This window comes from Squalius cephalus (genome assembly GCF_949319135.1).
Source record: "Squalius cephalus genome assembly, chromosome: 7".
Taxonomy (NCBI): domain Eukaryota; kingdom Metazoa; phylum Chordata; class Actinopteri; order Cypriniformes; family Leuciscidae; genus Squalius; species Squalius cephalus.
The window spans coordinates 35,235,857-35,307,945 of NC_137128.1; the positions used below are offsets into that span (position 1 = coordinate 35,235,857).

General features: G+C 37.9%; 3 protein-coding genes and 1 long non-coding RNA gene across 6 annotated transcripts in view; all 4 read left to right on the forward strand.

Annotated features, from left to right (window-relative positions):
- Positions 1-307: 307 nt before the first annotated feature.
- On the forward strand, positions 308-51,366 carry carmil3 (capping protein regulator and myosin 1 linker 3). Of its 3 annotated transcripts, XM_079877764.1 has the most exons (40): positions 308-468; positions 7,246-7,340; positions 15,528-15,578; positions 15,681-15,740; positions 15,852-15,973; positions 16,985-17,079; positions 23,570-23,640; positions 23,786-23,859; positions 26,287-26,362; positions 26,720-26,808; positions 27,041-27,135; positions 27,911-27,997; positions 29,685-29,794; positions 30,594-30,671; positions 30,920-30,996; positions 32,804-32,908; positions 34,606-34,675; positions 35,920-36,001; positions 36,136-36,232; positions 38,357-38,411; positions 38,772-38,944; positions 39,880-39,948; positions 40,884-40,977; positions 42,020-42,118; positions 42,711-42,830; positions 43,654-43,767; positions 43,873-44,048; positions 44,409-44,496; positions 44,592-44,702; positions 44,849-44,915; positions 45,316-45,503; positions 46,457-46,536; positions 46,668-46,832; positions 47,434-47,632; positions 47,846-48,125; positions 48,277-48,392; positions 48,509-48,650; positions 49,281-49,355; positions 50,312-50,419; positions 50,700-51,366. In XM_079877764.1, exons 1-40 carry the CDS (start codon positions 411-413, stop codon positions 50,738-50,740), a joined length of 4,152 nt encoding a protein of 1,383 aa, XP_079733890.1. In that variant the 5' UTR covers positions 308-410; the 3' UTR covers positions 50,741-51,366. The 3 variants fall into 3 exon arrangements, with proteins under 3 accessions (XP_079733890.1, XP_079733892.1, XP_079733891.1); XM_079877766.1 differs by lacking the exon at positions 50,312-50,419; XM_079877765.1 differs by lacking the exon at positions 49,281-49,355 and having other exon boundaries at positions 50,700-51,358.
- Positions 51,367-56,002: 4,636 nt separating this feature from the next.
- LOC307162452 (somatostatin receptor type 5) lies at positions 56,003-60,732 on the forward strand. The gene is made up of 3 exons (XM_079877767.1): positions 56,003-56,012; positions 57,064-57,498; positions 59,979-60,732. Exons 2-3 carry the CDS (start codon positions 57,092-57,094, stop codon positions 60,658-60,660), a joined length of 1,089 nt encoding a protein of 362 aa, XP_079733893.1. The 5' UTR covers positions 56,003-56,012; positions 57,064-57,091; the 3' UTR covers positions 60,661-60,732.
- Positions 60,733-62,355: 1,623 nt separating this feature from the next.
- Positions 62,356-63,197, forward strand: LOC307162078. The gene is made up of 3 exons (XR_013821857.1): positions 62,356-62,456; positions 62,636-62,726; positions 62,890-63,197. It is a non-coding gene; the product is annotated as an uncharacterized lncRNA (long non-coding RNA).
- Positions 63,198-67,742: 4,545 nt separating this feature from the next.
- Positions 67,743-72,089, forward strand: part of rem2 (RAS (RAD and GEM)-like GTP binding 2) — a 22,683-nt gene continuing 18,336 nt past the window's right edge. The window contains exons 1-3 of the mRNA XM_079877150.1: positions 67,743-68,029; positions 69,004-69,325; positions 69,869-69,942. Of these exons, the coding sequence (XP_079733276.1) occupies positions 68,018-68,029; positions 69,004-69,325; positions 69,869-69,942 (408 nt within the window). The 5' untranslated portion in view covers positions 67,743-68,017. The remainder of the gene's footprint in view (positions 68,030-69,003; positions 69,326-69,868; positions 69,943-72,089) is intronic.

Genomic DNA, 72,089 nt, shown 5'->3' on the forward strand with positions numbered 1-72,089 from the left:
TCTATCTATCTATCTATCTATCTATCTATCTATCTATCTATCTATCTATCTATCTATCTATCTATCTATCTATCTATCTATCTATCTATCTATCTATCATGCATCATGTATCTATCTAGCATGTCCGTAAATTAGTCAAAAAGATTAAAGGACTTAATGTTCTCATTCATTCAGGCACAAAACCTTGCGTTTGCATTATTAATTCATTGCTTTACATAGGCTAGATATATGCACACTTGTGAGTGAACTCCTCTCTCATGCCCCCCTCCTCCTTCTCCCCCTCCTCCCCCCGTCGCTGGCTCTCTTCAGTATGATATGTTTATAGGCATTGGCAGAGAGAGATAGAGCATTATAGCTGCTCCTGCTTGATAAGGAAAAGCAAAAGGAAGAGGAAAGGGGCGCTGGACGTCATGGCATCCAAAGACACCGTCGCGATTGCTTTTCTCACCGTGAGTCGGGAAATGACAGGTGATTTAAACCCTATAGCTCTTTTTTTCCTCTTCCTATCCGACATTCGACACGCGCACCATGGGATTTGTTAAGCGCGTCCCCGCTCGCGGCCGGTGCTTTGTTTTTTAGTGGTTTGAAATCCTCAGAGCGGGGAATGTTTTATAAGGTGGCACATTTGTGGAGATGTAATGATTTCTAATACAGATTGAATGTGATTAACGGTAGAATCATTCATTGCGCGTGTGAGCTTGTGTGCTTGTCGCTGTAATGACGGTCTATCTTCAAAAGGCTAAATTTGTGCAAATCGATCAGTTGTTTTTTTGTATGTGTGTGTTGCGTTTGCCTGCAGTGTTTGCGCGCGTGTATAGGTAGTTGTGTGTGTGCGCGCGCGCGCGCTGTTCTCCCTTTGATGTGTCTCTGAGTCTGATATGAGTTACTTTCAGTCCTTTACACATTTGCGGATCGCTGCTAACGCAAGTTCACAGAGAGGCTCATACTCTTCAGTCACATTCATGATGTGTGTCTTTAGGGCTGATTGACCACAATCATAGAGGCCGTCATCTTTGCGCACGGTGATGCGTCCTCCTCACACTTACTGACACACACATTGACACACTGAGCACACACTAGCAGTTTGACATTTGGAGCGCTCTCACTGTTAATTACCTTCACACATTATTATCTTCCTTTGGTAATTAATCCCTATTACTAACCCAGTATTTACTGTCCTGCTCCCAGCCATGCTCTTCAATTTCCATTTAGTGCAATTGATTTTTTTTATTTTTAGAAATGTGAACTTTACTGCTTTACCTTACAAAATAATTTGACCATAATCATAAAACAAAATCAAGATATTTTATCGTATGGTATATGTGTATATGGTATATACAACACATACTTTTACTGTAAAGTATTTTTTAAAATGTATTACTTAATTTTTGGTAACACTTTATATTACGACCCGCAAACAACTGCGTAAGTAAACCGAAATTACGGTGTACGTTTCTGTAATTATAGTGTACTTCCGTGTAGGTATAAGGGAACAATATGTTAAGTTTTGGGTAATAAAGGGGTAACAAGCAGATATACAACCTGCAAAGAACTTCGTAAGTAAACCGAAATTACGGTGTACGTTTCTGTAATTATAGTGTACCTCCGTGTAGGTATAAGGGAACAATATGTTAAGTTTTGGGTAATAAAGGGGTACAACCAGATATACAAGCAAATTATTTATAATGTAATTATTTTAAAACTAACAGGTACCTATTCTGTTAATATATCCCAGGCAAAAATTGTACGTCTGTTGTATATAAAAGTTTTTATCACATTTCTGGAAAAATATGTCTTTGTGCAATGTAGTTACAGGGTAATTTTGACATCTGTGGGTTGTAAATTATATATATATATATATATATATATATATATATATATATATATATATATGGCTGTATGTAAGCACAGTATGATAAAAATTTAATCTGAAACAATTTTATAAACAGCTGATTTCGAAAAACATTGGCAATGCTATTTATTGGCTTTTCTTACTAAACTACTTAACATTTAGCCAAAAAAAATAATAATTCTGCTATGACTTTAATTTAGAACGTACCATGTAGTACTTATACTTACCTTATCACATTGTATTGCAATGCCACTTAAATGTCAGGGCAAATATACTGTGTAATTAAAAGTTTTTTTTATTTTTTTTATAAGAGTAGCTTACCTTTCTCTGTAATTACTGTGCAAATAGTGTTGTTTCGTATTGTTACATAGTAAGTAGTGATTGTTACCCGTTTCAACTGTGTATTTACAGGGTAAGTGTAACTCATGCGGGCTGTAAATTAAAGTGGCGCTTGTTACCCCCTTGTTCTGTGTAGTTACAGGGTAAGTGTAACTCCTGCGGGCTGTAAATTAAAGTGGCGCTTGTTACCCCCTTGTTCTGTGTAGTTACAGGGTAAGTGTAACTCCTACGGGCTGTAAATTAAAGTGGCGCTTGTTACCCCCTTGTTCTGTGTAGTTACAGGGTAAGTGTAACTCCTGCGGGCTGTAAATTAAAGTGGCGCTTGTTACCCCCTTGTTCTGTGTAGTTACAGGGTAAGTGCAGTAAATATACAATAAAGGATCCAATTTAATTTCTGACTTTTATTTTACAAAAACATTTCAAAACACTTTTTCATCTTAATAAAACATTGTCTTTTCTACAGTATACTCAAACAACAAAGTAACACATTATACCCCCCAACCCCTTTATTTGCTTCTCTTGCTTTTCTTCTTCTTTCTTTTCTTGCTCTTCTTTTTCTTAACTTCCACAGGGGACTCTGAAGTTGAGGAGTTGATGGAGTCCCATTGGTCTTGCTGCACTGCAAAAATATGAATATATATACATGCTCTTAGCAAGCTACACCTTCAATTTTAAGTTGTCGAACAATCCTCCACTCTAAACATTTTGTGCCACCTGATATTACTGTAGTAACTGTAATTTTGAAGAAAACACATTTTGGTGAAGTTTGAGGCAGATCATGGGGGGGTTGTGACATTTTATAGTGATAATGACTGTAGTGCAGCAGAAAATGTTTTTAAAAAAGGCATAGTTGTTCTGACAGCAACAAAAAAAAAAAAAAAAGCATGAAACACAAACATGAGGGCTGTGGCACTATAGGAACAGCATATCTTTGTGTCATTGCAGATGGGACAGCAGACTTCATCTTTTCAATTTCCTTTTTCAAAAAATCACACTCATCTATGAGCAAGGTGATCTCTGCTTTAAGAGTGATAATCTTATCTTTGAAAGAAAGAAAGAAAGAAAGAAAGGTTAGACGTTTAAATTTTACTCCTGCCCTACTCCAGGGCTTATACTTGTGACCACTTTCCTATTTTTTAAAACATCAAATTGAAGAACTAAACATCACTGGTACTGTACATTATAAATGCACTTGTTAAAGGATTAGTTCACCCCAAAATGAAAATTTACAACGGACAACGGTAACAAACATTGGTCACCATCGTTAAGTCCAAATCAATGCAGTTTCAAAAGTCTTTTAAGTGTTTAAACGGGCTGTACGTGATCACAGCTGAAGAAGAGGTTGTTATCTAGCGAAACGATAGGTCATTTAAAAAAAAGGAATATATAATTTATAGACTTTTTACCTTCAATAGTTCGGATTGAGCTGATCAACAAACGGACAGGGAACTACGTCATCACGTTGAAAGGTCACGCCTGCGCCGGCTATTTGAACTACTATTCATATTCATCAGAATGTTATTCATATACTATTCATATTCATATTCACTGAATACTATTTCTATATATATAATCGCAAACAATACTATTTGAATTATCCTCCTACGTACGGTCGCATTGTAAACAGTGGGGCGGTACTTCGGCCGGCGCAGGCGTGACCTTTCAACGTGATGACGTAGTTCCCTGTCCGTTTGTTGATCAGCTCAATCCGAACTATTGAACTATTGCCACTGCCCTCAGGTTTGTGTTTCATGCTTTTTTGTTTTTTTGTTGCTGTCAGAACAACTATGCCTTTTTAAAAAACATTTTCTGCTGCACTACAGTCATTATCACTATAAAATATCACAACCCCCCCATGATCTGACTCAAACTTCACCAAAATGTGTTTTCTTCAAAATTACAGTTACTACAGTAATATCAGGTGGCACAAAATGTTTAGAGTGGAGGATTGTTCGACAACGTAAAATTGAAGGTGTAGCTTGCTAAGAGCATGTATATACTGTATATTCATATTTTTGCAGTGCAGCAAGACCAATGGGACTCCATCAACTCCTCAACTTCAGAGTCCCCTGTGGAAGTTAAGAAAAAGAAGAGCAAGAAAAGAAAGAAGAAGAAAAGCAAGGGACGCAAATAAAGGGGGGGGGGGGGGTATAATGTGTTACTTTGTTGTTTGAGTATACTGTAGAAAAGACAATGTTTTATTAAGATGAAAAAATGTTTTGACATTTTTTTAAAATAAAAGTCAGAAATTAAATTGGATCCTTTATTGTATATTTACTGCACTTACCCTGTAACTACACAGAACAAGGGGGTAACAAGCGCCACTTTAATTTACAGCCCGCAGGAGTTACACTTACCCTGTAACTACACAGAACAAGGGGGTAACAAGCGCCACTTTAATTTACAGCCCGCAGGAGTTACACTTACCCTGTAACTACACAGAACAAGGGGGTAACAAGCGCCACTTTAATTTACAGCCCGCAGGAGTTACACTTACCCTGTAACTACACAGAACAAGGGGGTAACAAGCGCCACTTTAATTTACAGCCCGCAGGAGTTACACTTACCCTGTAAATACACAGAACAAGGGGGTAACAAGCGCCACTTTAATTTACAGCCCGCAGGAGTTACACTTACCCTGTAACTACACAGTTGAAACGGGTAACAAACACTACTTACTATGTAACAATACGAAACAACACTATTTGCACAGTAATTACAGAGAAAGGTACTCTTATTAAAAAAACTAAACAAAAAACTTTTAATTACACAGTATATTTGCCCTGACATTTAAGTGTTATTGCAATACAATGTGATAAGGTAAGTATAAGTACTACATGGTACGTTCTAAATTAAAATCATAGCAAAAACATTTTTTTTTGGCTTAACGTTAAGTAGTTTAGTAAGAAAAGCCAATAAATAGCATTGCCAAAAAGTTTAATTTACAACCCACAGATGTCAAAATTACCCTGTAACTACATTGCACAAAGACATATTTTGCCAGAAATGTGATAAAAACTTTTATATACAACAGACGTACAATTTTTGCCTGGAATATATTAACAGAATAGGTACCTGTTAGTTTTAAAATAATTACATTATAAATAATTTGCTTGTATATCTGGTTGTACCCCTTTATTACCCAAAACTTAACATATTGTTCCCTTATACCTACACGGAGGTACACTATAATTACAGAAACGTACACCGTAATTTCGGTTTACTTACGAAGTTCTTTGCAGGTTGTATATCTGCTTGTTACCCCTTTATTACCCAAAACTTAACATATTGTTCCCTTATACCTACACGGAAGTACACTATAATTACAGAAACGTACACCGTAATTTCGGTTTACTTACGCAGTTGTTTGCGGGTCGTAATATAAAGTGTTACCTAATTTTTTGTTGAAATAAAGAGTATGAATTGCCTTTTATATATGCATTGTATTGCCATATATTATTTCCATTTAACAAGGCAATACATATTATGACAATACAAGGGTTGACACTTTAAATCACATAATATAGAACCAAATTTTGGGGATCAGTAGTCTATACCACAAGGGACCTTAGTCCCCATTGCCACAAACTCTGAGAGATGTTCTCATTTGTCGATTGCCCTGGGTATTATTTTTCCTTTTAGAAAAGCTAAAAATTAAAAATGCTGACCAGTCACAGCACCTAAAATATACACTTTCCATTATGCATGCTGTAGGGTAAATTCAAGTATACTGGGCCACTTGTAGACAACAATCATGTTCATGTTAATAAGTGACCACGCTATTTGAATTTTAACCTAAAGTCTTATGTGTTAAAAAGTTAAATTACAATAGAGCAAATAAGGAGCATTAACAAATAAAATAAAGCGATAGAATAAAAAATAAATGTACAGGATAATGTACAGTCAGAACTACTTTAGAGGTGCGTTTCCCTTAAAATAATTGCACAGCTTAGAACGTTCGCAAACCAATCAGATTCAAGCATTCAACAGCCCCATAGTATAACACAAAATAACCCTCCAGCAAAGTGATCCAGACCCCAACGTAAAGCTTATTTCGTGGCTACCTGCTAATATAAATGGATGTAGATTATTGATTTGAGCTGAAATTATTGGATTATGTGAGAAGACAGAGACATGATATGAGAGACATGAAACTGGCATGTAGGACAAATATACATTTAAGTCAATTTATAATAAATATTTGACTGCAAAATAATGTGACTGACCAGAATGGCATGCATTTAATAAGCTAAAATAAACAATGCAGAGTAAAATGATGTCATTGAAAAAAAAACTAAAAACTAAATGGTAACATTAATTAAACATAAAAAATGAGATTAGATGTGACAAGAATTGTTAGCCAAAGTTTTGAAATAGGAGAATAGTGGGCAAGATAGATTGCCTATACAATATGAAGGACAGTGATTGAAGACGTACTGTGCTGCTTGAACACAGCAGTCTTTCTCTCTCTCTCTCTCCATTTTCCCCCCCCTTTTCATCTCCTGCTACTCTCTTTTTTCGCCCACATTTACATATCCATACCCCATTTACCCATTTATGTATCCCCTGTGACTCACTGTAGTGGAAACATGTGCTCTAGTTTGTCCCTTTGCTGTTCTTAGTGTCAGTTAGAAAGCCCAGGATTCCGTGATTGGGTCTTACACAGATTAAAGTTGATTGCGACTGCATTAACTGTTTCTCTCACTCTGATCCTTCTCTCCCTCTCTCTCTTTTCTCTGTTATTCATTCTTCCTTTTTCTTCCTTCTCTGAGTATTTCCTTTAGTGTAAAAGGCATATTCCAGGAATTAGATCCCAGGTCTAATTTGTGTGAGGCCAGATAAACTTTGGGACGTTTCTATTTTATTTTCTGCTTTTGCTTTGAAGGTCATCTTGAGGTGCTTTTTATTTGTGTGTTGCTTTTTGATATGTACTTCATGCATGTAGAAAAACCACCTACACAAGTGGACAATGTGTAAAAATAAAGCATATGGGTGTAATGCAGTCATGTCATTAATGTAGTGATGCATTAATGCATCGCCTGTCTATTTTGCAGAGAGCATCAGACGAGTTATCGACAAGACATCAATCAAGTTGGTGATAGCTATCAAAGTAGAGAACAAGAGTGGCAAATCAGAAGATCGGATTCTGGTAAGGCACTAATCTATAATACTATCGTATACGTCCAGTACAGGTACAGTTCACTCAAACTGAAATTGAAACCCTCATGTTGTTCCAAATCTGGGTGACTTTCTTTTGTGAAATTCAAAAGGAGAAATTCTTTATTTCATAAAATTACAATGAATGGGAACTCATAAAACAATGCCAAAGCAAAGCACCACATATTATTCTTACAACTCACCATAGTCTAGATCTTCTGAAGCCTTAATGTAAGACCTTTTAAGAAACTGAAGTCATTCAGTGATGATCTTCCCCAATAGTTTGCTGTTAATTGCTGTGACTGGATCATTGAGTCAGTGAGTTGAACTAAATAACTGATTTTGATTCATGAATGAATCATTCAGACCATTCTGGTGCTTATTAATGCTTGAAAGCTTCCATCCTTGTTCAGAAACATTTTTAAAAAAAGAAAGAAAGTCAAACAGGTTTGGAACAACATGAGGGTAAATAAATGATGTCTGAATTTTCTTTTTTTTGGGGTGAACTATAACATTTTAAAAAACCATCAGCTTTGGGCTCTCTGTGCCTTTATTTTGTGTCTCTATTATGCAGCAGTAACAAAAACAATGAGCCTAAGACTTTAACCTTTCCTCCTCTGTAATGGTGTGTGCAGTGTTTACTGCCTGCTGGTTGGGTTGTTTTCGCCAAGTCCATTTGGAGAATGGGCAATGGAATCAATGATAAAAGCAATGTAAATGTGATGGTGCGCACACACACAAACAGAAATTGTTGGAGACCAGACCCCTGCTGTGCAGTGAGCATTACCGTGGCCATTGAGTCTTGTGTGGGTCGGAGGGACCGACCGACTCTGGAGGGAGTGTGTGCGAGATGAAGGATGGTGAGAGCAGAGGTGGCATACGAATGCCAGTGTGTGTGTGTGATAGTCACTTCAAGACCATTGAAAGCAGCTGGAGACTTAAAATGCCAGGGTTTGGAGCCACAAAAGCTAAATTAATCATCCAGATCGGTTTCAAACACACACACACACACACACAGAGAGTGAAAAAGGTGATGGAGGTGAGGAATCAAACTCATTTCCTGCTGAGTGTCGACAGATTGATGTTGACACAAACCCTGAGAGATTTTCCTTTCTTTTTAAAGGGGTACTTCACCCAAAAATAAAAGTTCAGTTATTTACAGTATTCAACCTCATGTCCTTTCGAACCTTTACTTTCTTCTATGGAACACAAAAGGAAATGTTTAGCAGAATGTCCCAGCTGCTCTTTTCCTTTAATTAGAAGTGAATGTAGACCACGCTGTGAACCTGAACAGTAAAATTAACCAAGTGAAATGTTTATTTCACTTAAATATTACTGAAAGTTCATTGTAATTTATAGGAAAAAAGTTAACATTGTTACTCTAAAATTGATGCAACTGATTACTTCAAATATTTTGAGTTTTACCGACTTAGTGTTTATAGTGCACGGCACGAATAAATGATGACCGATTTTTTATTGTTGGGGGAAATATCTTTTTAACCTCACCCCTCCTGCCAGTTAGCCTTTGTTTCTGTTCCTCTTTCTGACTCTGTCCATTTATATTAACATCTTCTACACCCCTCCCCCCTCCGCTGTGTCTTAAACAGCTCTGTTTTTTTTTCTTCTCTGTCATCGTTCTGTTCCTCACATTACATTCTTTACTCAGGCTCGCTCCTCTGTTCTGTCAGATTGATGTCAAGTGTGTATTTTCAGTAGTTTAATGTGCTTATGATTGTGGATGGTTAGAAATTGTGCTCAAAGAGCATAGCAAATTTAAATGTAGGTCCAACACTATGACAAGAGCTTGCAGGCACACTAAAACACACTTAGACACACACACACACACACACACACTGTGTGATCCTCACTTGTGGTCTGTCACTCGCTGCTCCTTTACCCCAAGGGTTTTGTGTGTGTGGTGGTTTGCCAACTGTACCAACCTACAAACACACCCTCATCTGCACATTCACACACACACACACACACACACACACACACACACACACACACACACACACACACACACACACACACACACACAGACACACACACACACACAGACACAGACAGACATATCTGGCCCCGATACAGCTGTATAGAGTGCTCAGCAAGACATCAGCTCAAGCCTTGGGGCACAGCTCAAAAAAATATGACTCAAACACACTTTTTCTCATACACGTTCACTTAGAGATCACACAGCTTAATGTGACCACACACATTCAGTATATATTTTGTGGAACCCACATTGCTGCCTCCACAGTAGAGAGAGATAGTGTGATGTTGGAAGAGGGGATGGGATAAAAGCTGGGCTTGGTGAACAGGAACAGGGAGAGGCTCACAAGAGGGGGCAATAGAGAGAGAGAGAGAGAGAGAGAGAGAGAGAACGGCAGAGGAGATCGGTTGTTTTGAAGCCCCAAATGTCGCCTTTTCTTCCCCTTCAATTATTTATCTCTGTCTGTCGCTTCAGTTTTTCCTCATGTGGAATAAAAGGCCAATTAAAGGCTGCGATCGCCACAGTGAGTGACGTGAAGACTTCCTCAGATCGAGGCTGTCCGCACCACCACGCTGACTGCTCGCCCGTACTCATGCAGAACGCTTACTAGCTGACATGACTGACTTTAGTGGCATGTCTAAGTTCAGATGCAGTGATTTTATTTGGATATTTCTTACAATATATTGTTTTGCTTTTTAAGTGTATGACTGTTACTGGGTTGTTGACATTGCTGGTAGCGTCCTGCAGTGTGACATGCAATTCATCTAAAACTACTTAACACTTAACTACTAACATTTTTAATTCTTAGATAATTATTATATGTGCAGTTTTATGACCTAATTTTAATAAGATTTTAATTATACTCACACTGCAGGACTAATTGCAAAAAGATTATTAAAAATGGAACAACTTCAGTCACAGCACCTTAATATTAAGAACATTTTAATGCCATGTTAAAGCAAAAAAAATAATAATTGAGAATAAAGTTTCAAGATTAATTTCAGATTAGGGCTTTTAAGAGGAAAGGGGCTTTAACATTTTGAGAATTAAGTCACAGTAAAACATTTTAGAAGAATGTCCCCTTTGGTGTCACTTTCCTTACAGCATCAATCTCAAAATGCTACAAATTTGTTTTCCTTAATACATTAATAGAATATTTTCCCTAAAATCTTGAAAATAAAACGTGTGTCTATTATTGGTTAACTAACTAACCTATTACATATGATTCATGATCTTTATTAAAGCAATATTCTGGGTGAAACTTTATCAACAGCATATTGACAGAAATGCACTTACAGTGGAAGTCTATGGGACAGCTGTTGTTTGTTTTTATAATTGCATAACTGTCAAAATGTTGTTTACAGCTGCTATTGCTATATGGTAGCTCAACTTGTATTTAACCCAAAATAATCCTTTAATGTACTGATGTGTGTGATCAGTTCATATATAAAAACTTAACAAGGATTATGGGTGTACCACTAGGGTAATGAGCTTTCTCTCCTCTAAGAAGCATCTTAGAGTTGCACAATTGCTGCATTATGATAGTAGACGCTGGGTTTAAGACGGGTAATGTGATACGAGGTGCTTAAGGAGAAGTCTGCGGTGCAGGGATAACCTGTGATGTTGAGAGGTAGTGACTATGGGGGATTTGACTGCAGTCTGGCCGGATGTGATGCAAGAGACAAAACCGATCCACAACAAAAGAGGTAGAGTAAGAGACATCATTGAGTAGATATGGTGTGATACGTATCCCTTTTGGTTTGAGTTTATCTGTAGAGTATGATTTAAAGCTGAGGGTAAGCCTTTGTTGAAGAACTAAGATGATAACCAAAAGATTGTAGGTTCAAACTCCAGAAAGGTCGATGACCACTGTACCCTTGAGTGTACCCTTTATTCTATTTCTATGCAAATACAATCAATATTTGAAATTGTATTAATCAATAGCTTTGTCTTATTTTCAAAAATACCTGAAATGATATTATAAACAGATAAATGTACGTGATAAGTAAAATTAAGTCATTGAGTGGATTCCATTCGAAAGTGCGAATTATTATGTCCTACTCATTCTGAAAGACAGCACTTGAAGTGAGCACTCAGAAGATAAAGGTATTACTGTTTTTATAGGCCCTATATCTCAACATTTTAATTTGAATTCTGAACACTGCCTTGAAATTCAAGCTTATAGCTGCGTGGATCTTTACCAGTACCAGTGTTATACATATTAGAACCTAATTGTATGAAAAACATAATGGGGAACAGAATCTAATGATGAAAAAATAATTTAGGTTTATGCTTAACACAAAAACGGTAAGAAATTGTAAGAAAATAAAATAGTTTGAAATGATTAAAATTATTATTAATTCCTGTTATTCTAAAAAATAAAAAATTATGAAGACATATTTTGTAAGTCTTATTATCTTCTACTACTTTGTATCTCAAGTAAATTTATCTTACTTTAAGGATGTTTATATATTTTCTTGGGAAACCAGACAAAACCAGAAATTTAGAAAAAAATATCCAATAGATAAATTTACTTATGCATAAGATATTATGGCTTGTTTACTTAGACTTATCTTTTGAAAAGAAGTGTATTTTGTCTTTCTTCACTGGCTGATTTTTTCAACTCAAGTGCAGCAAATGACTGAATTATGTTTTGATATTTTAACTGAAAAATAGGACAAAAATAATCACGAACACATTTTTATTTTTTTTGCAATGCAAATAACTAAGTAACATACTTCCTCTAGTCCTAATCTTTAAGCCCCTCCTCTCTGTCGTTCTCTTTCATTCTCTCTTTTCTTTCCTCTCTTGTTCTCTCACTCTAGGCTTTAGTTGCAGAGCTGCTTTGATTCTGAGACTTTTAATCATCAGTGAATCTGGAGCACAGCATTTCAGCCCTGATCTGTCCTATCTTCTATCCTCTCTGCTCACTCGTTATTCCTCTCATCTCTTCGCCTCTTAAGTTCAGCAGAGTTAAGACGCGGACCTGCCGCGGGAGTAAATCCACGCTCTTCCTCTCCCCTGCAATGGCTGACAGCCGAAATGGGTCCGTCTTAGGCAATGACACCTGTGTGCAGTGTGATGTGTCTGAGAAGAGATGTACAGAGGCATGTTTGGAGCAATCTGCTGCTCTTTTCTAGTCTCCTGGGTACAGCGCTGACGTGTCCCCAACACCCTTTGAATTATGGGTCGTGTTTGAAGTGTCAAGCCAGATCCCCGACATCGTATGATTAATATAAACCATCTCCCTTCTGCACACACAAACCTCTCCTCCCTCCTTCACACACACACACACACACACACACACACATCCTCATATCTCTCATTCTTTGAAGTCGGTACTGAGAGGTGGTGGATGATTTTTAGGGCAAGTGTTGAACCAGTCTGATCTCCTCAGGCTCGAATGGTCCATGAAAGCCACGGACTGAAGTCGCCTTGTCTACCTTCCACAATTGGCCTGTCTGCGATCACAGGATGAAAGTGTTTTTTGCTCTTTTACGAGTGGATGCGGTGGCTGGCCGTCTCACTCAAAGCGGCTGACCTCTGACCTACTCGCAGGACGTTGTTACAGATAAACCCAACCTCGCTTGGCCCAGTCTTGCTCAAAAATGCTTGCTCAACAGGGCTTGGATCCAATAATGAATACTAATGTTGATATCATTATACGCTGGATGCCGTATTCTGTCTGCGCTCGACAGCAGGGTGAGTAATGTGAGTCGTAGCTTAACTGCTGCATTCATTACCATGCGATCAGCCACGGTCCCCACCCATGCAATGTGTTAGGTAGTCTTTGATGTATTCCAATCTTTCCTTAATTGGGGGATCCCCGCTCTTCCATCCATCCATGCAAACTCGGTCAAGTCCAAACACCCCAGCGGGCTTTAATAATTAATGTGGCTGTTTACGTGCCGATCTTTTGTGTCTGCTCCCTTTGATAGTAAAGTCTTTGATGAGTAGACGACGCTTTCTGGTTCCCGAACTGACTTTTCCTTCCTCTATCTGTTTCTCTTGCGTCATCTCTCTTTCTCAAGGAGTGTTTTTATATAACGAAGTTTTCCTGACCGGTTATTGAGTTTTGTGGTGGGGTGCACTCTCTAAAATGTCATCTCTCTATCAATGGTTGTGTCTGTTAACTCTGACAAAGTATTGGGAACTTTCTTTACTCAAAACACCCAAACTTCAACATCCAACCCCAGCCGCCATCAAACCCTATACTAATACCCGCCATCAAAGCCTATACAGAGTCTTTATTAAGGAGAAATCTGGTTCTCTGGTTCTCTTCCATCTCTGGTTCTTCTTCTTGGTGGGGTGCCATTAGTAACACATCGGAGGGAGACCTTGAAGAATCGAAAGCGACAGGGCAGAAAAAGAATAGACGAATGAAGGAGGGTGAAGAAAACAGGGGGCCTAGGATGTGGGGATCGCATTGAATCAGAGGAAGATGGAAATTTTGAGATAAAATGAAGGGAGAATTGAAGTACATACATAGTAGATCAAACAAAGAACATCTCGGGAAGAGTGGAGGAATGTTGCAGAGGAGAAAAAGGGCAGATGGAGAATGGTTGATGTTTAGATCACTGAATCTCTGCCTTTTCGACTCGTTGGCCCACCACTGTCCATAACACACACACACACACACACACACACACACACACACACACACACACACACACACACACACACACACACACACACACACACACACACACACACACACACACACACAATGTGATTCCAGAAATTTCAACAACTCAATAGAAAATAGATACAATAGTTGTTGGATGGGAAAAAAGAAAATGTCAGTTTACATCTTGATTGTATGTTTTTTGTTAGCATTTTGATTGAGCAAGTTTGTTTTAATATACTAATCTTAATGTTAATTATTTTAATAATAATATATTAATTGAATTAATTCTAAGTTATGCTGTGGCCCCTAGTGGCACTCGGACCCCTGGTTGAGAATCACTGGTTTACATGATGGGGAAGGGAGGGACTGGTGTGAGGGGTGTCACAAAAGCCTAAATGAAGTGTGTTAATAAGGAATTTAAATTATGAATGAGATTAAGTGGTTTCTCCAGACCTGATCGTACTGTTTCAGGCACACGCACACACTTGTTCCCTTTCTTAAAATATAGTACAATCCCTCTTTTTATGTTTCTGTAATCCTCAGACATCACACAAATCCTTATTCCGTCCTCTCTGCGCCTACTTATCTGTCTGTAACACTGTTCGCCTCACTTCATAACACATGTGAAATCCATAAACAGCAGCACCCATAGAAGCGCCCAGTCACCATAATTTTGAATCGTTATTAAAATGAATTATTAAAATGCTTTAAGAAATTTATTAACCCTGTAAAGCCTGAAATATGAAATAATAGTAAGAAAAATCACATTTGGAATGGTATATTAAATCTTTAGACAATTTGATTTTTAAAAGATTGTCTGTGTGTATTCACATTTGATAAATCAGACTTTTATGGCTGTTATAGTATGATATAGGAGAATATGGGAAAAAAAAAAAAAAACAGAAAGAAAACACCCCATTTTAATTTAGAGGCCCAAAATCCAGTTTGGAGCAGTTGCTTATATTTTATATTTTAACATGGTTTAAAAAAAAGGTGGCATGTAAATGCATCATGTAAACCTAAATTTCTTCAGTCCAGAAAGTGTTCATCTTGAAATATAACTAACAATATAAAAGTTATACTTGGGTTTACTTTGAAAATCAGTAAAATTTTCACAGCAAAAAGACAAGTGTACCACGTCCTGAAGGAGGGAATGTTTTTAGAATAATATTAAAAGGCCTTTTACTTGCTAAAAACTATCAATGACAGCAGATGTGTATTAGATTGTGTTCAACAGGTTTTTCAGCAAAGTTCTGATCATGTTGATAATTCAGAGGCCTTCGAAATTTGCGTATCAAATAAGATAAAGTACGCTTTATAGGGTAATTTGTGTTGCCTAATGCACACATTAAACAAATAAGAGCCCCGTTGTACTGTAGCGTTATCTTTGGGAGTAAAGTGTTCAGTAGGCAAAATGATTAAACTACTTCATGACTTGGATTCAGTTGAACAGTTTGTTCTCCAGGGAAACCTAAACCATTATTTCTTTGAACAGTCTTGCACTTTGCACTTAATCTTGCCCTATTAATTGTGCTTTCAACCTCTCTTTTGTCTCTCAGGCTTTGGCAACATGGCGGCTGTACCTCATGGCCCCCAAGATACCAACCAAGGTACGGTAGGCAATTACGCACCACCTGTCTGCTCCATCTCAAAGCACTGCAGTAATCTGATTTAGAATGAGTAATGTTGCAAGATGCTCATTTTCCCCTCAGGTGGAACAAACGTTCAACTTCCTGGAGATTCGGGCAATGAACACCCACCCGGATAATCAGGTAGAAAAAGCATTTACAGGGCTCCTGTGTTTTAGCTTTTGTTGCCATATTTTTTTTCCACTACTTCTCTCAAATGTTTTGCTTCACTAAAGCATGTTCTTTCCTTCACAGGTTGTCATAGAAACAGACAAGTCCACATATTCCCTGAGGCTGCAGTCTAATGACCACCTGGATCAGATGATTAACCACATCAACTTTGCTCTCTCTCGGATCTTCAACAATTCCATCTACACGTAAGTATCCTAAGAAACCCACAGGTTTGCTGTGGTCCCACATAGCCAGACTTTGACTAAACAGCGAAACGGTCCACATTCCAAGAACCGCCCACTCGAACATAAAGCGACCAATCACAGTTTGCTTTGTTTTATTACTAGTGGTTTTTCACTATAGACTTGTTACATCCAAAAGTTAGTGCTTATATTATATTATATTTGTACTTTATACTTTATATATATATATATATAGATATATACTGTACATATATAATATAATATTAAAGCACTTATGGATGTGCATAACATATTTCAAACATAAGCACCTCGTGGTGTAAAAACAAAGAAAAACGTAATAAATGCTTATGAAAACTTTGGTAAATAATATATATTAAGGTCCTGCCAAAAGTTGTTACAGTATTTAAACATTGCAAAGTGAAATAAATACAGTAGTTCTTATGGATATCTAGTAATCTACTACTAACCTGGAAAATTCAGTTAATATTTCATTTTCACCATTAAAACACAGGCGGAGTGATTAAAAAAAGAAAGAAACCTATGTGCTCTTACTCTCGTAAATTGCATAAAACCAGCCAATTAGATTAAAGCTTGCCAGATCGAGCGGTCAGCGAACACGATGTCTGAGGCTGAGACTAACCCCGTTGACCGATCTGTATTTCCTCACACCATCCAAGCAGAGATGCAAATCTGATTTCTGTTGCCTATGCACTGTATCTTAGTGCTAATGTAGTTTTTTTTGTAGAATCCATAATGCTGCCTATAGAAGGCAGTATCTGCTAGAACAGCAGGGGTGTGTGACACTGCTGAGCAGTTAATTGAGAGATTTTCTCATATTCAGACAGTAGGAGATTAGAGCAATGCATAAAAGCACTCTTTTTCTGTCTTAGTATTCAACTCTCTCGCTCTCTTTCCTGTTTCAGCTCTTTGGCCAGGTGTTCACATGCTGGGTCGGAATAACTGAGATTCTGATGCATTGCGAATCCCTCTCTCCCCCTCCCTCTTCTTTTTCAGCCCCTCCATCTTTCACGCAGATGGAGATGTTACTGACGGAAATCGGAAATTTTCCCCAAGTTCTGAGAGTTCAGTGGAGACGCAAAGAGCATGTGGTGAGAGAAATATAAGTACATATAGTCCATGCATCCACACACAAGCTCATACATATTTTGATTATACACCAGATTTTAATCTCTCTAATCTCTTTTTCTTCCCCTCTCACCACTGCTGTTTTCTCAAAGAATATTTTGAATATTTTGCTCTTAATTTATGCCATCTACTTGGTTTTTGTGCTCTTTGCTTTTCATGACAAATTATTTAACAATATTTATTTTGCCACAGCCGCTGCAGCTGTAGACAGTGAAGGACAGAATTAAAACGGTGCCAAATACATAAATTAAGAAAAAAATTAATACAAAAGTTCAAAATTGAGAAGTAAAATAAAATCATTATACGGAGCAGTTGGGTAACTGGGTATAAGAAAGACTATGCAAATTACTCCGTGCCCTTCATACGGTGACAGGGAGAGATGCAGTGTGCAGCCAGTACACAGAACACAGTCCTTGTGTTTGACTTATGTAGACTTAAAAATAAGAAACAAAAAGGGTTTCACAGTCTTGATGCCATAGGAGAACACTTTCAAGCTCTTTTTTGAAATATTGTTAATATCTCCCTACATATTGACATATATTGTTCAAATGTATGTCATAGTGTCCCTGTAAACAGAAGAAAGACTACCTGTTTGGTAGAACAATGGAAAACTGGGAGTGTAGTGTCACTAGTGGCACAAAATCGCTTAGAGGAGTTCCACAAATAACTTTTTGTTCTTCAGAAATACATTTATGTATTTATTTATTAATTTATTGGTGCTTTAAATAATCCTGAGATGTGTCAAATAACTGTATAGCCAGCACTAGAACAGTGTTATTTTAGTATTGTTTATATACTATTATAGTAATTATAAATTTTTTTAATTTGCTTTTATTCTAATATTTAAATTTTTGTTTAAAGGTGTCATGAATTGAGAAATCAAATTGTCCATGCTCTTTTGACATATAAGAATTTTACTCTAAAAATATCCTGTAAGTTTCAGAACTCAAAACTTCCTCATTAGTCCAAAAACAGCTTCACGGTGAGTAAACTACTTCAAATGTCTCTCTGTGTTGTTGTTAGATCAGTTAGCACAGCTATAGCACACCGCCCACACGGCCCGCCCCCAGCCGCTCGTTTTTTTCCGGAAAGACTCGGTACAGCCAATCTTTAACTTATAAATATAATAAAACTAAAGACGTTTTGGAGATATGAAGGATGCAATACTACTCTATAGGTACTCAAGATTAACAGGAGATTGAGTGAAAATGAGCATTTCACCCCCCCTTTAATGAAACTAAGCTCTTTGTCACATTATTACGTCATCTCCTCAAGATCAACTCCTATTTCTACATCACAGCCTTTTTTGCCCCGCCCACCGATTTGCATATGTCATGTAGTAGTAAATATGAGAGACGCAAACAAAGGATTACAGCAACAAAACCATAGAGATGCCTCTGAGGATTGCAAGAAAGACGTTTTAAAAGTGCCAAATTGTGGAAACAAACTGTCTTTGCTTTGCCATCCATGTGATCCTAACAGTCAGATCACGTCAGAAAGACACTGTTGGGTAACACTTTAAAATACGGATCCTTCGTTAATGAATAACTACACAGGAACAAATGAGTAACACAATGTTAACAATCTAGTAACTACAGTTAACTAACAAGTAACTCTGATTAACGAATTAGTAAGTAATAGCACACAGATTTAAGTGGTAGTTCACTATTAACTAATCAATAACTACTATTTTTTTAATACTTCCCAGAGAACTACTGATTTTTTTACAGATTTAAGTGGTAGTTCACTAATAACTAATCAATAACTACAATTTTTTAATACTTCCCAGAGAAATAATGAAAAAAATTCACAATTCATGCAAAACTTAATAACTAATGCAGGACAAATTACTAGCACTAGATTAACATTACTGCTAGATACTGTACACTAATTATAAATATGTAATAGCGTAGCAGACTTATGATTTGGGAAAGCTGTCAATAATTAGCCTATGCACTGCTGTCTTTTAGAGAACTATTCATAAACTAAATAATTTTTAAGAATTGTTTTTATAAATGCACTTGTCTGGAACACTTACCCTGTGGCCGATTTTCCGGCATTCCTCTGGACTGGCTTTGAATAACTAGACTCATCATGGTGAGTACTGGAACATACTGAGTCATCAGCCATCCAAATACCAGTTATTTTATTATTTAACCTACTTCTCAAAATTGTTTTTATGTATGTCTCTTTGTTCATATGTATATATATATATATAAATATGTGTGTGTATATATATATCCTGTGAATGATTAGATGATTCTACCCTTTCGGGTTGGCTCTTCATTAGTAACTACAGCATGGAATCATGATAACTAGTAATGACTCAAGTGTTAACGCATACTTTTATAGGACTTACTAATTATTTGGATCCGTATTCTAAAGTGAAGATCATGTTAACTAACTAGTAATGACTCAAGTGTTACTACATACCTCTATAGGAACTACTAATTATTTGGATCTGTATTCTAAAGTGAAGATCATGTTAACTAACTAGTAATGAATCAAGTATTAATACATACTTCTATAGGAATTACTATCTACAACTTCCCCAAAACCTTAAAATTACTTCAGTGTTTGGTTGCATATGATATTTATTCTGATATTCATTACTAGTTAGTTAACATGATCTTCACTTTAGAATACGGATCCAAATTATTTGTAATTCCTATAGAAGTATGTAGTAACACTTGAGTCATTACTAGTTAGTTAACATGATCTTCACTTTAGAATACGGATCCAAATAATTAGTAGTTCCGATAGAAGTATGTAGTAACACTTGAGTCATTACTATTTATCGTGATTCCATGCTGTAGTTACGGCAGAGGTGGGAGTAAGTCACACATGTGCAAGTCACAAGTAAGTCTCAAGTCTTAACCTTCAAGTCTCAAGCAAGTCCAAGTCAATTTTGTGAAAAGCAAGTCAAGTCAAGTCAAGTCACTGCTTTATGTCAAGCAAGTCAAGTCAAGTCGTAGCTTGGGTCACAAGTCACGGCAAGTCATACAAACGTTTGATGATTTCACAGAATTTATATATTAAAATAAGTTAAAACTACATAAGTTGTGGACTATGGTTTTATTTGCAACATTTTTTTAAATATGCATTTCCACATACAGCTGAGTGGTTAAAAATCTAAAAAAGAAATAAAATTTCAAACTACATAGCCTAAAATGTAAATGTAACTGAAATTAGGCCAACATTAAAGCATGAAAAATAAATATGCCTCAAACATTGCAGTAGACCATTAAAAGATATTAAACAATTCACAATTCAAGTATAATGGTTCCTATGCCACCAAATGGCATTCTTCAAACTGGCATCCCCTTTATGGAACATGAACACATCCTTAACAACAAGTTAGATCTTTCCTTTTTAACAAAAGATTAACAAGAAATAAACAGTAATAATTGAATTAACACAAAACATAAACCTGTCAATCAGGTGGATTGACTATTGTACATTATTAATCTGTGTGAGTGAGTGATTTATTAATATTTGTGAATGTGTGTGCATGTGTATGAGTGAAAGGTGTATTGTTTGCATGTCCATGGTTGTGTTTGACTTTCTCTGTGTGTGTGTGTGTGTGTGTGTGTGTGTGTGTGTGTGTGTGTGTGTGTGAGAGAGAGAGAGGTGATTTGATTGAGTGTGATTGATTCATTAATATTTGTGAGTGAATGTGTGTGCGTGTGTATGAGTGAAGAGTGTATTGTTTGTTTGCATGTGTGCATGGTTGTGCTTGCAAGTTTGAATTTTTGTTTTGTTTATTTGTGTATGCATGGTTCGGTTCGAAAGTCTGTATGTTTTTTTTTCTTTGTGTGTAGGTGTCTTTTTTTTATGTGCATCCCCAAAAACTATCCAATTATTAGACACTGTACACATGCTATTATGCTATTAAAGGACAACTCCGGCGGAAAATGAACCTGGGGTGTAATAACACATGGGAACCGAGTCGACCGTTCTCTGGGATTTGTTTTCATGATAATCGAATGTAAAGAGTTTTATCTCTAAAAACTGATTAGCTTATAACGCTAGTATATGGGGCATAGAGTAAGTAAAAAGAAATCGCTAGTTAATACCACTAACAAGGCTCAAAATAGCCCCACACTAACACGGTAGCATAATGAGGGTGCTTGTTAGTGGTATTAACTAGCGATTTCTTTTTACTTACTCTATGCCCCATATACTAGCGTTATAAGCTAATCAGTTTTTAGAGATAAAACTCTTTACATTCGATTATCATGAAAACAAATCCCAGAGAACGGTAGACTCTGTACCAATGTGTTATTAATTATTATTAAATTACAGTTACATTTTTTTTATATTTCTTTTAACATTCAAGTCAACCCTGGGATAGCAGACTATATTGGTAGCATATAACTAGACAGTACAAAGGGATGTATGCAGGTAAGAAAAACTGGAATATGGCATATTTTAACATATTTTAACCCGATTTTAATTTTCAAGAAATGTTTTGTTTTTCGCTGTGCTTTTGTATGTAAGGGATTATTCAGATCATAAAAAAATCATTAATCCAAGGCACTCGAATATTATTAAAAATATATAGAAAGCCTTTATTTCATCATGGCTTTAATATTTTAAAATCAGGTGACAAGTAGTTACTTGCACACCTATGCGTTGCGGATGAGCCTTCGTCAGGGTGTGTGACCAAAGCCCCTTTCACACAGAGATTCCGGAAAATACACGGATAAAGTGACCCGAGATTTGATTCGGGTTAGTTTGATTTAGGTTCATTCACACTGCCAGTGATTTTCCAGAATAAGATAGTGCGTTCACACACAACCCGTAAAAATCCCGTAAAGACACATGACATCGATGTGACTTTAATGTCTCAGCAGCGTCTTAAGTTTGCTTATGAGCTGCGATTTCTCTCTCGAGAAACCATGCTTCTGCATTTTTTTCTCTCTGATTCGATCATAAACTTGCGCATTACATACCGTTTCACAGCTGGCGAACGATCCCGCGCTTCAGCGTCATCACTACGACACGCGGCTTTCACACAGTGCGCGTTCCTGCTGCGTCACGGGATTGTTGCGGTGCGTTCGGTTCAAATACAGATATTTATTTTTAAAAAGACAAGTTATTTCGAGTCATTTACCTCAAGTCCGAGTCAAGTCTCAAGTCATGAATATCAAGTCAAAGTCAAGTCAAGTCTTTTATTAATATTTGTCAAGCAAGTCTCAAGTCCTAAAATTTGCGACTTAAGTCTGACTCGAGTCAAGTCATTGACTCGAGTCCCCCATCTCTGAGTTACGGTAAGCCAACCCGAAAGGGTAGAATCATCTAATCATTCATATACACACACACACACACACACACACACACACACACACACACACACACACACACACACACATATATATATATATATATATATATATATATATACATACATACATACATACATATCTACATATGAGCAAAGAGACATACATAAAAACAATTCTTAAAAATTATTTAGTTTATGAATAGTTCTCTAAAAGACAGCAGTGCATAGGCTAATTATTGACAGCTTTCCCAAATCATAAGTCTGCTACGCTATTACATATTTATAATTAGTGTACAGTATCTAGCAGTAATGTTAATCTAGTGCTAGTTATTTGTCCTGCATTAGTTATTAATTAGTTTTGCATGAATTGTGAATTTTTTTTCATTATTTCTCTGGGAAGTATTAAAAAATAGTAGTTATTGATTAGTTAATAGTGAACTACCACTTAAATCTGTGTGCTATTACTTACTAATTCGTTAATCAGAGTTACTTGTTAGTTAATTGTAGTTACTAGATTGTTAATATTGTGTTACTCATTTGTTCCTGTGTAGTTATTCATTAACGAAGGATCCGTATTTTAAAGTGTTACCCACTGTTGGTTTGTTCGCTTCTTTACAGCCAATTTGTTTTTTAAACAAGACACAGTTTGATGCAGGCTTTTCAGAGACACTGAAAATAAAAGATGATGCAATGACAACCTTTAAATCCTGCAGATTGCCTTTGCTCTGGCATTAATGCGTTCAGGATAGAAAATAGTTTATTACTTCTAAATTAGGATTTTTTTTATTTTATTTTTTTATGTAAAAATGTTAATAACATTATATGGGGACCTCAGACAACCCCTTTAAGATTTAGTAAATTGGTTTTGTTTTATCATTTGTATTTCGATTTAGTTTTAATGAATTTGTTTCTGTTGGTTGCCAAAATAACATTTCTCATTTTAATGCAAGTTTGTATTCATATAATATTTATATTTGATTTAAATAGCAGAAGTGTTAGTTAGCAATAACAACTCTGCTCGATAATCCTTCACAGCGAAAAATAGTTTGATAAAATGAGAGTACTTTGCCTTCGGTGCTCTAAAAACCATTAAATCTTTATTTGTACAAATACATGTAGGGCAGTTTTTCATTTTTAGGCATTTTTTTTCCTTTCTCCCATTTCAGGGGGCTTTTCTGAGACCTACGCAGCTCTGTGCGATTACAATGGTATCACCTGTAAAGAGGAAGTGCAATGGGTAAGAGCTTACTTTGACCACAAAAACATCCTCAGCGCTAGCTATGCCATTTTCTGCATGTGTCACTGCTGTTATTGCACTCTAAATATGTTTTCTTCCTCTTTTTGGGTCTCTCTGCCTTCCTCTGTCTCTTTTGCTCTTTCAGGATGTGGATACCATCTATCATTCGCAGGACAACAGGGAGTTTAACCTGTTGGACTTCAGTCACCTGGAAAGCGGGTAGCCAGAGCACACAAATTTACATCTCATCTTAATATTCATGTTCTGTATCTGCAACCTCTAATTGCTTGCCTTTACTTTCATTGCCATCTCTACATCCCACAGAGCGGAGGTTTAAAAGCTTCTTCATTTTGGAAGGATTAGTCTAATGATAACTCTATGCTTCGTTAATTGCTTCGTATTGATAGGGATTTGAATGATAATTGACACAGGAATGCTGATGTCAGCCAGTGCTTTGAATATGTGCTGAATTGAAACAGTAATAATACATTTAGTCTCTTTCCTGTGGCGTCTCTGCTGACTTCCTGCCCGGTGGGAGTCATGCTGTTTCTTTTTACATCCGCCCAATCGGTGTCAAGTTCCTTCACTGATTCCAGATCAGATGCTGTATTTTCTGCTGATGTTGGGTCTGTGTTTGCAGGCTGAAGGCTGGTCCACAACTCTCTTCCTGTTGAAACAGGATTACAAATATATATGACCTGTGAAAATAAACGTCATCTCTGTACTTTCACCTACACGACCATACTGACTTTAACACATAAAAAAGGAAATGCACTTAATATATTTATACTCATACTCTGAGAAATGATACGGTTCGTTGAGCACTTTGCTCAAGGGCAGTTCCGGTTATCTGCTGAAAAAGATTTTTTTTTTCAGCAGTCGTATGATGAAACTCTAATGGGAGTGCAGCCACTTAAAGATCATTTTTGCATTTTAAAAAGAGCTTTTGCCTGACAAGAGTGCTTTTCATTTCAGATATACAGTTTAGTGAGTGTCTTTCAGACGATTGGTGTAATTTAGCAAAGGCCTTGGCTCCGTCATTGACCACATTTGCATGCTCTGTTACAAATGCATGATGTAAACTTTTGAACAAAATTGCCATAAGTTGTTGAAGCCAATATACCGGTTTCTAGAAATCTGAATAAGAAAGCTACCATATTCTTTTATTAATCTAAACTTTCTGTCATGTAAATACCTTTTTGGTTATGTTCTGTGGATATCTGCACATGTCCAAGCGAAAGTTGTTATGATTGCTAGAAGTAAAAGCTGTTGTAAAAAAGTAAAGCTTTCAGAGAAAACGTTTTGGACTGAGAAGACAAAAAAAAATCTATATGCTTGCAGCGGATGAGCCTCATGACCTACATATTGAAATTTAAAGCGCATTTGTATGCTGGTGTCAAGAACATGATTGAGGATTAATGATGTGATAAAAACTGCAGATTATATATATATATATATATATATATGTAAGTGTGTGTGTGTGTGTGTGTGTGTGTGTGTGTGTGTGTGTGTGTGTGTGTGTGTGTACTGTAGATAGAATAAAGGTTAAACCAGCCATGTTGAAAAATCCATTTTAAAGTGATAGCTGTGTTTTGAAGCATGTCATTAGCTGGTGCAAGGTTATTAGTTGGATCCCCAGCCTCCAAAAACCAGCTTGACCACATTAAACTGGCAACAAACCAGCTGGTAGCTGGTTTGCTGCTGGTCCAAGATAGTCTACCTATATAGTCACCAGTAACCATATCCCAGAACACATCTGCCATCTTCAGATGGATTTTCTTACAAGTAAAATACGGTCCTTTGTCAGAAAACGATGTGCATGTAAATGTGGTCAATGACATATTTCCATTAAAAGAAGAGTGGAGTATATTTGCATTGCCTTAAGAGTTGAACATCAAATATTTGCAAAAAGAAGTATATTTTAGACACAAACTCAACATATAAGCCTTTATACTGCAGAGCACTTCAACTGCCATTCCTTTGTTTCTTGCTATTTCACCAGCAGGGACACTTAAACTACCATCTAGATACCGCATCTGTCTTGAAGATGTTATGTCATTGATTTTTAAGCATTTGTTCCATTAGAACATCTAAAGGGAGAGAGACGAACGGGTGATGTAGAGAAACTCTCATTTAGAAAGAGAGAACAGCTGAGTACACACTGCCTACAGCCTCACTACAACGTCTAAACAGAGGAATGACGAAGCTGCAAATGAGAACAAAGCCATCAGCCGTACTCAACAGGAGAAACCCCTCTGCATTTCTTTCCCTCGCCACCTTTTTCTTCGTTCTCCATATGAGTGCAGTATGTCCGCTCTGTCTACCGGGTAAAAAGGTTTTAGGCTCAGGGCCAATATTAAAAGCTGGATCATAGACACATTGCACTGAGTAATTCACTGACCTGGCATCAGTTTTCCCATCGATCCACACTGTCCTCTTCCCTTCCTCTCCTGGCTTTCCTCTCAGGGAGCGTTTATTGCTGAATCTATCATTTTTCTTGAATAATAACTTCTATTTTTGTCTTGAGGAGAGCATGCAATCTTATGAGGGGTTGCATGAGTAAAGTGAGAACGCCTCTGGTTGATGCAGCACCTCACTAAAACAATCTGTTTTGATTTTTCTCTTCTGTGTCTCTTTTCGTCACAGGGACCTTGCGGTGATTGTGGCGGCCATGGCGTATAACTCATGGTTCACCAAACTTTATTGCAAAGACTTGCGCATTGTAAATATCCTTTTATAACCATTTCAATCTTTACTATGTCCAAGTCTTTTGTTTTTCTGTTTTTGTTTGTTTCACGTACAAAAACGTACCGTGGTATTATTATTAGGGTTATTATCTCTACATGCGGTTTTGGACACTGATTTGATGGTAATACGATCATATTCTTTGAAATACCATGTTAATACTATGGTATATGAAAATGGTATTCATTCAGTCTGAAACTGAAGTCTGTGACAATGTGCATGAAGTCATTATGGTGAGTCTTCCTGAAGAATTCAATTCTAGTGATTTTCTCCTTTTCTCCCCCTCTCTTTTTCTCTCTCTCTCACACACACACACACACACACACACACATAGAGTTCAGAGGTCGTAGAACAGATTCTGCACTCTGTCAGTAAATCCAGCAGTCTGGAGGAGCTCACGCTGGAAAACGCGGGCCTTAAAGCGTGAGTTATAAATCTCTCTATTGCTCTCTGTGTTATTCATCACTCCGACCACTTTACTCTCTTTTCATCTAAAAGTTTGTTTCTTGTTCTGTCACTGTCATTTTTTCCCCCTTTATGCCGTTCCCAGTCTTATTCCCCTGCCACATTTTTGCTTCTGTATTTCATATCTGTCCCAGAGTGCGGAGCTTTGTATTGCAGTTCCGTTTCTACTGACTTTCTTTCTGTCATTTAGAGATTTCCCACAGAAAATGGCCACTGCCCTGTCAGAAAACCCAGCATCAGTCATACACTCCATTAACTTGGCCCACAATACACTGGACAACCAAGGTACATGCATCAAAGTCTCTCTGGTTCTACTATCCCTCTCTCTCTCTCCCCACCTCTCTGTCTATTTACCTGCTTTTGTCTGTTTTTACACTTTCTGTATCAGCATGTACGTCTGCTATTTCTGTCTCTGAGTGGGTGTGTTTTGTTCTTTCTTGTCTCTGTTTTGCTGGCTGATTGTGCTGAATCTGTAGCTGATTTGAAAATGGCGTCTATTAGATTTGTGTGTGTGCTGTGTTTTTTCTAATGTTCGTGTTTTTGTGTCATTTTGTACTGTACAGTGTTTGGTGGAGCAACTACTAGTAATGCTACCACCTTAAATACATTTATTAATAGCGTGACGATGGAAGTACATTCGAGTTGGCCAATAGTGCCGTATAAAGTGAACTTCACAGTAAATATAGCTTTTATTATAAATAATTTAAGATTTTATTCAAGATTTTATAAATGATTTAAAATAAATAAATGAATTGCATATTTTAAAAGGCTACTTCCCCTTTAAGTAGCTATAGGTCAATTAGCTTCTTTTTGTGAGTAGCTTGTGATTTTCACTAACAGTAGCTTCTCCAACACTGGTACGTCCTCTATATGTGTCAGGGTCAGAGTTTCAGCCTGCCATCATGCCTGACACATGTCATTGCCTATCACATCACAAGTGTGCGTGTGTTAACGTAACTACAACAATGTCAGTGTTTGCCTGAAGGTGCATGATAATACGCTGTGTGTAAATTGGCCTGTGACTGATCCAATGTGTTTGTGGATGTTTGTTTTCCTATAGGAGTTTCTAACCTCATCCAGCAAGTGTGTCGGCTCAGTAAAGGCTTGCGTCTACTTAACCTCTCCAAGACGTCGCTCTCTTCAAAGGGTGTGTTCAGAAGTAATCTGTCTCTAGAGGTGTAACGCCCTCTGCTGGTTAAGTCTATAACAACTATTGCTCAATTACAATTCACAGATAGAAATATTAAATAGAAGCATGTAAGAAAGTTAATGTGAGATTACATTAATGTCCATTAGCCTTTGCTGTAGATGCCATAACTACATTAACTTTCTCGCAAAATCTGTCTGTCTGTCTATCTACTGTCCGTTATATTATATTAATTTATAATAATTAAAATGTGTAATAAAATGTATTGTAAATATATATATACAATTAAAATATAGTCTTTTTATAATAATATTTTTCCCAAAATTACACACCTCTGAACTTGATGCACACCCAAATCAGACATGAAAAATTATCTCAAACTTTGCACAAAACAACAATTTGTCAAATCACAGTCTGGACACATGGTCTACAGAAGATCTGCAATCTCTATGTTACATTTCAGGCTGTAAAAATGATGTTTTCTCACTCTACTGATCTAGAATCAACTTCCTGTTCTCTCTTAAATCAGTAAGATTATCGATGGATTAGTTGCATCTGACTTCAGAGCTTCAGATTCATGACCAAAGAGCTTGTCTTCTCTTGGAGAGCCCAGACTCAATTACCAGCATCCTTGGCTGCTCCCATGGTCTGCTAAACCTCTGGTTTTCTCTTTCAATCAATACAGTTTTAAACCAAGTGGATAGATGGATAGCCTTCCAGCACACGCCATGAATCAAAATCCACTCGAAATAGCTCCCATCATTAATCTTTATTAATAATCTGTTTTGTGTCGACTTCATTGCAGAAGTTTTAACTTTGAATATAGAAGTAAGATGAACTTGTGCCATCAGAGCTCAAAACAGCTCATTTCAAATTGAGATGTTTAGTTTCAGCATCTGCCACATCCGGTTAGGATTTATTGTGAACTTTAAAGTGAAATCATATCAGCAGTAAAAACAGAATTTACTTATCAAAATATGAACTACAGCAGGTGTGAAAAGCAAAACTGAAAACTACTGGATCATGAAAGGTTGCAGTGGTTAACATTTTGATGAGTAAATTCCTGCTTTCAGAGAGCGCAGTGGGATGTTTTTGTTACTCCCTGGTGAGGAAGCGTACTGGCTGAGTTCACTGGCAAACTGCCATCTAACAGAGTTAGGAGAGCTGTCTTTTTTGTCTCTTAGTACAAAAGGCAATCACTAGCATTTTCTTCTTTAGAAACTAAATGAAAATCCACCCTGCTTACAGAACATTCTGTGCATGTCGTTGTGGTTTGGTGGTCATGTACAGTGGAGTCCAAAAGTCTGAGACCACATTGAGAATCTGGGATTCAAAATCTAATTTAAATCTGGAAATACACAGAAAGGTTTAGGATTTGATGAAATGTAAACAAAGTCTCTAATCAAATATGTATATTTGTGAACTCCTTTGTACAGACAGATGTCTTCCATTAAAGCTCAAGATGCTTGTTTTATCATTCTTAAATCACGCCGGAGAACATAATTATCAGGTTTAAAACAAACTCATTAAAGCAGAAGGACGAAATACCAAATGCTACAGTACAATTTAATTGAATATGTAATGAAAAATGTGTTTTATGTAAAACATGCAAATTAGAAGCATTTTTTTTTCTTGTGAACTTTAGATTTGCTCTATGATTCAGCCTTTCCTTGTCTTTTTTCCCCAGGTGTCACGTCTCTTTCGCAGGCCCTGTGCTCCAGTGATGACTACTCCAACTCTCTCCTTCATCTGGACCTGAGTAAGAACCCAGGGATTCTGTCTGGAGAAGATGCAACGGTTAGAAATGGTTTTTATCTCACTTTTACTTCTAGTGTTCTTAAAGAGGCCATATTATGCCCTTTTACAAAGTCTTGATTTTGTTTTTGGGTTGTAGTAGAATAGGTTATCATGCTTGAATGTTTAAAAAACTCATTATTTTTCACATATTTTACATTGTTGCAGCACCCCTCTTCCTAGTCTGTCAGTAACGCTCTGTTGAGTTCCTTTCTCTATGAAGCCTCTCTGTCCAAGAGGCGCAATGTGCTCTGATTGGTCAGCTGGAACAGTGTATTGTGATTGGTCAACCACTTTGAGCAAGTTATATGTATATATAAGTTAAATGTCATGACCCTTACCACAACCACGAGTTTCACACTACCAGTTTCACACCGCAAAAAGCACACTACTAACACAGCTCGTTATACAGTACACACACACACACACACACACACACACATTTACTTCCTGGCCAAAAAAAGTCACTGTTCGGATTTAAATAGGCAAATGCTCAAGTCAATGGTTGGATCATTACTGCAGTAATGAATATGTTTCTAGCATGTGATATGTTTGGCAACAGTTCTCCTAACCCTATTTGATTGAGTGTGTAGCTTTCAATTTAATTTCTCATGGGCATATACATATAATATATAATGTTAATGTTCCATTAAGGTCCTCACAATGTTTTCCTGGTTTTGATTTCTTTGTGAGGACACACACGCGAATGCTGAAAATAACTCACACGTATACAGAGGCAGGTACACGATACACACATACACACACCACTATTAACAGCCTCAATACTTCCTCCTCATTGTAGAATCTGTACCTGTTCCTGGCACAGCCGAACTGCCTGGTGCATTTGGACCTGTCAGGCACTGACTGTACCGTAGACTCTGTGAGTTGACAGTGTGCCTCATCCTTCTGAATTTGTTATTGCCAAATTGCTTTTTACACATCATGATTTATGTCATTGCACCCAGGATGCGAGACAACAATTTATCTCTGATTTCGTATTGATATTTCTGTCATATTTAATGGTCCTAAATTACAGAATTATTCAAATTTTCATCATTCTTTTGCTGCCACTCTCCTACCCTCTCTTTTTTTCTAAGTTTTTTACATTCTCTTTCTATTTCCTCTTAGCTATTTGGAGCTCTGCTGCGGGGCTGTTGTGCCGATCTCTCCTACTTGAACCTGTCCAAAAACTCCTTTTCTCACAGGTGAGCTAAACTGCCTCCCACCTGCTCTCGCACGATAATCTGTCACTTTTGAATCCGTTTCACAGGTGAGTTGAACCTCTCTGCCTCAACCACGCATATCATCACGAGTCAGTTTGACTCATTTCAGTCGGTCCCTCAGAAAACACTTCCTACTACTTCCATGAATTTAACCAAAAGTAGAATCCTGCTGGAAACGAAGGTAAACCAGCTTAAAGGGTTAGTTCGCTCAAAAATGAAAATTCTGTCATTAATTAATCACCCTCATGTGGTGAGCCAAAAGTGAGCCAAATCATCTAAAACCTGATTCGGAAAAACGGCTCATAGATTAAGCAAATAATGTTTTGTTTTTTTAATTCTACCAATACTCTTATCATTAGCTTTATGATAGAAGCCTATGGCATGGCAAGTAAACATGCATGTGCCTGCACGTGAGAAGCTGTAGGCTGAGGAGATACAGAAATGCAATGATCTATCTTCCTGCCTCACTCCCTCTGAACCCGAACAGCAATTCCATCTCCCCTCTCGGCACGTTAACGGCATTATGAGAAACTCTGAAAAATGAGGCTAATTTTAGCTGAACTTATTGTTCAAATTGGAAGGTTTCTTCATCCTTTGCACCTTCTTAATTGGGTTTGAATTTGCAGAGGGATGAGGTTTTTTTAGATGATTGGGTGTCTAAAGATTGAAATACTAGCTTACTACACACCGAATACTGTGCAATATTGTTTAGTAGTAATATTTGTTGACACATTATGCCGAAATATGTTTCAAACAGCAGCACAGTACTGTATGTTGCATTGTCACATGACCACATAATGACACAGAGGAACAATCTCGTTGGAATCACTTTGAGAATGATTTTTTCCAGCTGATGAATGATAAAAAACATTAACAGCCAATCAAAATCCAGAGCTTGAGCATTTAAAGTGGCAGATGACATAACGCTTAAAATAGTCAGAACATTATTATGCGTTGGTGTGAATGCTAATACTGATATCATTATATTTATTTTATAGTTATAGTTATCGTTCTAGGTGTGAACAGGCCGTAATTCTATTTTTGACAAATGTAGTAGGTTGTTGCACATTGTGCTCAGCATGCAGCAGTCATAATAGTATTCTAGTATGCTATTGCAAACATAGCCTCTTTTTCCTAGTGCTAATTTCATCCTCTCACAAACCCCCACCTCGACTCCCACACTTGTGAGTGAGCACTCAGAAACGTGCACATCCAAACACAGAACCACTGCACACATGGGCATCTCCATACGAGGTGTGTGGGCACATGTGTATGAGTAAATCTGGATACGCTAGTGCCATGTGAAGGCAGCAATGTAAATCTGTTTGAGCTGATAAGACAGAGAGCTCATGAATATTAAATGGGAATGTTCCCTTAACACTCTCTGCTCTTGTTAACACGTTTACACCTCATATTCTTCCCTCTCTCTCTCTTTCTCTCTCTTAAATGATAATGTCACTGTCAAACACAGAAATGCTATCATAAACTGTCATGTTTTTAGACCCCCCCCTCTTATCCCTCACTGACTGCCTCTCTTTCTTTTTCTCATTTTCCCTGTCTAGTTCTGTCCCACCTAAAAAAAAATATTTTTTGTCCAATGTTTAATGACATAAACTAAGAGAGCTTTTTAAAATGTTGAACGTTGTTAAAATGTGTAGCACATAATAGATATACAAACAACACTTTTTCTAATAAGCCAGAGGGTATACTTTTGATTTCAGGGTTTTGTGAAGCATGGTATGATGTATTATGGATAAAAGTCTCCCCTTCTTTTCTGTCACGCTTTTAGGAAAGTGAGAGAGACACTTCCTTCCTTCCGTCAGTTCTTCAGTTCAGCGTTCAGCCTCACTCACATCAGTCTGGCGTCTATGAAGATGCCTCCCGACGTGCTGAGGTGAGCCCGGTCGGCGTTTTGCCTTTTCATGCTGCAGTTAACACTGGCTTAGCTAGTTTAATCTGATTTAGTTGGTTTCCCAGCCTGACCAACTCTGAAGCCCAAAACCTCTCTAAAGCCAACAAACCAGATTTTCACATTCTGAGAGACAAGCCTACCACATTAGGCTGGTTTAAGATGTTTTAAGCTGGGTGACTTTTATGGAACAAGATAACCCATGTCACATTAACCCAGGATTTGCATATTGTAAATCATGCTATCCTGAACTGAACCCGATTAAATATCTAAAAAATTCAGGTGCTGGATATTAAAGGGATAGTTCACCCAAAAATTAATATTCTGTCATTATTTACATCATTATTTACCTCATATTGTTTCAAAGTGATTTTCTTTCTTCTGCTGAACACAAAATAAGGTATTTTGAAGAATGTTGGTAAACTGTTTTGGTTGAAAAGAAAGTTTGTAATGTGATGACAGAATTTTCATTTTTTGGGTGAACTATCCCTTTAAGCACAAAAATCATTAGTTATCACTGCAGTTTTCAAGAATACACAGTTTTCATGTCAGCATGAAGCCAGCAGTGAAATCACTCACTTTCGTGATTTTTTTAAAAGGCAGGCATATTTTTTGATGTAATATAGATTTGAAGGGCTTGCTGAGCAGATCAAATCAACCACACCCCCCCTGTGTAGTGTACAAGTAAAACGTGTAGTGTGTAAGTAATACATTTTGGAAAAACATGTTCAGCTAAACTGTCCATTAGTGGTAAAAGTACTTTCTGTTCTGCATTGCTCACAAAAGTTTATTTGATCAAGAATGCAGTAAAAACACTCATATTGTGGAATATAATTAATGATTAATTTAAAACAATGGTTTTCTATTTAAATATATTTTGAAATTGTATTTATTTCTGTGATGGCAAAGCTGAGTTTTCAGCATCATTCCTCCAGTATTTATTGTCACATGATCTTACAATAATCATTCTAATATGCAGATTTGGTAGCATTTCATATTATTATTATTATCAGTGTTGAAAACAGTTGCATGTCCTATCAGAATAAAAAAATCTTGTTATTTGGATTATTTATAATATTTGACTTTTACTATTGAGGCTCATAATAAATAAACGGTTATATCTGTTGTTACTATTACCTAAAAGAGAACACAACAGCAAATCATATTCCTTTTTTTTTTTTTTTTTTTCGTCAGGATGTATTCATTAAAGGGTTAACAATTTTGAGTGTATAAAGCCCACTAGAAGAACTTTCTGGCGATTCATTTCTAGGTTTAGAGCTCTGCACCCATAACTGAGGTCAGAATCAAGATGTTCACGCAGCTGCTATTTTGGGAAAGCCAGAATGTTTTCAAATGAAGCATTTCAAACAGGGTCATATTACCTCCCTGCTCACAAACACAAACAGAGCGCAAGACAGTCTGTCACACCCAGCTGAGCACCTGATTTTAGCTCTCTTCTGTCAACACCACCGGCCCACACCAGAGGAGTCGAACTAATCTCTAAGCTCTTTTCCCCTTAATCCTTTAAGACTTGCGTAACGCTTTGACAGTGTCCATATAGACCTTTTCTGATTTGATTTATTATGGAGATCAGCCATGGAAGCTCATAATAGGATGCTAAGTCTCTTCAATGAGGCATGTAATGCTGTCAGTAATGACGATGTCCATGTGTTTGTTCACAGGGCTCTGTTCCTTGGGCTTTCATCCAATCCTCACATCACTGACCTACACCTGGACATTAGCAGCTGTGAGGTACCCCATCCCCCCGTTGTGTCCCTAAATCTGGATTGAGCTCTATAAATGCCTGTCCTTCTCTCTGTTGGCTGTAGATCCTTCAGTCTGTGGTCACTTTACTGTGTGTACAGATATGTTGGCTACTGAATTAGTCCCACAGAAAGTCTTTCAAGGTTTCTTTTGAGAATGCAATGTGTGTTTATCTCTGTGGGGCCTTATTTTGCCCTCATGCAATTGTTTTATTTGTTCTCAGAAATCAAATCATAAACTATTTTAACGTTACCGTAAATCTCAGTACTGTGGATTTGAAAATAGTTAACATTATGTGCTGCTAGTTGTCGTACTATATCAGTATATTTTGTATTTTGGCTTTAGGCCAGGGATTTTATATTTCATTCAGTTTATTAATTGCAATTTTTGTTGACCAAATCAATTGTTTAATTTTTTTACCTATTGGCTGATGAATAAATTATTTAACTGTTTACATTTCGCTGAAAGATCTATAAGCTGTTTAATGGCAGGTTCTATTGTGACACTTACCCCATATAGTGTCATATCTAAAAGGTCAACCTGTATTTTTTACATTTTTGTAGCTTATAATTTCTTTTCCTGCATAATAATGGTGTAAGTGTTAAGTAGCTTTTGCTGTAACTTTTTCAGTTGCCAATATGGCTTGTGAACTGAAATATTTCTTATTTCTTGATGTAACTCTTGATGTCAGTTCTGGTAGTAATATTATTTTGTAAAAGTAAGAAATAATAAATTATATATAACCCTAAATAAGTCCAAAACTTCTGCTCTATCCATTATGCACTGCAAAAATTGACAAATGTGCAGAGCTATTTCTAATGGATGAATCATTCCGGATCAACTTTATTTTTTTTGACAATTTTTTTTTAAAGAATAGAAGACTTTTTTAGAATAGCAAAACAATACAATATGTTCCTGCACAGAAATTGACCTTCGAAAAAATCTTCCTAAAATATATCCACTGGAGTAAAAGATGACAAGCAGCCCTAGTCTCAACATAAAAAACTATTCCAACACTGATTTGAAATGCTGTTAAAAAATGAAAAGGCAGTAAATTTGACCTTGGTGTTGATAACAACATGCTCTTTCAGTAGAGTTATTGAAAATATCTAAGTGCATACTAGTATAAATTATACATGTTTGAGCCTCTGAGCATTCTCTCTCTCTCTATCAACCCGTGTTCCCGTCTTTCTCTATCTCTTTTACATTCTCTCCGTTTGTCTGCCTCTCAGCTGAGGTCTGCTGGAGCGGGAATAATACAGGACCTTTTCCCCAGAGTCTCCTGCATCAGCACACTGGACATCTCAGACAACGGTGAGACATCTAACTGCATAAATGAAAGGAAGCTTTTGTCTGCTCCCACCGACCTTCAGCCCATCTCTTTCCCCTCAGTTGCATTTACTTCAGGCGCTGTTGACTGTGCCTGTTCATTTTCGTGTTCATTTCAGGGCTGGATGCTGATCTCCTCTGTGTCATTCCTGCCTTCTCCAGACACCCGTCCCTCAAACACCTGATGCTGGGCAAGAACTTTAACATCAAGGGCAGGTACATATTTCCGGACTGAGAGTATACATTTATTGCAGGTGCAGGTATCCAAAGTGACTACAAATGTACAAGTGAGTACAAATGATACTAGCTGCCTGCCTGTAGCAGTTTGAAGATAAGCGCCTAAAGGTTCAATACAGCTTAAGCTCTATCAGCAACATCTGTGGCATGCTGTCGATTACCAAACAACTAGAAATGTGTTTACCACTGTGCACTTACAACGGAAGCCTTGCAGGCAAGTGGGAAATGTGGAACTCATATTTTGTCAAAGCACTTACATGAATCCTACAGTAAAAAATGTCATTTGAGCTGTCTAAATGGTCTAAATTGTCATTTTGAAAAGGAACGAGTTCTCTAGGTTGGTGAAAATATGTTTTTAATTATATAAAACTTTCAAGACAGACCTACAATGAGCTCTGAGGTTATTAATGGATGGTAAATGTTTCTATTGAAGCCATCAGTCAGCGTAATTACAACATCATAAAAAAATAAAATAAAAAATCATATTTAATAGACAAATTCCAGGTGAAGAACTACACTACCTGTAACCCCGGGAAGAAAGATCTACCAATCAGAGAGTTGCAGCAAACAAATCAGCTTAGCAGTGACCAGCCACTACTATGAAGCATTTTATATGATGTGACTAATAGCCTGTCTTGCTATACACACTCAAGCTTCTTGTATGTTTGTGTATCATTTTTATATATGTAAATGTAACTGTCACGGAGGTTGCTGTATGAAGCACACAATGCAGGAGAATATAACAAAAACATATAAAACAACCACGTAAACCAACAACAACATGGCAATGAACAGAGGAAACTAAGGGTTTAAATACACAGACAATCAGCAGAACTACGAACATGTGAGGAACTAATGAGGAACTATGGAAACTAGTAATCTAACAGAACCCATGCAACCCAGAACAGGGAAGAGAATGAAAACCAAAACAGAACAGAATGTAACGCAACAATGTATCATGGTTTCCACAAAGAAAAAAAAAAAGTTGCAGAGCTGTTTTCAACATTGATGATAATAAGAAATGAAGAAATAAAATCAGCATATTAGAATGATTTCTGAAGGATCATGTGACACTAAAGACTGGAGTAATGATGCTGAAAATTCAGCTTTGCCATCACAGGAATAAATTACATTTTAAAATATGAAGACTTCAGATGAAAAAAACCTCCAAGTCCATCTGACATTTTTCTTTTAAATGAGTTTTTTTTAAGTGCATTAAAAGGTTATTGTTCAGTTATACAGTAGAAATGCCTTATTTTCAAAAATGTCACTGATAAGAGTAAAATTAAAAAAATGCTCATTTAAAAGAAAAATGTATTACTGATTTAGAGGTTTTTTGCATTTTATGACCATGCTCAGAGTAAAAAAGACAATTGCTCACGTGTCAGACACGTTAGTGTTGTGATTATAATTGATTGGTAATTCTTTATAATTAGTCAGTTATTAGTTCTTGATGAGGGTAATCTCATTCAGTAATCACTGATTACCCAAAAAGGGCATAAATTTGCTATTACTTACTGATGTACTCATTGGTCCTGCATTACATCCTGTATAAGTTACCTTTTAATGATGGACCATTATTATAAAGTGTTACCAATATTTTTCGAAACATTAAAAAAATATATTTTTTATACTTATAACAAATGGCTCTAGTCTAAATCAATGTGCATTGCTTTATAGTATTGTAGTTCCACCCCTCACAAAAAATGGGGCACAGTCTTAAAAGCATTATTGCAAGGGTCATATGTTTGTTTTCACAGATTGATGGATTATTCAAAACGATGTTCTTTGATAATCAACATCTTGACACAGTAAATATAGAGCGTAAGTACCATACACAGATTAACAGATAAAACAGATATCCACTCTGAGAAAGTCAGATGAGGTAAAGCAGGTTAGAAAAGTCTGTGAAACCATCTGCAATCTCAAACTGAATGTGGGCACACAGTAGGAGGCTCTCAGGGGGGCAGAGGAGGGACTGGGGGGGAGGTGTGTGAAGTGTTATTAATCTTGGGGTTGATGGAGTGTGTGTGTGTGCGTGTGTGTGTGTGTGTGTGTGTGTGTGTATATATGTATAAGCCCTGATGTTTCCTGTGTTTGCAGGGTTCTGGATGAGGTTCTGCAGAAACTAGTGCATCTCGTGCAGGAGGAAGAGTGTGTGAGTGTTTCACAAGCATTATACACATGGACATAATTATGTTTCCTGTACACACCTTACTCTATTTCTGCTTTCAAACACACACGCAGAGTGCAAAAGCTTTCTAATGGTCTGCTGTATTACAGCACTAGTGATTCATCCATCCTTCCTTCACTCACTCTCTCTCTCTCTCTCTCTCTCTCTCATTCTTTCTTTATAATCTCTCTCCTTCAGGGCACGTAGCCCTCTCACTGCAGATATTGCCTTGCTTGATCAATTATTAAGCACTGTTTGTACAGATCACAGACATTGCAAACTCACACACACACACATATGCTCTCTTCTCTCTGTCTCTTTCTGGTTGCTCTTCTTTCTTGACAGGCCCTGCAGAGTTTGTCTCTGGCTGACTCCAGGCTGCGTTCGAGGGGCACGGTGCTCGTGAACGCTCTCGGCAGCAACGCCTGCCTGAAGAAGGTGGATTTGAGTGGGAACGGACTTGATGACACAGGAGCGAGGATGCTCAGTAAAGCCCTGCAGATCAACACCACGCTCAGGTAGTCTGTCGTAAGGAGAACAGGGTTACAGTACTATGAATTATAAAAGAATTATACACTGTCTCAGCTGCGCAAAGAAATTATACATTATAGTAATAACTAAAAACCGGTTGACTGAGAGGCAAACTATTAATTTGAATTTAAAAGTCAAGGACTAGGGGCCAGATTTACTGTCAGCTTGCATCAGTTCAAAAAACTACTGTCAGGATTTACTTAATGCATGCAGTGAAAAATTAGCACAGGCGTGGACGGGGTTATTTTTGCCAGTGACCTTATTAAGCATTATGCATATGCATTCGTAGGAGTTTCCCTTTCAGATGCAAAATTTGTGGGAGGGGGGAATTTAAAAGAATCATGCAAGGTTATTTACTAAGGTTTGCACTAGTCAATTCACTGGTGTTTGCGCCATTATTTACCACCCAAAAAAGTAGATTGCATTGGTCATTATGAAAATGATCCGGTTGTGTCTGTGTTTTTCAATTTGCGCGTCGTCAGTAGATCACGTGCAGAACTTTCCACTCCCATCTGCACTTTTATTGGATTGCGCTCTCACGTTAATTTGCCCTGTTTAGTAAATCTGGCCCTAGACCTTCTAATGATACATCCTTTTTCATAGAAAGCTTTGTAGATTTCAGCAAAATTATGATTGCTGCATCTTCTGCCCATTGCGTTTTTTCCCCCTTTATTAAATGTTTTGTTTAATGACTGGAAGTTTGAAAATTAACAATTTTGACAATGACCCTAATTATTTTCTGTTTAACACATTTTACCATATTTAAAACCAAATCCAGCAGATGTTTCCTCAAAATCAGAGCAGAAAATGTACAAAAGGCATGAAGATTTTATTCGAGTGTACTTATTAATAATTAATAATGCATAATTGTCTAGTACTGTAATACAGTTTAAGATTGTCTTGGTTTCTTTCTTTCTTGTAGAAGTGTGACATGGGATCGGAATAACACAAGTGCAACGGGTTTCCAAGATGTGGCTCGAGCCTTAGAACAGTATGACACACACACACACACACACACACACACACACACACACACACACACACACACACACACACACACACACACACACACACACACACACACACACGTCTGGTTCACTATCTTTGTGGGGACTCTCCATAGACGTAATGGTTTTTATACCGTACAAACTGTACATTCTATCCCCTTACACTGCCCCTGCCCCTAAACCTACCCATCACAGGAAACATTCTGCATTTTTACTTTCTCAAAACAACTCATCCTGTGTGATTTATAAGCCTTTTGAAAAGTGGGGACCGCTGGCTGGTCCCCACAATGTAGGTGATCTCAGGTTTTACTATTCTTATGGGGACATTTGGTCCCCACAATGTAATATAAACAAGGGCACACATTACACACACACAGACACACACACACACACACACACACACACACACACACACACTCACACTCACTCACTCTCGTATCATGCACACTCACCCATGTGAGAACTGACTCACTCATCCCTCTGCAAACTTATTCACAGCATGCTGTTACTGGGAAAGAAATAAGAACTTCAGTCCATGCCTACATGAATGTGTTTATTGCACAGTCTTTCATCACCTCTCCGACCTGCCTGTGATGCACAATTAGAGCATTGTTCTGGAAACACCTCTCTTCCCTGGAGATCTACACAACTGTTATTTAATGTAGAAAAACTTTTTTTAGCAGACTTGAAATTGCATTCAGGAGACTGTAATCATCGTGAGAATGTTGTTCCCAGTACAGAATGCTTTGAAATCTGTTGCAAGAAACATAGTACTCTGTTAAAAGTTGAAAAGAAAGCAAAAAAAAAAAAAAAAAAAAAACTTGTTACTTTAGACACATTTTCTATGTTGCTGGAGCTGATTCATCTCTTGTGTTGCCATGTTTGGGGAAAACTTTAATAATTTTTGCTCTCTCCTCAGTAACTTCACTCTGCAGTACATGCCCATCCCACTCAGTGATGTCACACAGGCATACCGTAGCGCCCCTGACAGGACAGAACAGGCACTAACCAAGGTAAGAGTTTTTATTTTAAAGAAGCTATGGTAACAAATTAGTTTGGGAACCAATTCTCCCTTTTAACTAGTTGCTTATTAGCTTGCATGTTACTTATAATAATAAACAGGCTTTTTTGCTTCTATACATTGAAGACCTCTTTATGAACACCATGTGTTATGATTGGCCAGTTTTTTAGGTGAAGTGAACATTGTGTATTTGCTATAGAGTGCAGGATATGTGCTGCTGCTCAACCCTTAAATTACAGCCTCTTGGCAAAACCTGGAAATCAACATGTGAAAAAATAAATAAATCAAACCACGGCAATGACTTAAAAGTAGCCCGACTGGAGGGACTGTTGACTCCTCAATTGTAGAGGAGATAGAGCCTTTTCGGTGGTGGGACCTAGGTTGTGGAACAGCCTGCTGCTCCCTTCCTATCACTTTTTCAATCTCTCTTTTAGCTTTTAAATGATGTTGATGGTCTTATTTATTATGTGTTACTTAGTTTTCTGTTGTGTTTATCTGACTTAAACAGCACTTTGGTCAGTCCTCAGACTGTTTTTAAATGTGCGTTATAAATAAAAGAACTAGAACTAGAACTAGACTGGTTAATTTGCTTTTATTGCTCTCTGGAATACTTGATTCTGATCGGTCAATCAGGGCAATTAGCAGGCAAATGATGCAATAAATTCAGACACATTTTTACATTTGGTCCCCGAAATCATGAATATTTGGTTGTATTCTTGGATCTCATAGTAGATGGGACTAATTCATAAAAAAAAAAGGTTTTGCATCATGTGACTGTTTTGTCCAGCTGTTTTGAGATTAACAGTCCCAAGGTGGTCGAAATGTTTATGCACGATTAATGAGCCCAGAGATGTAAAACTTCTACAAGGTCAATGCTGAGAGAGAGGGACACCGCAGACAATACATTTATCTTTCATTAATTCGCAGCATAATTACAATCATTTCCACATGACTGCATGGCTTATCTGAGCATCAATGTTCTTTTATTTGACATTAATGAGTATTCTCTCCCTTGCTCTGTCTGTCTCTCTCAGATCCAGCGGGCTTTGTTAAGGAATAACCAGACTCAGCGTTTCTCTCAGAAACAGGCTCTTCGGTTGCATCAGGGCCTGGTCACTAGTACTGCAGAACAGGTACAGACCACCGCCTCATTGTCTCTCTTACTCTTCACCACTGCAGATCTGACTCACTCACATCACTCTTCTAGTATGTGATCATGTTGGTGATAATGAGGCAGTTTCATTTTTAAAATGTAGTTATTCATTTATTTATTTTGTAGAAGCAGACTGAAATTCAGCCTTATCATCACAGGAATAATTTACTTTTAAAATATATTAAAACAGAAAACAGTTATTTTAATAATATTTCACAGTATAACTATTTTGATTGTATTTTTGATCAAATAAATGTAGCCCTAGTATAAGAGATTTCTTAAAAAAAAAAAAAAAAACAATTGGTAGAGTATACCTGGAGAGAGGAGAGGAGATCATTTGCATTCCCATTCAGGTCAGCCTGAGAATGGATTGCTTATATTGGTCTCTTCCCAATAAACTGGGATAGGAGAAAGGTTTTTACCATACATTTTGTGTGTGTGTGTATTTTACTTGCTAATGTGAACTTTGTATTGTTAGATCAAACTCACACAGCCATATCTCTATCCTCTCTCTGTTGTTCTCCTTTTCTTTTCATCTCTGTCTCTGTCTTTCTCTCCTCCTGCTGTCCCAGGTGATGGAGCGTCTGTGCGTACGCGTGCAGCAGCAGGTGTGTGTGTTGAGAGGAACAGGTGAATGGGAAGAGCTACAGGCTGCCAGACAGGTCCTCAAGGAGGCCAGGAACTCTCGAGCTGTGAGTGTGTTTGTGTATTTACCTGTCAAAAGTTTGGACACCCACTGTCACATGCTTCAGTCATCAAAATTATGTAACATAATAAATATAAGTGTAAGAATTACATTTATTAATGAACAGCATTTATTAATGTAGGTAAACGATCATTTATAAATTATACTACTGTTCATTCATTGTTAATTCATGATCTTTCAGACTACGTTCTCTAATGTTAATTTATGCAACTTGAAATGTTAAAATGAATTAGCATATGTTGAAAGCAGCACTTTTAATTGAATAAATGTTGTAAAAGAACTGTTCATTGCATTAATTAAAGTGAACAAATTGAACTATATTGTAAAGTGTAACATTTTTAGGCCCATTTATATTTGTCTACAAAACTAATTTAGCGTCTAAGCATTTAGACTTTGAAGTAAAAGGTTTTTAAGATCATGAGAGACAAATTCAGTCAAGTATGTCTACATTTTTGACTCGAAGATTAAATTCCATAAATGATATACTACATATTACTTCCATTATGTGGATTTTTTTTCTGTAATCACATTAATGCTGATATTTGCTTAATTCATTTAATCTAGTTGTAGATGGCTATACAGTAACATTCAGTCAGATTTTATTTATGTGCTGTGTTACATCCAGATATTCAGGTTATTGATTTCATGTGTTCTCTGTTTATTAATTTAAGAAACTTCCACTACCATTGCTTTTATGAGCAAACATTAAAAATGAAAGACATCACCTGCATGACTCATGTCACGTGTAACAGAAGCGGTGAGTGAGAGATCATGACTGGTATGTGAATTACATCTGCACTGTCCTCTAGCTGTACCCCTCGCTGTGTGAACTGGCCCATGTGCTGTCAGTGGACGGGCCGGTGAGACAGAGGCTGGACTCTCTGGCAGGAGAACTTGCCAAAGCAGCTGATAAAGAACTACAGGTGATGATTGTATCTCTCGCTCATCCTTCATCCTGATTTATTTCTGCTTTCTAGTTCTATTGGACTTGAAAGGCATGATGGGTGATTGATGGTGGATTTGTGCAGGTCATTGTGGACTCCATGGTGTCTCTGTGCCGGGAGCTGTGTCCGCTTTCTTGTGCCGCTGCAGAGTGTCTCTCTCCTCCCCTCTCCTCCATCTCAGAGCGCGTTTCTATCCCTCGTTCATCCATCCGCACCGCTCTGATGGAGAGAGCAGCTCAGGACATCAACAGAGCTTTGGAGTAAGAAACGAGGGTGTTGAGTGGTGGATGTCTCTCAGTTTAACACCTTGAGAATTATGTCAAAGTCCTTTTGAAGTCAGTTCGCTCAGCGCCCATCTTTATAACACCCCTGGGCTGCAACTTTCAAAACAGCTGTCTACTTGAATGGGGAATGACAGAAATATCCCAAACTGTTACACTCATGGGTGCATCCAGATTTTTGTTCAGTCGAACGCTCACTCATCAATCGAAATCATGAAATCTTTAATGGATGGACGAAACCTACTTTTCTGTAGCCACTGTGTTCACAGTTGGAATTCCCAGCATGGTTTTAACATGATCTAACATGTATTTTTGTGTCTCCATCTCTCTCACTCTTAGGGAGGTGAAACTGTCTGTCGTCTCATATCTCACCAACTCCATAGTGGACCAGATCCTTCAGGAACTTTATGCCACACACAAAACCCTGGTAACTAAAAAAACAATTTCTCTCTCCATTCGTCTGTTCATTCTGAGCATGTGCACACGCATCTCTCTTCCTCACGCATCTGTTCGTCATCGCAGCTCCGGCAGATTTCACAGATGAGACGGCTGGAAGACGGGGGAACGGCCAGGCGCGCACACAGACACGCTGACATACTGGATGCTGTGGAGGATGACTTTGGCATCAGCATAGTGAGTGTGTTTCGTGAATCACTCACAACTGACTCATCTGTGTGTTTGGTGGTATTTACAGTATCTGTCATCTCTCGTAACTCAGCTTGCCTCATCATCTGCTCAGTTTGCAATGTTCTCACTCACTTCTGTCGTTCTGCACCCAGGACACAATCGCCATTAAGAAACGCAGCTCCAGGACCAGACGCATTCGTCCCGTGTCCAACAGACTCAGTGAGTCACACACACACACACACACACACGTTATGTAGGATGAAACCATTCATTTTTTAGTTAACACTCATTCAGTGCTTTGAAGTCATGTATACTTCATACATTTTTCAGTTTAAACCCATTCATTCTTTATATCATATTTATATAACATTTATTAGGCCTGTCAATTTATGATGTTAACATGTTAACATTTAAAAATAGCACTGATAAATAAATCAAACAATATTTTAACTTTTTAAAGACACTTTTTGCCATTCACTGCTTTTTGTCTGCCACAATAGTCTTCATTTGAGTGCTTTTCTCTACAAAAATGTATATGATTATTTGCGAATGATTTGATTAGTTCATTAATACATTTGCATATCATGTAATTAATTTGATGTGATTCACTGTCCTCTAGGTCTAGGTGACGACCCTAACTCCTCACCTTTAGTGTCCACTCCTCAGACGTCTGCTCCTCTTTCACGCTCTGCATCATGGGAAGGTCTGTCCACCCTGCCCACACAGGGTTCACCTCTGCGTCATGTGACCCACGTCAGACCGCGGCCACCACGAAAGCACAGGGCTGCACATGCTCCTTTTGAGACAGTAAGAACCAATGCCATTGCCAGTATTACCACACCAGTACTACTTTTCATATATCTTTATATAGCATGTTTATTGCTAAAATAAGGTAAATGTCATAAAATGACTTAACACTGCACTCCGATCATTTCAGGCTTTGCCTCCTATTGTGTCGTTGCCCTCAGGTTTGATATTAGCCAAATATTCATCATTTTTTTTTGTGATTAATATTGTCTTCAATTCAGTTTGATGGATACACTTGGCATCCAGTCATATACCGGGGCCTTGGTGTATTGCGGGAGAACACGATCACATCAAACTGAATTCTGAATTTCACCTGTAATTAAATCTGTTGCAGACAGACACGTCTAGATTTGCACCTCCAGAGGCATTCCTTATCATGTTGTCGTTGAATTGCTTGTATTCCCTGCAGTCTTCTTGTAACTTCTATTATTCCGCTGACTAACAAACTAATCAGTTCTGGATTCTTAAAGAGAAAAAAAAAACATACTGCAATTAAATATGATTTGCAGTAAATGAAGTCAAAATCACGCTGGTTTATGTATTCTACAGGAGATATTCTTCAAAAATAAGCTAAATTTGAATTAATGGGTTAACCAACAACCATTCAAGATGTTAACAAGTGGAGGAAGGGGTGATTTTAATCACGTTCTCTTGTTAACGTTATTTTTCTCCGAAATCTGACTAAACGTAGGCCCAGATATTTTCTGCATGGTCTCCAGAATTACAGCATCAAGGATTAAAGGCTCTCTTCTTTTCAATCACTTCTGATTGTCTTTGTTTTGCCTGTTGATCAAATTAATGCACTGACATAATATAGAGGAACAAATCCCAGATGGTGAGACACAGCACTATGACAGCATCATCCTCTAACACAAATTTAGAGAGATGATCTACTCCAGCCCCAGTCCTCAAAAGCAGACATCATTATCATTATTTCTCTTGTCGTCCTGTAGCACTGCTCGGAGAATGGTGGGGTATCTCTATTGGATGATGGACTGCCTGACTTCTACACCAAGAGAGTTTTACCAGACAGGTGCTTCAGCACTGAACACTTCTGTGTAGTAATGAAGTCTAACAATGAAGGTTTTAAAGGTTGAAGTAATGTGGGCATGCATAAATGTGGATGTTATCTTATCTCTGACACCCTGACTTTCTGCCTCGCAGTCAGCTGTCATCCCACCATCACGCTCAGGCTCTGAGGAGGAAGAAACGACGTAGTGTGCTGTCAATCTTTTCAGGATTCAGGAAGAACCGAAACTCTACCATATCATATCAGGAGCCAGACCCTACAGGAAGGAGCGGGGCCTGTGGGGAGGAATGTCGCACTAAGTGAGTCATTCATAATTTAATACAGTAGTGGCCAAAAACTGATGTCCAGAAGGGATATTTGGTTACAATTGCCCTACAAGTTTGACTAAACCATCAAAATATAAATATTTAGCTTATATTTTATATAGAAGCGAAACACTAAACTTGGTTAAGGTATTTATCTGACCAAATTATTTAGCAAAAAGGGGCTACTGTAGCAACAGGTTTTAGAAAGCAACAGCAGCATAGAAAAAAAATCAACATTGATTAATTATCAAAATATGAATAAAGGATGATGTAATTTAAAATGTGATAATGTAATATATAATATGTAAATATTATTTTGTGAAAACCATGATACATTTTTTTCTAGCATTCTTTGATGAATAGAAAGTTCAAAAGAATAGCATTTATTTGAAATAGAAATCTTTAGTAACATTATAAATGTTTTACTGTAACTTTTGATTCTTTTAATATGTCCTTGCTGAATGAAAGTACTGAAACCCAAACTTTTAAATGGTAGTTGTAAATGAAATAATAAATTATAAAGTCGTTGTTTTACATTAAGAGTTTGACTTATGTTGTCTGATTTATTAATCTTGGTTGTTTTTTGCTTTTTCAGTATTGCCACTGAGAATGTGTACTCCTTGATTCAACACTCAAAGGATCGTGGGAGGTTAGACCCAGGCACTGAAAGCACCAATGGGAGGTTGGCTGGGCCGGGTGTCCAGAGGACCCCTCAGCTGTCGGGACGGCCCGTGCAGGGTATACCCCTGCCAGGAATGATGGGAATTAGCCCCTCCTGCTTTTCACAGAGACAGGTAGTCCACCACATGACATAATTTAAATTCCTGTTCAGTTCTTGAAACTGTGAATTTTAAGGAAGTCAAATTTAATTAAAATAAATGTATATTTCCAGAAACATCCGACTATATTAATAATATTTGAAATGCTATCAGAGATGTGTATTTAATTTATACACACTATGAATTTTACCACAGTCTCTCACACTCTTGTCTTTCTGCTTCCTGCAGTCGCCTGATTACAGTGAGGTGTTCGGCTCATCTGAAGAGATTGGATTCGGAGACCCTGAGATGGATCGACATTCAGATATTGTTGCTAAAGGGCACACGCCATCTCTTGACAGACAGACAGAAACAGGAAGACAGGAATCACATTCAGACAGCCAGAAAAAGGCAGACAATATAATGGACCCTCAGCTGCTGGAAACCAGAAAAAGACCAGAGCCACCGCCTCAGAGCGCTAAGCCAAGCCTGGCTAAGACACGCCAGCGCCATCTGGAGGAGAGCTCTGGTATATGTTATTCTAGATATAATAATATATCTGCATATTTAGTCTTTTATTTGAAAAGTCAGTTTATATTAACTAGTTTTAATAAGTTTATTACACTATTTAACTCTCTGTATCAATAGTATGAGCATGGTCATTATTTTTCTGTCCCTAGATAAATCTACTGAAGATTCTGGAGAATTGAGGGAGAAGGATGAGGAAAAGGAGAACTGGAGATGTGGAGGAGATCAAAAAGAACCAGAAGGACAGACTCCACCTATCCCCGAAAAGGTGTTTGGATCACAGTATCGTGAAACATCTTTGATTCATAATGTCAGTGATTGTTGAGTGGGAGTGTGTCTTTTATGTATCATTGAAATAGCTTTTGATTATATCTTTCCTTTCAGCCATGTTATTATTCACCTCACACGTCTCCCATTGGCTCTACGCCAAATGACGTGGCCAATGAGAATCAGCCACCAGCTCCTCCGCCCGCCTCTGCTAAGCCTGTGTTTCACTCTGCTTCAGTAGATTCTGCTTTACTTCAAGGTAATTCATTCAGAGACAACAGTTACGTCAAAATAACATACTGGTAGTTGTATTTAACTTTCCATAAGCTAAAGTTACATTTTGGATCACAAGCAAAGGACTCCTTTATATAATGATCCCTAGTGAGGGACTTCTTTCCTAAAATATAAAGATATATATATTTTCCTGTAGGCCTATACAATTATACATTGTACATTTAAACTTTGTGAAATAATTAAATGTGATATTATAAAGACTTTATTATTAATTATAAAAATTATTGTTTAAAAATCTAATAATTCACTTTTACTTTATTGCATAACTTCATAAAATGATTTTTTTATATATATTATATATGAAAAATATTTATTTTTTATTAAGTTTACAGCATATCTGAGATCAACACTTTTAAAACAGTTTTTAGAAAGCAGAATGAAATGGCAATATCAAATTTGATGAATGTGAATGTAAAAATAATTATATTAATATTTTACTAATATCTTAAATGCATATTTTAATTAGTGTATTAATTGTAAATATCAAATTAATATTTTAAGGACTTTTACAGCTCTAAAAATTGATTTTGTAAAACATTTTTTGTGGCTTCCCAGTTTGATGTAGAGTATGTATTATGTTTTTGTTTTTTTTCAGGTGATGAAGTCAAAAGCAGCCCTGTAGGTCCCATGAAACCACATCGAAACAGGAAAGCGAACTCATGTGACACAGGTACACTCTTCACATCCCTTTTGAGCATGCATCGAGGGTCCGCGTTCAACATCTACTGCTCTATAGGGCTGTCAAATAAAAATTCGATTTTCGAATATTGTCGAAAAAAAAAATGCACATTCGAATGCAAAAACCGTGCATTCGAATTTTTGGTGTGTCAAGAGGCACGCGAGACATGATGATGACGTACAGTAACTGACTGGTGCGGCTGCGTTGTTAATTTGAAAAAGGGTGGAAAAGGGCTTCCTGCTGACGAAAACCCTCTCAGTTGGTGGCAAAAATCGTGCAAGGACATACTTGACCACACCTGGCACATCGGTCAGAGCTGAGCGTGTGTTTTCATCAGCATTGTCAACAAAAAGCGCTCAGCACTCGCTGCAGATCAAGTTGACCGTCTGGTGTTTTTGAAAAACAATATGTAGATGTATACTAAATAGAAGTGGATTGTTTCTGAATGCCAGTTTGCTATTTTGTGTTCATGTAGTTCATTACGCTGTCTGTTGAAGTGTTTTCTCTCAGGTTACTGATGCATTTACAGTTTTATGCACTATTGTAACCTAATTGTCCTTGCATGCACATTAAGGAAATGATATTTTATCAAGGAACAATTGTTTCAAAAGTTAATGTACTTTAAAAAGTGAATTTCATTTCAATAAAAGATGCGATGCTTGATTTACTTTATATTCGCTTATTGCGCTCACTTGCGCCCTCTTGTGGGCATAGGAGACAGACAATACAGTACTTTTTTCCCTCTCACATTAGTATTGGCTTCAGAATTCGAATATAATTGGAATTTTGCGAACTTTTAAGAAAGAAATTTCGAATTTAGCTTTTCAGCCATTTTGACAGCCCTACTGCTCTAGCATGCTTTCATACATCAGCTCCGCACCAGCCTGATCCTCACGTCATGCCTATCCCTCCCTCTGTGTGTGTGCCTCCTGTATTTACTCCCTTAGGAATGGAGCAGGATACCCGCTGTGATCTGGAGAGATCCTCAGATCGCAAACCCCCTGTGAAAAAACCTAGACTCCCTCCGAAACGAAATAAATCTTTGGATTTCCCCGGTACTGTGTTGTTTTGTGTGTGTATGTACTTCTTGGAAGCGAGAAGCAGTTTTATTGTCTAGCCTGACTGGAAACTGCTTCAGTAATTAGAGGAAATCTTTCCTGTTACATGTGAATGTATCGTGAGCTTGCGAGTGTGCACCTGTCCGTGTTTGTGTGTCCACAGACAGATGGCTCTGAACTGACCTTTAACTAAGCCAGATTAGTAAACAGGTAACGTAAGTAGGCCATCATTCACTGCTCTCTCTCTCTCTCTCTATTCCTCTGTTTACCTCTGCAGGTCATCAGAGTTCGGAGCCAAGCAACGCTGAAGCATCGTGACAACCATTTGAACCAAAGCCCTGTGAAAACAGAGGGTCATTGTGATGCTGAGAGGAGAGAGAGGGAGAAATATGATCAGTATATGAATTTGCACCTTGATGAATTCATAAAGACTCTCTCAGACAATTTTACACTCACATATTCAGCATATTCTTGCTTACTCAAGTGAATTGTTTTGCTCCCGCTTTTACTTAACCATCATTCTTAACCTTCTGCACTTAACAACTAATTCCTTTATTTCTCTCTCTGTCTCTCTCCCAGTCTTTTGACAATCTTTGACATAAAGGAACATTTTTATCTATTTATCTTCAAAACCATAGAATGATATTTTGTAAAGTATAATATATAAACAGAACCAATATTTGCACTAATCATCGCTTGATTTCTCGTTTGGTTTGGTGGATGTACCTCCCCTTCATGTCCGACATTACCCATGTGAAGTTTTGTAGTGTGCGACTAACTTATTCTTATCATTTTCCGTCTACTCGATCAATATCATAGCAGTATTACTGTTGTCTTAATCAGGCATTGTTTATGCAACTGGATAATGTTTAAGAATTTGCCGGCCCTAAATGAACTTTATTTTCTACTAAATGTAATTGAATGAATAAAAAACTGAATATCACATGTGCTGTTGTTCTTTTTACTGTACTCTGTGACTGGCCTTTTCCAGACAGATAATAACACCATGGTACATTGTTATACCATGGTACCAAATGATACCCATATTCCATATTTACACAAGATAGCCTACTTCAAAGTTATCATGGTACATAAATGTCCAAAAACATGGTATTAACAGGGTAACGTCTCAAAAACACCAAATACAACTAGATTTGCATGGAACTTCAAAGAATATCATGATACTTTTTTAAAAGTTTGAAGTCAGTAAGTTTTTATTATTTTTTTATTAATGTTTTAGAAAAAGGTTTATCAAGTTCATCAAGGCTGCATTTACATCACAAAAACGATTCATAGAAATGAGTAGAAAGTTACATGAACATTATCTAAAATAGAAATATTTTCTAAAGATGTAAAAGTCTTTACTGTTTCTTTCAGTAATATACATACATTTCTTTCTAAACATTTCTTACTTACCACGTGGTAGTCTAGGGCTAGGCTAATACTGTTAGGCCTACTCCAAAGAAAAGCATGCATTACCGTGGTGCAGCTAAAAAAAAACATGGTTTAACCATAGTAGCCTACGTGTCAAAAACATGGTAGGCCTTCAAACATAGTAACATGTCACATTGTCTTAAATTTGAAACGTAAATGCGGAAACCAACTAAAATAACCAAGGACAGACTGTCATTGCCTTGTAGGAGAATTTAAGAAAAATATTATTAACAGTATCAGTTACTAGCAGTTTAACGGTTGAATTGTTTGCCATTTCAAAGACGATTTCAGTCAAGTAGGTTTGATAAGTGGATACCAGATGTCACTTCTCATAACGTGTCTCTTGTTTCCTTTAAAAGACACAGGAGGGCAGTAGAGGCCCAAAGCCATGCAAACATCCTTGCTATGGAAGAACAATTTTCAAACAGAGATTAAGGAATTTATCGCCTGTGACTGCTGCTTAAGTGTCTGTGAATAACCGCCTCTAAGGAGAATTGTCTATTTATTGCATTGTATCACTTCATGAGGCTTTTTATTCCACCAAATTACCTCTTTGAAGCTAAATTTAAAGTTAGAAATCACTATCAGCAACAATTATGAGAAGGTATGAATATTTTTAGCTGTCTGGAATACTTGATTCTGATTAGTCAGTCATTCTGAGTTCAAATATTTTTGCATAATGAGCTCTAAACCGTATATTTGACTGTTGTCCTTGGCAACCACTCTCCTACAGTGTGCTTGTTAATATTCTCATATGGTCTCGCATTATCAAATAATTTCAACTAAGGTGATTATTTCATGTGCATTTGTTAACCAAATTGGTAAAAAGCTTTATATTGAGCAGGATTTACACCCGGTCAGTCATGATCTATAGTAGGCCTATAGATATTTCAAGATTTATTTGACTGATCCAAAGGAAAATGACACAATAATAAAACTTTCAATCCACCCAAAGCAAACTTGATCAGAGGCAGCTCTCCTTCATGCTCAGGAGACTTGCTGGAGTTATATATTTTACGTATCAACTTTTAGATGGAAAGTTTCAACCTTATGAAATCTAAGCACAGACAGAGAGTGAGATATCGTTTAGATCTCTAAAAATCTACAAGCGACACATGTTTTCAAGGATCATTATGAAAAAAAAATTCTGAGTAGCAGGAACTTATGCAGAAGTTTCCATTTGCTGTCTAGGAGAAATCATGGAGAGATCTTATTTGTGATTTTATTTCTTGAAGGCAAGTAGACTTTACAAATTACACTTTTATCCAATAGTCCACTTTAGACATTCTGCTAACTACAAGTATAGGCCTAATGCAACTTCATGTCAACTAACTCTCATTAGAGTATTAGTAGACAGACAGTTATGTTATAGTTAGTATAATTAGTTGACATGCAGTTGCAAAGTTACTTATAGTCAGTAGAATGTCTGTTGGGGGAGCATTACAATAAAGTGTTAGAAGATATCAAACAGACAGCCTACTAATACTTTAATGACTGGTAGTTGGCATGTAGTTGCAAAGTTACTTATAGTTAGTAGAATGCTGGATCATCGTTGTTGTATCGATTAATGATACTTTTTTTATATGACTCAGAAAAGACTCAGATTGTATTATTTTGTGGCATTATGGATTGGTTCTAGGTACTACATTTACAATGAAAAGCCAGTGTTGCTTAAACATTTTTGCTCCATTATCTACAATATGCATGAAAATGACAGTGTACATTATGCACAGATTGGAAAAACTCCCAATAGTAAATTTCCAACAAATAATGCACAACATCTGTCACAGCAACTCCTGTCACAGCGTCACACACACACATATTCACACCTGTTCAGATTGCAATGGGAAAACATCACATATCAAAGGAGCAATTTGTCTTATGTTTAAAATGTAAAAGCCAGAATTAAAAGTCATTACATTATTATGTCTTACATGCATTAGCCAAAACACGCATGCTCACACAATCACGGAAAGTCACAGAGGATTGTAAGAATATACATAAATCATTTCATTAATGGCTTCTCTAACACACACACCTACACCCACCGACCCACTCACACACACACACACACACACACACACACACACACACACACACACACACACACACACACACACACACACACACACACACACACACCAGCATCAGTGGGGGAGGCTGTAAATGAAGTGACATGATGTTAAATGCAGCTGCATAAATTATGGGAACAAAGGGCTGTGAGTAGACCAATATACACATTTATTTTCTGTTAATCACATTCATTAAAGCAAGGATTACACAACACACGCTTATTTAGCCCCCATCCTTTACAAAAAAAGTACTGTTAGCAAGCGCATTTATATGAACTTTAAAAGTGAGATATCAGGCGGACTACAAAACAATAATGGCCAATTGCAAAGTTGTCAGATTATTTAATTCTTCAAATATTCTAATACACATATTTGGACCAGTGTTGTTATTGTTAAAACTAAAACTATTAAAACTACAAATTTCTTTAATTTAAATAAAGACGAAATAAAATATAAATATTCTGTAACACTTTAGTTTAGGGTCCAATTCCCACTATTAACTAGTTGCTTATACACATGCATATTACTATGATATTGGCTGTTTATTAGTACTCATAAAGCACATATTAATGCCTTATTCTGCATGACCATATTCTACATCCCTTAATCCTACCCAATACCTAAATTTAACATCTACCTTACTAACTATTAATAAGCTATAATTAAGAGTTATTGAGGCAAAAGTCAAAGTTAATAGTTAGTTAATAGTGAGAATTGGACCCTAAACTAAAGTGTGACCAAGTATTCATGAAAAAACTTAACTTAAAAGAACTTAAAACGAAAATTAGAAATATTATCTTGTTAACTAACAGAAATTTGAAGTACTAAAACTACAAAAACATTAAATATTAAAATTAATTTAACAGGTAAAACTAAATATAAAAAACTAATCTAATAAAAATGTCAAAAGCACATTACAAATGACCAAAACTTAAATTAAAAATAAAAGCGAATTCAAAATATTAATAAATAGCCTACTATACTAAATAAATACTAATAGTACCTAAATAACATATGAATAAAATAAATGCACTGATTTGGAAAGATAAATCAGACAAATATAAATAATTTTTAAATGTATAGGCCTACATTAAAAAATATATAATGCTATAGCTCTAATATAACTGTAAATGTAAACGTACTTAAAAATATCAGATGGCAATATATTGTAGGCGCACTGTGATTCATATGATATTTTATAATACCATGGAGAGTTATATAACATATATAATATATAGACATATAACTGTAGTAAATGTTAACTATAGTTATCATGTTACTCTGAAGTACTTAAAAGAATAGCAAACCAAACACCATAGTACTGTTTTGTAAGAGCAAGATACACAAGCATCTAAATCACAAATCTTATCTTTCTCGTAACTTTCACACACTCTGACACACACTCAAGTGGTTCAAGTTGAACAGTGAAAAAAAATGAGTAACTCAAGCAGATGGCTGCAATCACAAGAGACTAGAAAACACCGGAAGAGTCCTCCAATAATCAACGTTTATGAGCTGATTTCAGTTTATGAGACAAGAAAGAGGTAAACAATCACGAGCGTCTTGTGCCTAAAACTTTCCCAGCTAATCACAAAACTTTACCGACTTATCACACATTTTCCCACTTTCACTTCATAATTATGACTCTGTCAGGCTGTGTAGGAGAGTGTTCTTCATTTTTGGTGTTTGTGTGTGTGGTGTTTTTGGTGTTAGGAGGAGGCCGTGGAGCATCATGAAGTATTTATAAATGTAAATTAGCTCCCTGTTTCACTCTCTCAGGCCTTTCAACACTTCCTCATAATTGGTTTCTTTCCGTCAAAAGTCTCCTCAACAGCACATGAATGTTGTTATATCCTAATGAGGCTGATTAGAATTCCAGGTGTGTGTGTGTGTGTGTGTGTGTGTGGATACAGGTGTGTCCCCCTTTTCTGTTCTTCCGTGTGCATGTGCGTGTGTGTGTGTGTGTGTGTGTGTAGAGGGCTGGACTGTGTGTATCAAGGGGTGGCTGCATTAGGGGATGCTGTGAGCCTCACAGCAGATGAGCAGAAGTGAGCCCACAGACTGCCCGATTGATGCCTGATCAAGTAACTTTTTCATTCTCTCCTTTCAGTGCTGTGCTGTGTGTGTGTGTGTGTGTGTGTGTGTGTGTGTGTGTGTGTGTGTGTGTGTGTGTCATCTCTCTTCTCCTGTACCTTTGTCAGCCCTTTTTATTTGGACTTCTGTGCTGTAGCTTGTTTTTTTTGTGCCATTTTCAAGGACTTTGGACAATTGATTTCAGATCTTCTAAAACTATCTATCTATCTATCTATCTATCTATCTATCTATCTATCTATCTATCTATCTATCTATCTATCTATCTATCTATCTATCTATCTATCTATCTATCTATCTATCTATCTATCTATCTCTTGTCTCTCTGTCATAATGCTACATTAAATTAAATATTATAACAGAAATTTCACTTATATTTCTAAAGAATTTCAGTATGTCGCAGGGTTAGAATCAGATCAGATAAGCTTAAGCTCACTTTCAGGAAATGAAATAGCATTTTAATTTATTTTGGCTGATCTTTCTCATTGTTTAAGGATAGATGGATTGTTCTTTATGCAGAACTAACCCACAGATGGTTTCTATATAAACTCTCTAAAGTTCATCTAACTCTCTAATTTCCTCAAGGTTTAATGGCCGTATAGATATTATGTTGGGGAAGTTGAATCATGGGCTTTAAATTATCCTTGGAATATGTTCCTGCCACAGTCTCAGTGAGTAATTGGTCAGTGTAATTGCAAATGCCTGTGCTAGGATGTATATCACACATTTAATGGGTGTATTAGCTTTTTTGCGCATTTTATCAGGCTGTTTATCACCTGTCTTCCCATTTCTTTATATTCTGTGGGATGGATTTCTGTTGCAAAGTGTAGTTAAAGGTAATTGCTAAAAGTATTAGTGCAAAGTTTTGTTCATTATTTTCACTGAGATCTACAATATGCGAGTACAATTGGCTGATTTACATTTCTGCTCATTTGTTTGTTTTTTTCATTTGTGTTTATGTAAGTGAGAGGTTATTAATTAAGTATGGGTTGCATAAAAGCTATTGAGATCTCCATCTGTCTCTTCTTTTCTTCACTATCCCAGAGACTGGCTGATTTCTACACAATCCATCATGCCTGCCATTGTGAACCTGCTCTTCAACACGGTTTCCACCAACACCACCATCTCCTTTTCTCTGGTGCTGCCTCTGGTTAGCATCCTCTCCCTTCTGGTGGGGGTCGGAGGTCATCTACTCATGTGGTTGGTGTTGATGCGCAACCCAAGGCGACGTTCAAAGCCCAGCTCTGTCCTCCTTTTAAACCTGAGTTTTGCTGATCTGTGCGCTCTCCTCACCCTGCCATGTGTGCTACTGAGTGCCAGCTCCCAGAACTGGCAGCTGGGTGGAGGTGTTTGTGTGTTGTTGAGCTTCATGACTTCCCTGACCGCTGGAGTGGACATCTTCAGCCTGGCTGCCCTCTCTGTGTTGCGTTATCGAATAGTGGCTCCCTCGACACGGCCCCCCGCCACCCCTGCGCAGGTGTGAGTATCTGAAGCAGATCAAGAAAGACAGCTGTGAAAAGTGGAAAAAAAAGTTATGTTTGTGTGATACAAAAAAAAAAAAAAGGATAAATCTGTTATGTTTTAGGTATTTGTTTACAAAAACGTAGAGGAAGTACCATGCTACAGTAGTGATGGTAGCCTATAGTAATGCCATGAGTTTTATTAAAATATTCCATCACTAGAAGAAATAATAACTTGATGTTGATTCTTTAACAGCCCAGGGCTGCATTTCCTAAAAGAATGGTAAACATAAGTCGATTATAGAGACCATTGGTCCTAATGGTTTCTATGATGTATGCTTTTGGGAAATGCAGCCCTGATTGATACAGTAGCTGCATCCCAATTCATTCGAAGGCCGATTGCGTCATCAGCGGCGCGGCGAAGGCTGTCCCAGTTCGAAGGCTCTCTTCAAACGTGTCCTTCGTTTCCCGTGGATTGAAAGATATAACAGACGGATCATTCGTACCCCAGATTTCATTGCACGCCAGTTACGAAAGGATTTTTGTTTAGAAAAATTGTTGAATTACACTTTTAAGTGCAACAAATGTAAAAATAATTAAACAATTTTTTAAGCCATTCAAATGTTGACTTATATCTTATTAATATGCGATTATATATAGTTTATACTCTTTATTATATACTGAAATGGATCATGGTGAACTATATTATAGACCAGTGGTTCTCAACTCCAGTCCTCGGGACCCGTTGCTCTGCACATTTTGTATGTCTCTCTTATCTGACACACTCAGTTCAGTTCATGGAGTCTCTCTTAACGAGCTGATGATCTGATTCAGGTGTGTTAAATAAGGGAGACATACAAAATTTGCAGAGCAGCGGGTCCCGAGGACTGGAGTTGAGAACCACTGTTATAGACCGTTTGTGAACCCTGTTTTCAGAAAAGGCTAGTACTGTCACAGTTGCTAGGCGACAAGAACAATCCTCCATAGGCTTGACCGTCCTATTTAACAACGCTCGGCCCGACCTTCGCCGCCTTCAAAAGATGCAGCCTCTGAATTGGGACACAGCTCGTGAGTTCATTCAGTGAAGGATCCATCAAACTGAAGTGTTGGCGCCTGGGTCCTTTTGAAAGTCATTTGGTTGTGACTTGCGCTGTTTGTTTGATTCACTAAAAATACCGGCTCATAGGAGTCATTTGTTCATTATACTGACTGTACGGGTCGTGCTGGCAAACAGTTTGCACTCAACTCAAGAAATGTGTTTTTGCAGTTAATTTGCGGTAAAATTATCCCATAATTTACTCACCTTCAAGCCATCATAGTTGTATATGACTTTTTTCTTTCAGCCAAACACAATTCACAAACACAAGGCTCTTCCAAGCTTTATAATGGGAGTGAATGGTACCTTAGATTTTGAAGCCCAAAAAAGCGCATCCATCCATCATAAAAGTAATTCATATGGCTCCAGAGGGTTAATAAAGGCCTTCTGGAGCGAAGCGATGCATTTTTGTGAGGAAAAATATCCATACATTTATACACTTTAATCACTTGCTTCCGGTAGGCCTAACGTCTGTTCACGCGTTCATGAGAGAGTCAAGTTCCAGCATATGACGTAGGATGTAGGAGTATCAAGCTTAGGTGAGAGTAAACGCCTCTCACTGTTCAAACAAATAGGGCTGGGCAACAAACTCAAGCTCTGATCTATATAATGACCAGTGGTCATGCGTCGGGTCAGAGTTCACTCTTCCACCGGAACTCGACTCGCGTAAGGAAGCCAGTGATTCATATATATAAATATGGATATTTTCTTACAGAAACAAATCACTTCACTTCAGAAGGCCTTTATTAACTCACTGGAGCCGTATGGATTACTTTTATGATGGATGGATGCACTTTTTTAGGCTTCAAAATATCAGTTACTATTCACTCTCATTATAAAGCTTGGAAGAGGCAGGATATTTTTAATATAACTCCAATTGTGTTTGACTGAAAGAAGGAAGTCATATACAGGATGGCTTGAGGGTGAGTAAATTATCGGATAATTTTCATTTTTGAGTGAACTAATCCTTTAAAATTTTCTTCTCGCATTAAATTCGGACTGCAAACGCGGGTAAATATGACTTATTTTGCCACAATGTAAGTAAATGATATGCCCCATCTGATGCCATCAGGGATATCCACCTAAGTTTTCAACGCTTCCGATTCATTAGCCGATATAGGGAAATAACGAGAAGAATGAAGTGCTGTAAATGGTAAAACTATTTAGCTACAAACCAGTGTGTTTATAATTACGACAATACATTCAAAGAATAGGGTAAGAAATACCAGTTTGCAATATCAAGCACCATAACAAGCTTTTTTGTACAGCTAAAAATAACTGAAAGCGGATGACACCTGAAGCCAAACATATTCAATTTTCATCTTGCCGCGCCGACTTTTACGTGAAGAATATGGTGGATAAAGAGTCATAAACTATATTTCATCCTCTATTTCTGCCCACAGAGCTGGCACTGTTGCTGTTATCTGGCTGGTTTCCATCGCCATGGCCCTACCTAAAGTCACATACATCCAGTTTGACAGCGGCTGCACGTGGTCGGTGGGTCGAGGTCACTGGCTGGGCTTCCTCGTTCCTGCGTTTCTGGTGTATTACGTGGCTCCTCTCCTCTGCATCGCCCTGCACTGCGGGCTCATCATCACTCACCTGTACCGCTGCCGGGGCACTCTAGCCGCAGACCACCGAAATAAAAAAGCCACCGCCCTTCTCATCGGCTCCACGCTGGTGTTCGCCATCAGCTGGCTGCCTTATTACGTGCTGGAGTTTGTCAATGTTTTATCACCCTCCCTTAATTCTGTCAGCTCGCCCGTCAGCTGGCCCGCGAGCCCAGCCCCCAGCTCCACCACCCCGTCTTCCAGTACGGAGGTGTCTCTGCTGTGGGAGGTGACCTCACTGTCTGCCATTCTTCTGATTTGTCTGGCACCTTGCTGGAACCCTCCACTTTACTTCCTGCTGTCTAAGCCAGCCTTGAGGCAACTGAGAGGGCTGCTACCCATCATGCACCAACACTGGAGAGCTGCTACCTTCTTACGGCACATAGTGCCAAAACACGCTCCCACACAACCCCACTCACAGCCTGGGTCTCAACACGTTCCTCAGCACATACTACCAGCAACGCAAGCCCAATGAGAAAACGCACGCTCAGAAGAACGCCATGGTAAGGTACAGCTCATACCTGGAACACAGCAAAAGCACACCCACACGCAGGCACAAAAGTACACACACGACACACACACACAGACACACAATGACAGGTGTTTTCTGCCAGAGTATCCTCATCCCTCTCATGCTGGCGGAGATTGTGAGTTGCTTAGTAACACTACAGAGAGGAACAGAAACATAAGACCATGGACCTCTGCATTTATTGCTCAGCATCACATTTTACAATGTTCCAGCACGCCAGCTGCTCTCTTTCCCTCTCTCAAAATCTCTTGCTCTCACTAAAAACGTATCACGGCAGATTTTTATCACCAACTTGTTCACGCTCGCACACATTAGCATGTTCTCGATGACATATGTGTTCATTTTTAATTCGCTTGTTGCGAGGAGGAGGAATAGATTAGATTTGTGTGGGCTGGTACTGTATATCAGATAGATCGTCTATAAAGGCTAAATGTAGTGCGTTTGAGTCCCGCTCGCTGATCATTGGTGTTATGAATCATCAATATGTGCTGTTATGAGTTTTTTGACAGTCACTGTCTGCTTCATGTGAAATGCAGTGCACCACTGTGATTTAGGAAATGGGAAAAGTTTATAAATATTTTCCATTAAGGACAGAGGCACGGCTGAGAGAACTGTGTCACCTGCGGATGAGTCATCACAAGATTTTTTTCATCCTCTGCTAATATTGTAGCCAATGTAATAAAATGTGGATCTGAATTGATCCTGCAGTTGTTCTTCTCGATTTTCCATTCCCCATGCTCCTCCCTCCATGTCAGTTCAACTCTTTGGCCTGATTTGAACTGAGAGGAAGGATAGATAAAGAGAAGGATACAGCATACAGAGTTGAAAACCATTGCATCAGCATGATAAATATCCAAAAAAACAACAACATGATATTGAGTATTGACATGGTATATGTTCAAAAATCATAGTATTAACCAAAACTAAAACTATTATTAAATGTGTTTTAATTGAAATAAAGCTGCAAGAAAATAAAACTGTTAGAAAATGTTACCTTAAATAAGTTGCTGAAATTACTGAAACTAAAACTGACTAAATAAACTGACTGGACAGAAATATTAAAAACGAATACAAATGTAAAAAGCCCATCACAACAGTACTAAAACTTCAACTAAAATGAAAACTGAAAAGCTAATTCCAAAAAGTATATGAATAATACTAAAATATCACTGGTATTAGAATGTAACATAATGGTGTGTCAAGAAAAATACATATTATTAAGGGTATTTTTTGAACATGTACCATGGTAGTACCATAGTATTCTTATCATACCATTTATGGCACATGAATTTCATTACCATGTTATATTTTAAAGTACCATAGTATTTCCATCTGATACCATCACTGTACCAATATTTTTGGGGGGTTCTAAAACCATGGTAATGCCATAGTCCATAAAAAATATGGAAATGCCATAGTTGTTTTGTACAGGGATCTGTTTTTACCTTGGCATAATCATTTTCCATAAGTGTGACAAAATGTTTGTTCTGGCTCCTTGTCAATCATTTCTCTCTCCAGAACAACAAATCTGTGCCCTTCTTCCATTTACGTTCTGAAATACATTAGGGCATTTGTATAAGCTAGTAATTTTCTCATTGTCAGTGTGCATTAGAACATTGTGATCTTGACTTCACAGGGACATTTAATCTGCATCGAAGGCTGGTCATTTCATCAAATAACAACAAGGTTAGAAATCATTTCTGGGATGAGAGGAGGGAGAATTCTGTAGAAAAGATCAAGAGGTTGGTTTTCTGATTATGCCTGTTATTTGACAATAACGAAACCATTGAACGACTTTGTTTACGTAGGTTTAAAGCTGATTGGAAAATTGGGTTGTTTTGTTGTAATCCCTCTTACATAAACCAGCAAAACATCAGCCACGCAAGTGACCAATGAAATCTTTTTTGCTAATCTGATGCAGTGTCCCTTCAGACCTCAATGAGCTAATAACGGTTCAAAAAGGTCGCAGTTAAAGTGCAGACAGCCTGACGAGAACAACGCTGAGAATGGGGGTGAGCTGTCTCACAATTACACTGACAACATCACCCATTCACAGCGCTCGCAAGACATACCCACTTAAACGCAAGCGTTATCTACTGTAATTATAATAGTCATATTTTGGGGGGGTTTACGGAATAATTAGAGTTGTCAACGCTCACATCAAACTCCTTTCAGACTCACACAGAGCCGACAAGGTCTGATGAGATGCAATTAACACTGCAGATTAACAAGCTCATCTGCGACATGAGCTCAGCGTGCTCCTCTCGACCCTCTATGTCATCATGTGAAGCCCCAGACCACCACGGCCTGAGGCGCTCTTGCTCGGTAGACTGTTGTGGAGCTGCACTGAGCTGGCAATGTAACATTCAATCTCAATCTGTCACATGCATCTGAAATATGATCCATTGCTCTCCAAGAATGGCAACAGGAAGCTTATCTGCATCATGGGTTTTTTTTTTCAGCATGTGTATTGAATCATCTTTACTGACATATAATATACTGTATGTATTTACAAAACAATTGCAAATGTGCGTGATGAAGAAAATCACAAAATAAAAATGTGATATAGATACAATAATAAACTTCCACTCTTGGTCAACCGAGATGGGGTTATTAATGGTTGATGCTTCAGTCAAAAATTCTGTTATTCTGAATAAAAAAACAAAATAAATGTGATGTTCATTGTGGTCTGTAGATCATCTGAGCCAAAACTGGAGCGATTTAGACAATATTTGTGGAAGGAGAACAGTTTATCAAAACCCAATTTGGCAGATGGGAGACATGGAGACATTATACTCTGCAAGCTAGAGGTTACAAGATTAAAATTTTCAATCGCGATTAATTGCACTTATCGTGAAATTAAGAATACACCATTTATCTTGTTTAACATGTCCATTTTGTCATCATTTGCTATGGTAAAAGTAAAAGGTGCTTCTCACAAAACTGTATTATCTGCAAGCTTTTTTTTCAAGGTAAATTTAGGTCTTTCCAAAAAGAGACACTTGGAGACTCCAAAAGGACACCAAATAACCAAAAAGAGACACTTGGAGAATCCAAAAGGACACCAAATAACCAAGTGATATGTACCTACTACACAGATCCATTCAGAATTACTAAACACAGTAACATACACTCGACAAATCAAAACATTATCCTGAATGTGCGTGGGAACAATGTGAATGTACTGTGAGGGCTCGCGCTCTTTAAAAACAATCACATAATCCCGGTTTCACAGACAGAGCTTAGATTAAGCCAGGCTTGGGCCTTAGATCATTTCAGGACATTAAGTAGAAAAAATAATAATTACTGGTGTGCATCTTGAGACAAAACAAAATGTTTTGGCACTGGCATATTTAAAGTTATGTCAGAACAAGTTGCTTTCAGTTAAAACAGCTCAAACATGCATTTTAGTCTGGGACTGGGCTTAAACCTTGTCTGTGAAACCGACCAAGAATATGACAAAGCTCAGGTTAAAGGGTCTGAATAGAAATTTACAGATGCTCAGTGCGAAACCTCCCAACTTCTAAGATCATCTAGGTTAACTGCATGACGTCAATTATGTTAATGGCGCAATTTCACATCTTTAGTAATTTACTTGCGTTCAATTATTTTAGCACGTTAAGGATTTAGAATTAATTGCATGCATTAACGCGTTAATATTGACAGCCCTATATATTTTAACTTCCCCTCAAACAATTTGACTTCTTTTTCTCTCTCAGTATGACAGTTTTGCTGGTTGTGTCACGGCAAGATAAATGCAAAAAGGTGCGAGGACTCAAGTGCAGAGAATGGTGTTTATTTATAAAAGAAAAACAAATACAAAACCCACGAGGGGGGAAAAACATAACTAGAAAATACAAAACAGAACATGAACTTACTGGGGAAAATCACAGAGAACAGGAAACATAAGACAACGTACCGACAGACTGCAAACAAGGGACTTATAAAGGGAAACTAATCAGAAGGGAACAGGTGGAAGAACTCAAACAATAATCAGATAACAAGGGGGAGGGATCAGATAATGACCTGAGCACATGGCCCAAAATAACAAAACACCCATGTGCAGCACAAGACAGGACAGGCATGTGACATTACCCCCTCCCTATGGAGCGGCTACCAGACGTTCCATAAGACCAGGGCGGGACAGACCAGGGCGGGACAGACCAGGGCGGCCCGCAGGGTTCGGGAGACCAGGGCGGAGCAGGCTGTGCAGACGGCCAGGGCGGAGACTTTCTCTCGGGCGGCCAGGGCGGGGACGACCCTTCAGGAGGCCAGGGAGGAGACGACCCTTCAGGAGGCCAGGGCACAGGAACAGGCTCATGTGGCCATCGCTCAGGAACAGGAGCGGACACCGGCTCAGGAAGAGACACCGGCTCGGCGGCGGCCATCTTGTCCGGAGACACAGGCTCGGCAGACGTGACCAGTCTCTGGATCGGCAGACGTGCCAGGTCGCTGGGGTGGCGCCGGCAGGGCGAGCAGCTCGGGCGGGGCCGGCAGAGCAGGACGCCTGGACAGCGCGGGCAGAGCAGGACGCCTGGACAGCGCGGGCAGAGCAGGACGCCTGGACAGCGCGGGCAGAGCAGGACGCCTGGACAGCTCGCTATGGATGGCAGTCACCTCCAGGATGGTCTCTGGGTTAGGAGCCACCGGACAAGTTGTTGTGGAGGGGTTTCTCCTCCTCCGGACCACCGGACTCGAGATCACCAGATTCTGGACCACCGGAACAGTCACGGAGGGATTCTTCCTTCTCCTCCGTTTCGGGACCACCGGAACTCGGACCACCGGAACTGGGACCACCGGATTCGGGACCACCGGAACTGGGACCACCGGACTCTGGGACCACCGGAACCACCAGACTCGGGACCCCCGGACTTGGGACCACCTCCCTGGCAATTCTCTCCCGATCGCGAATTAAACAATCCACCATCGCCCCAAAACTGACCCAATCAAATGCCTCTCTCTGCTGAGTCCTCATGGGGTTGGTACGTTATGTCACGGCAGGATAAATGCAAAAAGGTGCGAGGACTCAAGTGCAGAGAATGGTGTTTATTTATAAAAGAAAAACAAATACAAAACAAAACCCACGAGGGGGGAAAAACATAACTAGAAAATACAAAACCAAAAACAGAACATGACCTTACTGGGGAATCACAGACAACAGGAAACATAAGACAACGTGCTGACACAGACTGCAAACAAGGGACTTATAAAGGGAAACTAATCAGAAGGGAACAGGTGGAAGAACTCAAACAATAATCAGATAACAAGGGGGAGGGATCAGATAATGACCTGAGCACATGGCCCAAAATAACAAAACACCCATGTGCAGCACAAGACAGGACAGGCATGTGACAGGTTGTCGTTGCAATTATGACTTAATCTCTACATTAAAAAGTGTCTCCTAAAATGACACCTTTATTTCAACTTTTGTGCAACTTGGTCTGAAGATATAGCCAACTTTAGAGAAGATTTGACAACATTTGATGGGAAAAAAATCATCACGTCAGACAAGTAACAGGCTGACACTCTAAAACGGGATATCATTATCTTCTTATGGCCCAAGGAATAAGAAGAGACCATAATCAATGACTTTCGCCCAAATTAATTGAATTATTGGAAATTACATCACATTTTAATTTATTTGACCACAAGGTGGCGCTATCCCCAAACTGCTCAGGTACCTGGGCATAATGCCAATGATGCCTACCAAGCTTCCTTTCAGTACACCAAAGTGATGGTAAGACCAAAGCCACTTAAAGTCCAGCTCTGGTAAGACACAGCAATATACATTAACATTAAAAATGGCTGACAAGGAATATGGCAATATGGAATCAATGGGCTCAAGAAATCTAAAGAGACCAGACACATGACTTTAGGCCACTAAAGCATAAGCATATTCATCAAATTGTATTATTTTCTGACCACTACACATGAAAATTAAAACCATTTTATTATGCACTGGGGCTTGTTCTGAACTTGTGAGACAAATTTAGTGGAAAAATAAATACGTTTTGTCTGCAGATTTCTGGTAAGGATGGTGGAAATTGAAAACACAATGTTCAGTCAGGAATGCAGAGAATGAGAACCAAAGGGCTATGAACAGGAAAAAGTCAATTTTGAACTGATATAGTGTCACTTGAGTGGGAGACCCCCACATGATTCAGGCTGCTTCTACTTTGCTTCCTTGGCTCTAATAATAGTTCATTTAAACTAAGATCAAAGAGACAGACAAGAAGATCAATTGGTCTTCACAGGAATTATTAAAAAGCCTGCAAGGAAACGCTTTTCTCTCCACCTGTGACATGATGCTTGATGTGGCTGCAATAAAACTTAACGACCACTCATTAATTCATGCAGTGCTTCTAAACTTCAGGGTTGCCAGAGAAAAATAACTCAGAGGATACACTTTATGTGTCTTGGAAAGCTGAATCAAACAAAGTATACGTATCAATATCAAAGCTTATGAACACTTGTCAACAGAAAGAGAGAAAAGGGGAGAGAACAGCACACATCACTTGATTTTACTCTAATAAACACTGAAGTCAAATCCTTTTTGTTTGTAGATAATCTGAAGCTGCTGTCACCCAGAAAAGAGGGTGTAGCCTACAGGAGCATCTGCAACTCATGACATCTTATCTTAAAAAAGGGTAACACTTTAGAATACTGTTCTTACTAATTCATTAAACAGAGTTTCTTGTTAGTTAATAGTAGTTGTTAGAATGTTAATAGTGCGTTATACATTTGTTCCTGTGCAGTTATTCGTTAATGAAGTTTAACAATAAAATCTGTTATAAACATTCACAAAACCACAAACCAGGAGTTCAATAATTTGCAGAGCAGAATTAGGACTGAAAAATAGTGATTCATAGAATATAAACCTTTATATATTTCTTTACCATGCCATTAGATTTACATGAATCAGAGAGAGATCCAGAAAGATTGGGAGCATTCAGGTAACGACTGGAATGAAGAGGCGTGTCTACGAGGTGCGGGTGCGGGGGCGGGGCTACACGCTCTCATGTAATGCCACTATTATAGAGACAGGTGTACAGTAATACGGGAGTCATGCAGCGCAGCCGTTCGCAGAGAAGCGATTAAATGTTTACCATTAAGTCAAAAGGAGCATTTTTCGCGCGGTTAGAGTAATATTGGGAGCGTTTCTTTTTTCCAGACTACAGCCATGTGATGGCATATGAGTCGAGTGTAATGTAACAATCCCCACCGACGCCTGTGCAGTTTTTACGCTCAGTGACATGACATGGACGGCTGAGTGTCTCACTGAGAGCGGATGAACTGAAGAACGATGTCGGACCAGGTAAGACGCTTTCCCGTGCGTGTGTGTGTGTGTTTGTGTGTGTGGGGGGGTTGTAGGATCCTTCACAGGTTTGGGATGTACGCCGGTGTGTACACACCCTCTCTTCTTCTGCAGCCGTTATGTTGACTTTGTTTATGTAGGAGTGATTGTGTGTTTGAAAAACATTCCTTTACTCATACAGTCGTAATATTTCAGTTTAGTGTCTTTGTAATGATAAAAACGGTCAAAAATATCTATGGTTATCTTGATAATCACTGTAACTTAATAATACGTGTAAGTCCTCATTGTATGGTCGACTAATTATTCATGAGCCTAATGATTTGCATACTACTTCAGTATTCATGATGATATTCAAAATTATGTTGTTATTCAAAGTAACTGTTACTTAAGAGCTGGCCTTGGGCTACCTCACCCCAAGCATCATACTAGATCTTATTGTTTCACTGTCTGATTCACAATAACGTCTATGATTAATTAATTACCTCCTTTCAATTAGTATAATTGGCTGTCTATGTGTGTCTTGCATGTCTGACACCGGATCAGGCGTACAAGGTCCCCGGCACACCTGCAGTGCTGCGGCTAGATTAATTGCCATATTAATATTGATGCCAGTTGCCCTCACAAGCATACACAGTAAACAGTTTAAGAGCTCTCTTGGTGATTTTGCTTGATAGAGATAGATGGACAAAGCCCTCAACATCATTGAAACTGTGAAAACCCATTATTTGCCACTCTTTCTAAGCAAGTGATGCTTGTTTATGTGAATGGACACACTGCACATTGTTTTGACCCACTTTCGTATAATGTGCACTGCACAAGTTAAGTCCCAGAGGATCACAATCCTCCCCCTTGCACGTGAATTGTTTTGATACATTATTGATTTAGATTTCTTATGGTCTGACTTTGTTCTTGGTGTTCAGTTGGATTGGATGAAGATGCTTGTCTCATCTTGATCTTATCTGATGATTTCACAGGATTATGGCTTAACTCTTTCGGCTGCACCCCAGCTCCGCAGGGGCAGCACCCCCCTGCCAATCAAGCATCAGCTGAGGAGAGAGGAGGCTGTTTCCGAGGATTACGATTGGACGCCTGGGCTCAATGAGCCTGCGACTCCGCAAATCAGCGTCACCAATACCCAAGATTCGCCTTCCCTAAAACTGCCGCAGCAGAAGTACCACGGACCCCTTCGGATAGTCCTACTGGGCCAAAATGGAGTGGGCAAATCCTCTCTGGCACTTTGTCTTGCTGGACTGTCAGACAGATCACTCTCTATAGACTCTGAAACCCAAGCAACCGGTAAATATTATATTTATACAGCTTTCTTGTGCTCAGCATCAAGCGTCAGGATGCCAAGGACTGTACTATTTTTAGATTTGCTTTGGATGAAACACACTTATCACCTCACAGACACCGAGATCACTAGCGTACGGCTCTCAGGATTTGATTGGAAATAGAGGAGTGGGTGCCGTGCAGGCATCCATCTTATCTCAGGTCTTTCATCATCTTGTGTCTTAATGAGGTGGGAAAGAACCAGCAGAGTGTTGCCTCTGATAGTAGAGGATAAAGAGCCAATCAGACACAGACAGTTTTTTTTCCATTCTTTAACCTACCTGAGCTGAGTGTTCTTGTGCATCGATTCTGCACCAGCTAAATTACTGTTACACAACGTCTAGAGTCCAATTCTGAACTTGCATTTCAAAAATTCTTTTGTGTTCTTACATTTGTTCCCATGAAATTGCCAGTTTCTGCTCAACTGCAGAAATAAAATGAGATGCTAATTGATTTTATTTCATCCTTGAGTGTAAGTTTTTTAAAGATGTATCTGTGTGTGTGTTGTAGATGAGGGTTACCAGCGGCGAGTGACTGTGGATGATGAGGACAGCTCAATTTTAGTATTTGACAGTTGGAAACAGGTGAGTCAAAAACCCTCCCAAATGCATAAAAGCAGGTTTGCTTCAAACACTGTTTCTTTATTTTGTCTTTTATTTAGTAGCTTTCAGAATTAGTTTTGGTGCTTGCAAGGTGGGAGTGTATTATTATTCATGAAATATTTTGAACTTCTGCAATTAACTACGATCGAACAGCTTAACTTACATACTTAATTCTTAGTTTAGGCATGCTCTATTATACTTTTAATAAATTTAAGATTACAGCCTTTTCCCTCTGATATGCGTTGTTAGAATGTTCAGCATTCAAATTGTAACGAGTAGCTGTGACGTCGTCATAATATATGCATACTGAATTGTGATTGTTCTTGCCATCCCTGTGTTACGTAAAAATGTATAGATGTTGAATCATCTGACAGAAAACAAGACTCCTACTTATTGTCATGACAACAGCAAAGTGACTGATGCAACGTGTCATTTTTCACTGAACTGAAGTCCCAAATCCTAAGCTTACCTAACATGATTCTTTTGCAGTCTTGTGTGCGCGGGTATTTGCTTTAGGAAATGTGAATCTAGTCTTCTTATATCTTCACTGCAGTGTTGGGGAAGCTACTTTGAAACTGTAGTTTGCCAAGCTACAGATTGCACATCATTTATGATCTATTTTTTTCATCATTTATGAATATATGTCTGATTCTGCCCCCTTGTTCCGTTTGTCATGAAATGGTCTCAAATGCATCTACTGAACTATGGTGCTGATTGAGACCTAATTATATAATTACTATATAATAATATAATTTATATTTACTTGAATATGTTATACATAACAAAAAGTAAACACCCAATACATAACTGATTAGCATTTAGGCTTATTAAATATTTTGTTACCTACAGCACTTAAAGGGATAGTTCATCCAAAAATGTCGTTTCAAACCTGCATGACTTTCTTCTGCAGAACACAAAAGAAGATATTTTGAAGAATGTTGGTAACCAAACATTTATGGTTACTATTGACTTCTATTATATGGACAAAAAACAGACATATTTTATCAAAAAACCTTCTTTTATGTCTCACAGATGAAAGAAAATGGTATAGTTTTGTAATGATGTGTGGATGAGTGAATTATCCCTATAAAACACCATGCAGGGACAGGTTAAATTGAACCGCTAGATTTACTAACACTAAATCTAATTTAGTGTTAGCACTAATTCTAAGTCTTAGTTATTAGTTAACAGTAATAACTAAGTCTAACATTAATTTACTAAACAGACGGTCTAACACTGCTTTAATTGCATTACATACATGTACAGTAAACCATTAGTGTAAAAATCTATTGATTGAGCAGACACACTCTTTAAATGGTTAAGAAAATAGAGAGTGAAGGATAGAGAGGTTAACAAAGACATAAAAAGACGGGATGCAGAGAAAGATGAGAGAAATAGGCTCTTGACCCTCCAGCCAAGGTTTGTCTGTTGTTTGTCATTTCTGTTTCCTTTCACTTTAGGGCAAATTGTTTTCAGTTTCCCGTAATTTGTTCCATTTCTGCTGAGTGTAACTGGCGGGTTTAAAGATCCTTTTACAAGCATTTTATGTGTACCCTCTATAAAATCAGCCTGGTCCAGTTTTCCTTGTTATTCCTCAGTGAATTATGACCTCTACTTTTACACTGTAAAAGCCACTTGTTTGGCGGTAAACTAAAATGATCTAATGGATCAATACACTGTGGCATGTATTATTAAGCTTTTCTGTCATGATTTCTGCTTTTGCATCAGTGAATTGCAGAATTGTATGTATTCGTGTCATTAATATGACAAATCTAGATTGTGAAGTGAATGATGTACGGTACTAAAAGTATACTGTGGCAACAGGTTAAACTTATATAAAACCATTCAAACTTTTGGGGGCAATAAGATTTTATTTCATTTTTTAAATAAATGAATGCTTTTATTCAGCAGGGATGCATTACAATTATCAAAAGTGACTTTCTGTTCATCAATGAATCCTGGAAAAAAATCTTACCAATCCCAAACCCTCCCATCCAATCTTTTGGGAAGCCTTTCATCTATAACATGGCTTTAGGGATTTTCTGAAATGGTCAAACCCAATAATTAATTTACAATGTTATGATGTAGTGTATATCTGGCAGAAAATGTGGGACTGTTATGGGATGGAT

Excerpts from the sequence above, each read along its gene's own strand:
- carmil3 (XM_079877764.1), top strand. The coding sequence starts at position 411 with ATGGCATCCAAAGACACCGTCGCGATTGCTTTTCTCACCGTGAGTCGG. Across the intron at positions 23,641-23,785 it reads GTAAAGAGGAAGTGCAATGG|GATGTGGATACCATCTATCA; the intron begins GTAAGAGCTTAC and ends TTGCTCTTTCAG. Across the intron at positions 32,909-34,605 it reads ATGCCTCCCGACGTGCTGAG|GGCTCTGTTCCTTGGGCTTT; the intron begins GTGAGCCCGGTC and ends GTTTGTTCACAG.
- LOC307162452 (XM_079877767.1), top strand. The coding sequence starts at position 57,092 with ATGCCTGCCATTGTGAACCTGCTCTTCAACACGGTTTCCACCAACACC. Across the intron at positions 57,499-59,978 it reads CCCGCCACCCCTGCGCAGGT|AGCTGGCACTGTTGCTGTTA; the intron begins GTGAGTATCTGA and ends TTCTGCCCACAG.